Source organism: Solanum lycopersicum, chromosome 10, assembly GCF_036512215.1.
Source record: "Solanum lycopersicum chromosome 10, SLM_r2.1".
Classification (NCBI taxonomy): domain Eukaryota; kingdom Viridiplantae; phylum Streptophyta; class Magnoliopsida; order Solanales; family Solanaceae; genus Solanum; species Solanum lycopersicum.
The window spans coordinates 18,196,957-18,269,045 of NC_090809.1; the positions used below are offsets into that span (position 1 = coordinate 18,196,957).

The 72,089-nt window shown below is 33.9% G+C and overlaps 2 protein-coding genes across 10 annotated transcripts; both read right to left on the bottom strand.

Moving 5' to 3' along the window:
* Nucleotides 1-28,925: 28,925 nt before the first annotated feature.
* Nucleotides 28,926-37,775, bottom strand: LOC101258413 (uncharacterized). 9 transcript variants are annotated; one of them, XM_069290269.1, is made up of 7 exons: nucleotides 37,579-37,775; nucleotides 33,689-35,935; nucleotides 33,299-33,613; nucleotides 33,155-33,221; nucleotides 31,366-31,763; nucleotides 30,668-30,949; nucleotides 28,926-29,615 (listed from the first exon to the last, which is right to left on the bottom strand). In XM_069290269.1, the coding sequence occupies exons 5-7, from the start codon at nucleotides 31,549-31,551 to the stop codon at nucleotides 29,337-29,339; spliced, it is 747 nt and encodes a 248-aa protein (XP_069146370.1). In that variant the 5' UTR covers nucleotides 31,552-31,763; nucleotides 33,155-33,221; nucleotides 33,299-33,613; nucleotides 33,689-35,935; nucleotides 37,579-37,775; the 3' UTR covers nucleotides 28,926-29,336. The 9 variants fall into 9 exon arrangements, 8 of the variants coding, with proteins under 8 accessions (XP_069146370.1, XP_025883544.1, XP_069146372.1 ...); XM_026027759.2 differs by adding an exon at nucleotides 29,716-29,807 and having other exon boundaries at nucleotides 33,155-33,613; nucleotides 37,579-37,774; XM_069290271.1 differs by adding an exon at nucleotides 29,689-29,807 and having other exon boundaries at nucleotides 33,155-33,613; nucleotides 37,579-37,774.
* Nucleotides 37,776-47,847: 10,072 nt separating this feature from the next.
* On the bottom strand, nucleotides 47,848-57,252 carry LOC101258500 (bifunctional 3-dehydroquinate dehydratase/shikimate dehydrogenase, chloroplastic). The gene is made up of 9 exons (XM_010328978.4): nucleotides 56,697-57,252; nucleotides 54,266-54,371; nucleotides 53,654-53,869; nucleotides 53,201-53,541; nucleotides 53,012-53,075; nucleotides 48,769-48,877; nucleotides 48,402-48,688; nucleotides 48,162-48,324; nucleotides 47,848-48,050 (listed from the first exon to the last, which is right to left on the bottom strand). The coding sequence occupies exons 1-9, from the start codon at nucleotides 56,909-56,911 to the stop codon at nucleotides 48,007-48,009; spliced, it is 1,545 nt and encodes a 514-aa protein (XP_010327280.1). The 5' UTR covers nucleotides 56,912-57,252; the 3' UTR covers nucleotides 47,848-48,006.
* Nucleotides 57,253-72,089: the final 14,837 nt, after the last annotated feature.

Genomic DNA, 72,089 nt, shown 5'->3' on the forward strand with positions numbered 1-72,089 from the left:
TAGTCGAGGGTAAATAGGTAAATTCAAAAATGTTTAGTTAATTAATGGGGAATATGGGTTTTAATCGCCTATATAAAGTATTTTAAGTCATTAAACACCCCAACTAAGACATTTAGAATCAAAACCCCAAATCACTCCTCCATCAAAGAACTCCAATAAAGAACAAACTTTGTATTGAAGCTATGGTCAAGATCAAAGTTTATATTGTTGAAGGCTTGTCCAAGGGATTTTATTAGTATGTTTACATGGGTTCTTACACCCATATATTCCCCTATAATTCCCTAAGATTTGTGAAAAAGTACCCAATCTATGCTAGGGTTTCTACCAATGTGTGGGTATAGTTAGGTACGACTCCAAATGGTTGCATAATATATATTTATGATTATTTAGTGTTAATTCCATGGACGGTCGAATTGAAGGTTCATGAGTGACCTTTTACGACTAATGGTTTTATTAGTATTTATAAAAGGCTAGAAACATATATACATGAATTTACCTAAAAATGTGAATGTGATGGATATTGACTTTTTAGGATTGAGATTGATCTTTGATGCTCTCAAATTACACCTCCCTAAAGAAGCATAAGTGATCTTTATCAAATAAAAAGCCCAACTTGTAGGTTGGGGTCGATCCCACAAGGAATATGGTTTAGACTCAAACTTAATTGACAATTATATCCGTTTATTCAAGGTATTTTTTTTCAAACAAAAAAGTAATAAAATGGAGATATTTTTGAAACAAATTCAGAAAAATATGTATGTAACAAGTGATCAAGATTCAAACTTTAGTAATTGTCGAGATGAGAGAGTAACTAGGGTGTAAGTGATCCCCTCAAGCTCATAACAAGGTAATCTGAGTAATATCAACTATTTCCTAGTGTATTACAAGCAAAATTATAAGTTAGCTATCTCTACTACCCCTTACATTTACCTCATATTAGATGTCACAACGATGTATGACTTAGTTTAAATCCTAGCACCAGTCGGAAGTAATCCATTAGATAGTATCACACTAAATATATGTTGATAATTCTATTCTTATTAACTATCTCCTTGGTCTGACAAGTAGTAACAAGGTGCGTTCTAACGCGTGCACTCGTTAAAAAGACTATAAACGAAAAAGTTATCAATGCCTACAATAACACTATTCAAGAATTGCTTAATTAATATTCATACTATATTAATCGTTCATGGTTCCCACAACCCCAGTTATGGATTTAGCTACCCATATTAGTAACACCATAATTCATATATTTAGATGATAAAATCATGAACTTACATAATAAGAAGAATAAACCCATAATTTTACTTGAATTTCAAAGTCAAAATCTTCAAAACATGCTTTATAAATAAATAATCACAAGAGTTTTCTAATTAATCTCAAAAGTCAAGAACTAAAAAAGTAATAATAAAGTTTAACACCCAAAAACGAAGTTTACATGCCCTATATATAGAAAAATTAGTCCTAAATAAAAAGGAAGAAAAATAAGGAAATAGTATTTCATAACACGTCTTAAATCCATGACATTGACCTATGGTCCCTAGATCAATCTACGATCATTAGGTCCTTTCCTAACTGGGGAATTGGGCAAATCTTTAATCTTCCAAAAGTCAGCATTTCTATGCAAATAACGGATCAACTGTTCTAAGACCCCAAAGATGACCTAGGTTAACTAGAGACTAACGTACTGTTATTTATGTTATAAGATCCTAAATATTTCTAATATGTTTTATAGAGTCATTCGCTAAAGTATTTGGTGTGTTGGAAGTCAAACGTAAAGGGACGACTAAGACGTTCGACGACTAATACACCTAAATGTCTATTATGTGATTCTATGTATTTATGTGTGTTTCATGATGTTTTAATGATCTTACTTGATTTAATATAGCATGTATAGTTATTGTTTAGAGTTTCAAGAATTTTGGAGGTCAAACGACCAAGAACGTCCAAGGTGTTCGAAAAACATGTCTTAAGTTGACCTTGTACGTCTACAGCGAGTTTCATTGAGTTTTATGTGTTAGTATTGTATAAAATTCATGATATAGGTATTAAACTTATATACAATCGTATTTGTATTGGAAACGTCCGAGAAATTATCCCCAAGGACCACCAAAGGGTCCTTGAGGAAGGACCCAAAATTAGTGTGCAGGCTGTCCCATGCAGACCCAGGCGACGGAGCAGTCAACGGCGAGTCGTGGCTGTGAATCCCCGTCAAAGGTTCCCCTTGTGATGGACTTATACTTATGTAAAGAATGGAAGCTTGTCCAGATACTGTGGCCAATGACGTATGGTTGTGACGCCCCATCGGGCCTGTGAGGCCCCGTCAAGGGCAGGCATCACACGCACCTGTTCCTGCGCAGGTGTTGCTGCCAATTAAGGGGTGAGTTGGTAAATTCACACCACTTCTAAAATAAGTCATGGACGGTTATTTAAGGGTTATTTGGGTATTTTAATTTTGTATATAAAGGGTAATCACATGGAAGACTTCATTCTTCAAAATCATAAACCCAAAACACTTAGAAAATATCCCAAAACCCCATTGATGTCTAACTTGAAGAGGCAGCTTTGTTAGGGATTTTTGTGTCGAAATTCTTCATCAAAGTGAATAATTATCATCCCAGAGATATGGCTTTTTATCCTTGAAACTCGTTTTATTAAGGAGCCCAACTCTCAAGATGCTTTTTAAAGTTTTCTAAAGTGAAATGTCCAATTTCATGATTCTACTATGGGTTCTTGCATAAATGATTTCTAAACATTGAATTATGACCTAATTGATATTGTATTGATGGTTTCAATCTAAATTACCTATGAACCCATGAAAATTGATAAACACTAGTTTTTGACTATAATGTGTGTTACTTGATATTAAGCTAATATTGATGAATTGTAATGTAGTTTCGTATGGGCTTTCTAATGATATAAGAATCATATTAAATTGTTATATAATTGATCCTAGATTTCGAAACCTAGATTGAGAGATTTCATTGGATTTTATGATTATTGGTTCAATTTTTTGTTATGGCCATGGTAAGGGCCTTGTGATGATAAAATGGTCGGTTTTGCATTGAATTGAAGTGTGGATAAGGGAGTAAAGGTATGTTGCCTGGTTTTCCTTAATTTGATAATAATTATACTTCGATTCTATTGTGATTGATATGGTCCATTTATGGTGGAGGTGTTATACTTGCAATTGACGTGACCGTCCATTTATGGTGGAGGTGTTATACTTGGAATTGACGTGGCCTTGTCGGCATTACTTTATGCAATATGATGAGAATGGACTTATTATCAACTACTTGAAGTAATGTGGCTATTTGTGTATGTGATTATGTGACGCATGTGAAGTCATATGTGTGTTCTTCTACGTATGTTGCCTTAAGTTATCATGTTAGACTATGACTTTGACATTATGAGTATAGTGTTAGGGTTAAGTCTTGGTTATTCCTACAGGACTTTATGAGTCTATGTAAAGTATATTAATGATGTTATGATGGGATATAGGACGACTTGAAGATGTTAGGTTGTGTTAGAGGTGTTTCTAGAATGACTTGTATTATGTGTTAAAAGTGAAGTATGTGATGTCTTGTCTTGGTTGACTTGTATCTCTTTCTTGATGTATATATCATTATGAATATGTCATATGTTGATTTAGGGTTTTAGAAATTTTAGTCTTGAATGTATGAATGACATGTGACTTTAAATTATGATATGAGAGTCTATTACGTAAAAACCTTGACTTAAGGGTAAGATTAAGATTGTTGAAGCGTAAGTTGTAATGGTATCCTTCAAAGTAAAGGAATGAAGGAGTGAAGGTTAGTTATCTTGAACGGTATCATATTAATCCTTAGAAAATTCATCATGAGCTTCTTGTCTCCATTGTGAGGTAGCCCTAGTGGACCTTCTTTGGTAGGGTAAATGTGATAGGGTTATGAACTTGTTGTGGAATCCTTTTATGAACCTAATGTATGAATTACTCTATAAGAACGAAGGCTAGCACTGAGTAAGTATGGTAAGGTAAAGTAGTTCTAGTTATGTATGAGAATATATCACAAATCATGCCCTTCATATTCCTTAACCATGTGCCTACATGAGATGTGTCTAAGTTCTACCATTGGCAAGTTGAACAACCTCATCGGAGTAGAATAGAGCTCCGGATTCCATGTCTAGCTATCATGTTCTATATCGGTTATTGCCTATTCTCATCATATTGAATACCTATTAGCATTAGAGGAGTTTATGAAGTTTAGGTGGTGGGTATGGGACGCTATCTAGACATTGCACAATAGACTTGATGGTGTTATGTGGAATTCCTTGTTCTTGTCTAAGAACATTCTTTGAATGTCCTTTATGTGATATATGAGTCTTAATGAACTAATGACTTATGTTATCGAGTATGTAAAGGAATAGTACTTATCTAGAGTACTTAAGGGTTGTCTAGTTAAGGTGTGAAAGAGGCATAGGAATGGTCACTTTGTATCTTACCTAGAAGAGTCTTAAGAATGACTCTAATTTAGGGAAGGTGTTGCTTTTGTGGACATGATCCGAACTTAGGAAGTTGTAGGGATTATTTAGGTAGTCTTGAAAAGGTCAATCATGGACATTATCTTCTTGACCTACTTAAGTAAGTCTTTTGATAGCCTTTGATGAGGAAATGTCATAGTATCTATATGTTGATATGTTTGATGTCTTGAAGTGTGTATCTGACTCATTATAAGTAATGCTAAGGGTCGTTCAGGCACATCTAGAGAGAATCTACGGGCGGTCTCTCTTTGTGTGACTTAAGTGAATCTTCGGATGACTTTAAGTTAGGAAATTACATTATAGAAGTATCTTATGTGTTTCTAAATTAATTAATGATGTTATTATGATTAAAATATGTTTTGAAAAAATGAAAAGTTGCACATTTCCTATAAAGTCCGGTTTCATGATTTTTCTGCAAAAAAATTACTTAGTACATGTGGTTTTACTAATTCCATGTTTTTATTTATCTATATAGTCCTTGGTAGGTCAGGATCTTTGAGAAGTTAAGACTTGGACTTAGAAGATCGTTCAAAAGAGAAGTTGAAGTATGTCCTCACTTAACTCAAGGGCATATATGTCTTTTAGGTTTTCATTCAAAGTATTGTAATATACTAAGTATTTCTATATTCGTATTTTGAAGTATGGTCCGTTTCCAAAGTATTATTGTGTCTTAAAATGATGAGATCGAGACTTAGTATTTCCTATTTCATTTATATGACTTTTAACTATGTATATGCAATGAATGATATGAAAGATGCTTGTCTAAGAACTCCAAGAGTTCGACGACGCCGGTTACAATCCAAGATTGTACCCTAACTTCTAGGATATGGTTTCGGGCTGTGACAACGGTATAATCATATATTTATCTACCATCCTTGGATCCTCTCCGTAGCTCAATACATAGAATCTTCAAAATAAGGTACTGGAACAAAATCTCTGATGCAATTGACGGAGCAACAGTATAGTCTGTAGATCAGTCTACGGAATGTCGATTACCTTCGTGGTTCCACATTTGGTGAAGAATTGCCTGATCTCTTTTGATGCTTTCTTTCCTATCTACAGAGCTTGAATGGACCTACGGTCCGATGATTTCCTTTTCTGCACAATTCATTTGTGTCTCTAAGTTTCTACATCTGAACATATTCCTCCAAAAATATGATACAACTAGATTAAAAAGGAATAAAATGGCCCTAGACACACATAATATCGTAAACTTATAGTACATCAATACACTAAACTTATATTCATTATTTTTCCTCAAGCGATGCACTAAGACTCTAAACAACACTTGTATAGAAGCAACCAATTCAAGCTTAAGTAATCACATGGCTTTCATCCTGAATGCCTTCTTTGGTGCAAACCTTTCTATTGGACTAAATAAGCTAACTCATGTGGATAAAAATACGACAAATATCTACCAATCAACACACAACATTCACTATTATACTATCACCAGGGTACGAATTTTCCAATAATGTAACTAGTGCCCTTACTTCAAACGGAATCCCTTTTTTACACAATGTCGTATGATTTTGAGTATAAGGATTCCTTCAACGCTCATGCTCACAAGTAAAATTCAAGTACAGTTACTGTTCACTGCCATAAGCTTGACCTTATTTTCACTGCTTAGACTCTCCATATTAGATTCTAGGATCACTATACGACTTTCTTGGCTTGTACCATAGGCTCGGGGTCAGATGTTGTACATTTGGGTACTTCTAGTGACTTTCTGCCCTCTTTGACATTGCATTAGGATTTTCTACCTCTTTTTGCCATATTTTTGACATCCCGCCTTTTTATATTCTTTCCATTGAATCTTCTCAACCATGGATGTAACTTAAGACTTTGTATCTCTTTATTTATTTTTGTTGCATTTTATTCTGTTATATTTTAACAATTCTTTACAATTTCTTTCGCGCAAAGTCACATCCTATTCTAGCTTTTCTTTTTCAATACCAAACTCTTTTCATACCTATTTTCCTTTAAATTTCCTCATACATAGCCACCCTCAACTTATGGATTTTCCATTAGGTGGGGTGCACAATACCCGATATCGGATGTGGTCTAAGATTGAGGTCACTTTTGCATTAGCCACCCTCAACTTAGGCTTTTGGCCTAAGTCGAGGTGCACCTGTCCAAGGAGGGACCCAAGACAACACAATAGATTATGGGAAGGTGAGTTAGGGGTTTTGAAAGATATAGTCTAATTTAGGCTCAAATCATTTGTATCAAAGGGAACATTCATTTCATTTGGTGGGATTCTCTTAGGCCTTTGGTGGAATTTTCATAATAAGAGTCTATGATCACTTCCTAGCCTCTATAGTAAATTATCTTAGCAGGACTAACTGACAAAGTTCTAGATTAGCACAAAAACTATTTTAACAGTTAACTATTCTCGCACACTCTTGGCACATAGTCCCATTATCAGATTATCAGATCACCCAGTTCAAGATTTAGCTTAAGTCATGAAATCAAGTTAGTTCATTATCATTTCATACTCAAGCCAAAACATTCAACATTGTCTAGCCTACAGAGTTTTTAAAACTTTTCACAAAATTTTGATGGGTATCATTTTTTCACAAAGCTTTTGCCATAATGATTCGACACACCTAATACATGTCGGTTCATAAAAAATTAAGCAGTCTCTTGGAGAAAAAGAACACACGTAAGAATACCCCGAGAGAGTACTTTGAGTTGGGTTACTCAGAATTCACCCTATCACTCACAATCCATTTACCCCACCCCCAAAAAAAATAGGTGACATTGTCCCTAATAAACAAAAATGTAGTAAAATCTATTGGATTTGGGTGACGCAAACTTGTGGTGCAAAGCGTCGACAAACTATCAACAAGCGTGTGGGTCCGATTTCTTAGACTCCTGTACAACAACACTTGGGTCACCCTCAGTAGTTTCCACATCATCAAGTACAACACCTTCATTAGTGTTGTCAATCACTCTCACCGCACCATAACTTATTCTCACACCACCTCCCATAATAATTAGGATATCAGTCACGGGCCTAGAACTCGATGCCCAGTAATAGTCATATGCACACTCTTCAGGCGAAACTTCTCATCTACTATCAAATCCCTCATTCCAGAAGGTTCTTGGTACTCAGGTAAATCTCAGCACAACATTTCATCTATAGATGGATGGTCAGGCAACGCGTGCCATTTAGACCATAGGGGACATGTTGAGAGTATGTGTGATCCAATTCAAGGGTTGTTGGGAGGATCACCTTCATGTTATAGAGTTCACCTACATTAATGGTTATCATTCTAGTATTTAGATGGCCCCTTCTGAGGCATTGTATGGCGTAGATGTAGATCTCTTGTTGATTGGTTTGAAGTAAGTGAAGCAGTCTTGATAGGGCTAGATTTGGTTCATTATGCGACGGAATGTAATGACTGGGGAGCACCCCCTAGAAGTTCATGGCGGTGTCGACCTCTCAGGGGTCTGAGATAAGCCTCTTAACATTAATTCATTGCATAAACATAAAAATCGCGGAAAATTTAAAACTTTTGATATCACATTATAAGCTAGAACAACACTTCATATATATATATAGATAGATATATATATATATATATATATATATATATATATAGAGAGAGAGAGAGAGAGAGAGAGAGTAGAATGGGGACACGACCCTTATCAACATATAACATAATCTACAATATTACATAATTTTAGTAACACCTTTGACATAGGAAATCCTTGAATCTTAAGGATCCTCTTTTTAACTTGGGAAACATCTATCAAAGTTCATACCTCTTAGAAACATCCTCTATCCATCACCACCTACAATTTGTGTAAAAAGATGAAGAAGAATGGTACTTGTACCAGAATGCACTAAGTATGATAACCATGCAAAAACTTGAGTGAAATAGAACAAGTAGTTAAAAATCATGCATCATGTCTTTATAGTAAAACTTCATGAACATTGATAGAATAAGCACGATATAGTTCATATACTTCATATAGACATGGATATTACTCATAAGAATACTTAAGGACATTTCATCACATTTAAGGATCATTTCTTATGGAACAATCTACACATAAGAACCATAACCTAAGATAACCTACCAATATCACTAGTACAATGTACAAGTAGCATCCCATACTACAACTCAAACCAAGTGATTCTAAGAAGTTACCCTAGACCTAGGCACATCTCAATCAATAACATACCACAGATTAATTTAACCTTAAACATACGACCAACATACTTCGTCAGTGGTCACATAAGAACTCTATCATTTATTACATCTTACTCATAACTCATTTATTCATATCATAGGTAAACCACCCTCACAACCCCTTCACAAGATTACTTGTGCAATGTACACATGAAGTCCCATACCCCCACATATACCAAGCAAACCCATTTAAAAGCCATAAGTGCAATTCTTATACGTACTCATAATTATTGTCTTGTAATAAGTGATATCAAATATTTACATAAATTCATACTTACATACATGAACCATAATCCTTACTTCATAAAGGAATTCATCATAACTTCCCTTAGAGTCCACTTGTGCAATTTATAAGTAGGGTCCATAGTCCTACCTACACAAAGTATTCTTTCAAGGAATCATGACAAATATTCATAATCTTATCTTAGTTCATTTCTTAACTTTTCGGATGCTTAGCCATAACTTACATAGACCGTGTGTGCTACATAAAATGCGGTGTCATATGACCCCACACCGAAAAAGGGCACTCTACTTGCCAAGGTAGATAGTGCATAAGTGGATCTAATAGATTTATCTTACTGGGCCACATAGTTAAGGGATAGTGAGACTGCTTCTGAAACCCGGTCTATCGCATTAGCGGGAAGGCTTACATCTCATGAGTAATCACATGAATATTAGCGGGAGGGTCTTCTAGCATGTCCATTTTGTTCTATGCTTAAACTCTCTTTAATATCTTTAAGCCTTTATTAATCATTAGTTCATAAGATTAGGCTTACGGAATTTGTCTGTCATACATCATAGTTCAAAGGTTTCTAGGATGAGAATCTACATTAATCATAGAACCTATATTATGTGAGAATGTCCTTTCACATAATTATATCATTCATACATTCATGTGTGTGCGCATACATGTTAGAAATACTTTCACATAATACCTCTAGAAAACACATGTTCATAGTTCATTAATCATATAACTTACATGTATAGTGATAGGAAATGGCGCATATGAGAACTATACTGTCAATAGACACCATGAATCTACCCTACTCGTAATTATGCATGAGAGTGTGTGTATTCATATTGGTCATCATGATCACATAAGAGCCACAACCTAGATGTTGAGGAAACGATCCTTCACGGATCACAATACATACCTCAAGTCATGAACAACTCATATAAAGAGAATTTAGGGAGCATAGACCACACACTCATATTTCATCATAAAAGGGAAGAACATATTCAACGTTATAATATAAGACTTCTGATCATGCATAAGATCACATATTCACATAGGGTTACAGAGGTAGGGGTCATACTACAAGAGTATTCATCACAAATAGTCATATAGACCATACCTTATCCTAACGTGATCATCATATATACATAACATTATCAATACACCTAGGTCATGATACTAGAATAGAAGACTATAGAATAACTTCATACTTGTGATCATCATAACAACAATTCACATTACAACAATTGCCTTCAAGGCCATGATCATAACATATAAAGATGTACATGAAGGTAAACACCGACACCATACGTGGATCATACCAATTTATACAATTCAATGTCAATTCTATACTAAATAGAGGAATTTAGATTAACTTACCAGTTCTCTATACTATGATAACCATTGATCAATGCTCAAAAATTCATAATCAATTGACATAGATAATATTAGTATTAAGCAATACAATATAATTTAATTATGATTTCATCCTTAGCTAAACAAGATTCGAAGACACACATTATATCATAATTTTAGAAATTAGGAGGATCATGGGTTTTTCATGGAATTGAATTTATATAAACCATAAAATCAGTAGATAACCATAAATTCATCATTTGAATGTCTTTGGAAAATGTTTGACGATGAACTCATGGCTAGATTGAAAGATAGGATTTTTGACTCTTGAATCATGTTGAAAAACCATTGAAATAACTCCTTATATGAAAGGTTAATTAATGACCAAGGTTTACCATACATTAATACAAGATAATCCCACGAAGAAATGAATAAGAAACCATTAGAATCCATCCCCTAGCTTGTAATTAAGCTTGATCTTAAATGGAGTAACTAGAGTGAGTTTGTTTTAAGAGGGGAATGTTTGATTTGAAGAATGAGTTTTCATTGGGGTTTTCATGTTATTGACCAACTTAAAATACGTAAAAACTCCTAAACTTACAGCCCATACTTTAATTAGGACGTGGGGTCAATTTTCTAATTCACCCCTTCACTTGGCAGCGTGCAGGTAGTATTGCAGGCACCAAGCGATGGTGGCAAGAAACGGGCCGTTGTTTGACTAACGGCCCATCCTACTGCTCGATCATGGTGACTGAGTCTCCCATCTTGGGTTCTGATATCACACGCCTAAGTGTGGAGCAATAACCCTTGTTCACGGGAGTCAACCACATCGTGAGGCGCCGATGGCAGGCATGGTTTGACACTGCCTAGACAATGTTTTTCTAGCCTTTTGGATCCTCGTCAAGGACGCTTTGGGTGGTCCTTTGTAACAACCCTAAAATGACTAAGCTAAGTAATGCTTAATGTATCTAGGATGCCTAAGATTAGACCGGGTTCACACTGATTGATGTGCGTAGAACTAGACCTCTAAACCCTTGCAACATCCAAGCCAACTAACTTGGTGAGTTAGTTGAGCTAGGAAAGGTTGGGTCCAGCCATGTAGGGCAACCGAATATGAAGATATACCCGGATGAATCTTAATCGGACTTAAAAGGGGGGCAATCATAAGTTTGGAGGGTCAAGGAGTAAAATGGTCTTTTCCAGGATAAGGGTAGTATTTTAATTACCCTAAATATTTTATTAATTAATTAATTAATATGATGGAGGGGAAATTTGGGTAGGAAGGGCCAAAACTGACCCTTTGAGCGAAATCTTGCTCCACCCGTGTTCGAACCTTGGTGGAAGCATTGATTTAATTGATTTATTGTATTTATTGAATTAGTTAAATTGATTAATATTTAATTTGATGATTTAATTAAAGGAAAATCATATTTTTAATAAAATAATAATAATAATAATAATAATAATAATAATGAGGAGTCCTAGTTTGACTAAGTATCCACCTAACTCTCCTAATCCTAATCCTCTCATTCTCACATCTCTGACTCTCATTCTCACATTTTTTATCAGCAAAAGAATTGAAAATAATATTTCTTCACTCTTGAAGAACATACACACAAAAACTCAAAAGACTAAGCTAAAAACGAAAATGAACAACATTCTTCTCGGCGGATTGGGTTTTGGAATTTCGTGGTGAGGCAGTGGTGTCGTGGAATAGGCAGCATTGACGTAAGCGTTGAACAACATTAAGGTATGAGTTTTCTTCTCTCTTGGACCCTTTCCCAAGAGACCCTTATGGTTCAGTTTAATCGCAATTGAAAAACTAAGATTGTCCCCGTTGCATGCCCCTATCATTAGATCCTTTAAAAGATTCAAAGAATATGTTGGTATGTCTTCAGGTAGATAATTTTAGGTCTTTTTGTGATTGTATATTGAATGTGTATTTGAAAATTATGTAAGGAATGAAAGATGTATTTCGGAAAAGTGTTTTACGTTAATTGTTTGAGCATGGGTGTGTTGTAAATTAACTATGATGCTGCCTAAAATTTGTATGTTTAAAATGTTGTGTTTTCCTGTATGAAAATGTTAAAAGTGTTATATTCATGTAAGGGTGATGTTTCTGGAAAAATGTCACCCGAATGACTCCAAGGATCAACATAAAAACTAAGAGAGATAAATTGAAAGAGATCAAATATCCAGCTTGCTGGAAATGTTGGTCTCGGCCAAATTTGAAATTTAGCTATGTTTTAAAGAATTTTAAAATTTTTGAGGTCATTGGGGATTGAACCCAAGACTTCACCAAATGTAAACTACATAAAAATTTCATGAGAAAAACGAAAGGAAAAAATAAATGTGGAGAGTGGAAATTGAACCCACAACCTCTTGAATAGATGAGAAAATAAAGGAGAAAAATAAATGTGGAGAGTGGGGATTGAACCCATGACCTCCTGAATGGATGAAAGAGTTAGAAGAAAAATAAAGGAGAAAAATAAATGTGAAGAGTGGGGAATGAGCCCACAACCCCTTGAATAGATGAGAAAGTTAAGAGATAAATTAAGTGAAAAAGAATAAACTTGTGGGGGATTGATATCACAACCTCCTTGCTTTACACGAAAAGGAGAAGAGGAAAAGAAAGGAAATATTATGGGAGTGATGGGGATCGAACTAGGGTCCCCCAAATCTAAAAAATGCAATCATCAAGTTTAATATCAGATTATGTGTTGCTCAAGGGATTCAAAATCGAGTTCCCTTGCCCAATTCCGCATTGACACAAGGGTCATACGTAAACAAATATTTAATGAATGCTGCCTCTAAAGATCGAAATCAATATATTGGCATATCTACAAGATGCATAAGTCTTGTACCATATAATCTTGGGTAAATATGAATCACTTAGACAAACTATGAATGAAACCTCATGACCTATACGTATGGATCACTAAGTCTAGCATACATTTGAAAGTAAGCAAACCTAAGATGGATGTAATGAAATGATGTGAACCTAGGAGGTTTATGTAAGAGTGTAAAACATACTAAAAAGTCAAGTGCATTGGCATATGAAAAAATGAACATTCACGCAAGGGGAGTGTAGAATGATGTAAAGTCAAATCTCAATCATACTCCAAAAGAAAGCGTTAAGAATTAATTCATATTTAATATGTAAAGAAAAAAGCGACTACATGACTATATACTAGTGCAGGTGAGACAAGTTGCATCTACGCCTAAAATCAATGTCACTAAATGAAATGACTAAGAGATTATATTTATGCTAAATGATGAACAAGCAAAGAAAGAGTGGCTACATGAGGATAGGCTAGTACAAGTGAGACAAGTTGTATCTACGTTTATACAACTTGAACTCCAAGAGAGCATATGTATGTTATACGATGAACAAATAATGAAAGGTGAGTAAAGACGAAATGAAAAGACGTAAAAAAAAGAATAGGGTGGCATCACAATATGAGGCTAGTGCAAGTGAGACAAGATGTACCTACGCCAAATATAAGGTCGCCAAAAGTACACACCTTAGAGAGTCTTAAAAATTAAGGGGCAAGTATCAATCACACTCTATATGTAAGTGTAAGGACAATTCACACTTAATAAGTAATTATGAGATGAGAAATCATCTGATGAGATATGATGCCTCATGCTAGAAGCCAGCTTCTATGATGTAAGAGATGAATGTAACGAAACTTTATACTAAGCACTGATAGGCTACCTATGAGTCATGATTTCTTTTTTCGAGAAGGTAGAGGTTTGTGTAATTCTGATGAGATGAAACTGTTCATCAAGATGGGTATGGGTCTCCTTATATCTCCTAGTCTTTGAACCTATACTGCCAATATAGGGTTCTAGCATGGTTCGACTCCCTATATACGCTAGCATGTTCAGGTCCCATATGTTGAGCCCTCATTTTGGGAAGTCTTAATGTCAAGTCCATGATTCCAAGGTCTCATGGCATATGAAGGAATGATATGAACTATGTGATATGATATGTGCAATATGTTATGTGTTGTTTACAAAATGATATGTATGATGATGCATGTTACTGTAACGACCTGTTTAGTCATTTTGAGCAGTAGAGTTTATTTCTGGTAATAACTGTCTGGGTCGACGGATCCCACGACGGACCGTCATTGGCACGACAGACCGTCGAGGGGTTCTCATTCCAAAACACTTAGATTCTAAAAATTTGGGTACTGAGATCGACTCTCTGAATTTCACGACAGAATGGAAGGACGGACCGTCATTTGCACGACGGACCGTCATTTGCACGACGGACCGTTTCCACAGAATTGAGTCTCTGAACTCTGTGACGACTCTGCAGGATGGATCGTCGCAGGCATAACGGGCCGTCACGAGTGATGTAAGCCCACTCTGGTCGGAATTCTGATAAAGTTTTTAAAGTGGTGTTTTGGACTATTCCTGCTTATGATTATAAAGTTAGTGGTTTAATGTTAATAATTCAATTACTTGGGGGTTAAAGGAGATAACCTTGGAAGAAATAGTGGGTTACATTTACCATCTTTTATACTTAATTATGTGATAATTAGGGTAAAAGAAAAAGAGTTTGAATAAGGAAAAATATAAAGAACAAAAGAGAGGGACGAACGAGCGAGAGAAGAGAGAACGAAGAGGAAAGCAAAGACCTTGAGGAGTAGCTTGCGTGATCACGAATTCTTCGGTGGAGGTAGGTTATGGTTTATGCTATTCCATAGTAAACTCTAAATAGCGATTGATATGTATTGGGTAATTTTGTAAAATCTTCTATATGCTTGATTGTGTGTTTGCATGATGTGATTACGTAATTGTGATAAAATTAGCATGATGAGGCTGTTGAATCTTAAACCTTAAAAACCTCCTTGATCATGATGATGCCTTGGTATAAAAGAAGGCTTGATGAACTAAAAGAATGAGAATTAGAGGATCGGAGTGTCACGTTCCGACACCAGGATAGTAGAGGATCGGAGTGTCACGTTCTGACACCAGGATAGTAGAGGATCAGAGTGTCACGTTCTGATACCAAGATAGTAGAGGATCGAAGTGTCCCGTTTCGACACATGGATAGTAGAGGATCGGAGTGTCACATTCCAACACCAGGATAGTAGAGGATCGGAGTGTCACGTTCCGACACCAGGATAGTAGGGGATCGGAGTGTCACGTTCCGACACCAGGATAGTAAAGAGAATGAATCTTGAAGTATGCTAATATACTCCGATTTGAAGAACCTAATTCCTAAATGAGTATGGTGTGGAGGCTTGAGTCCTCATAGATGTGCTTGGGTTGTGGCAAATGGTTATGGTACTTGTTGTTGTCACCTGTTAAGTGTTATGGTTAATTTTATGTTGTTATCTGATATGTATTGTTTTCTATGTTGAGTTGGCCGATGATACCTACTCAGTACTTGTGCCTTGTACTGACCCCTACTTGTATGTTTTCTCTTTGTTAATTTGTGGAGTGCAGCAAACATACCGTTGTCTTCAACTCAACCGCAACTCTAGCCAGACCTCAGCATAATCAGATTTCAGGGTTAGCTATTGTTCCTAGCTAGGACTGGATTCTTCTTTCACGTCTTGATGTCTTGAAGTTCGGACATGGACCATCTGTTTACTTATTTTAGCTTCCTAGATACTCTTAGATTTACTAATTTGAGGATAGAATGTTCTTGTGGTGATGACTTCAAGATTTTGGGAATAATAAGTATTAAATTTTAGAAAATATTTATTGGTTATATTAATGAGTTTTAAGTCTTTCGCATTATATTCTGGTTATTATGGTTGAAATGTTGGGGTTTAGATTTGGTTGGTTCGCTCACAAAGTAGGATAAGTGTGGGTGCCACTCGCGGCTCGTTTTGGGTCGTGACAAACTTGGTATCAGAGCATTAGGTTCGTTGGTCTCATCACACAAGAACGAGTCTAGTAGAGTCTTGAGGAACGGTAAGGGGACGCCTTTACTTTTCTTTGAGAGGCTATAGGACATTAGGAAAATTCCATTCTTTCTTTCTTTCGTGCTATTACTTGGATCCAATTGGTATCTAGGTGATACAAATTGGTATCTGACCATCTTCACTCTATTTCGCAGATGGTAAGAACTAGAGCAACAACTGCGCCAACACCAACACCGGCAAGACAAGATGTGTCTGAGCCAGTCACAGGGGCTGTATCCCAAAGAGGAGCAGTGGCAAGAGGCCGTGGTAGAGGTCGCGGGAGGACGTCCTCTAGAGGAAGAGGACAAGCACCTGACCCATCTACTACTAGGGCGGTGACTCCTCCACCGACTGAGGAAGTATTAAGAGAGGGTGAGGAAGGGGAGAATGAACAAGTACAGAGTAAGGAATTACCACCCCAACCTACCCCAGAGATGATTAATCAGGTTCTTGCTTATCTTAGCGGGTTATCTGATCAGGGCCAGACACCTCCAGTGTTTTCTGCACCAGCACCTCAGGTTCCGGGAGTACAATATGCAGCTGCTGTGGCTCCTCACATGGATGCCTCATTGGAAATAGGCACGTTTCCTCGGTTGACTACAGGGCCTATAATGACAAGTGATCAGCACGAACTTTTCAGTAAGTTCTTGAAATTGAAACCTCCAGTCTTCAAGGGTGCTGAATCTGAGGATGCCTATGATTTTCTGGTTGATTGTCATGAGTTTCTACATAAGATGGGCATAGTGGAGCCATTCGGTGTTGAGTTTGTAACCTATCAGTTTCAGGGAAATGCCAAAATGTGGTGGCGATCGTATGGTGAGGGTCAACCAGCACAGGCACCACCTATGACTTGGGCATCATTCTCTAGCTTATTTATGGAGAAGTATATACCCCGAACTTTAAGGGATAGGAAGAGAGATGAGTTCTTGAGCCTAGAGCAGGGCAGGATGTCGGTTACTTCTTATGATGCTAAGTTTAGTGCATTATCTAGGTATGCCACCCAGCTTTGCTTCAGTCCACAAGAGCGGATTCGCCGTTTTGTGAAGGGATTAAGGTCAGATTTGCATATTTCAGCCTTACAGGTAGCTGGTGCAGCAAAATCCTTTCAGGAGGTGGTAGACTTTGTGATAGAGGTAGAGGGAGTGAAGCCAGATGACTTCACCCTGGCATCAACAACTAAGAAGTTTCGTAAGGGAGGTGAGTTTAGCGGTTCTTACTCCAGAGGGCAGAGTTCAGGAGGTTACCCAACCCGACCTATTCAGTCTTCACTGCAGGCTATAGCTGGGGGTCCACCGCAGACCGGTCAACACTTCCCTGAGTTTAGGGGTTATCCCCAGACTCCGTCGTTCTCACAAAGACCTATGCTTGAATCCATAGAGTGTTATGGATGTGGAGAGACTGGACATATTAGGAGGTTTTGTCCAAAACAGAGTTACAGACCCCCAATAGTCAGAGGTAGAGGTGGTCATGGAAGAGGCCGCTATTCTGGAGGATGGGGTGGCCAAGGTAATGGAGGCCACCAAATTAACCGGGGTGGCGGGCAAACTGGAACTTCTGCAGCGCAACATTGTAGGGGTTACGGGCAGACAGGTGATAGGGCCTATTGTTATGCTTTCCCTGGGAGATCTGTAGCGGAGACATCTGATGCTGTCATCACAGGTAATCTTTTGGTTTGTGATTGCATGGCTTCTGTATTATTTGATCCTAGATCCACATTTTCATATGTATCTTCCTCATTTGCTACTGGCTTTGATTTACATTGTGATTTGCTTGACATGCCTATTCGTGTTTCTACTCCGGTGGTGAGTCTGTGATAGTTGAAAAGGTGTATAGGTCTTGTCTTGTAACTTTTGTAGGGAGCAATACTCCTGTAGACTTGGTTATCTTAGAAATGGTTGACTTCGATGTAATTCTGGTATGACTTGGCTTTCTCCAAATTTTGCAATCTTAGATTGCAATGCTAAAACTGTAACGTTGGCCAAGCCTGGGACAGATCCATTAGTGTGGGAGGGTGACTACACTTCCACTCCAGTTCGTATCATCTCCTTTCTTCATTCCAAGAGAATGGTTAGTAAAGGGTGTTTAGCTTTCTTGGCACACCTCAGGGATGATACTCTCAAGTACCTTTAATTTAGTCGGTTTCGATAGTCCGTGAGTTTCTGGATGTGTTTCCTGCAGACCTTCCTGGTATGCCACTGGATAGGGATATTGACTTTTGCATTGATTTGGAGCCGGGTACTCGCCCCATTTCCATACCCCCTTATAGGATGGCTCCCGGTGAGTTAAGAGAGTTAAAGGCCCAACTTCAAGAGTTGTTAAGCAAAGGCTTTATTAGACCAAGTGCATCCCCTTGGGGTGCTCCTGTTTTGTTTGTGAAGAAGAAGGATGGAAGTTTTCGGATGTGCATAGACTACAGACAACTGAATAAAAACTATTAAGAACAGGTATCCTCTTCCTCGCATCGATGATTTGTTCGATTAGTTACAAGGTGCTTGTACCTTCTCAAAAATTGATTTGAGATATGGTTATCATCAATTGAAAATACGGGCAACGGATGTGCCCAAGACTGCCTTTCGGACCAGGTATGGGCATTATGAGTTCTTAGTAATGTCTTTTGGGCTTACGAATGCCCCTACTGCTTTCATGAGTTTGATGAACGGGATTTTTAAGCCATATCTGGGTTTTTTTTCATTGTATTCATCGATGATATACTGGTATACTCAAAGAGCAGGAAAGAACATGAGGAGCACTTGAGAATTGTATTGGAAATGTTGAGGGAGAAAAAGTTTTATGCCAAATTCTCCAAGTGTGAGTTTTGGATAGATTCAGTGTCCTTCTTGGGGCATGTGGTTTCTAAGGATGGAGTGATGGTGGATCCTTCTAAGATCAAAGCAGTGAAGAGTTGGGTGAGACCTACTAATGTTACAGAGGTAAGGAGCTTTGTTGGTTTAGCTAGCTACTACCGTCGATTTGTCAAAGGATTTTCTTCTGTTGCTTCCCAATTGACAAACTTGACTAAGCAGAGTGTTCCATTTGTATGGTCGGACGAGTGTGAAGAAAGCTTTCAGAAGCTCAAGACCTTGTTGACTACTGCACCAATTCTTACCCTGCCACTGGAAGGTAAGAATTTCATTGTTTATTGTGATGCATCCTATTCCGGTTTGGGTGCAGTGCTAATGCAAGAGAAGAATGTAATTGCTTATGCCTCGAGGCAATTAGAGGTGCATGAACGTAATTATCCAACCCATGATTTGGAGTTGGCTGCGGTAGTGTTTGCATTAAAGCAATGGAGGCATTATCTATATGGGGTTAAGTGTGAAGTCTATATGGATCAGCGTAGCCTACAGTATGTCTTTACTCAGAAAGATATGAATTTGAGGCAGAGGAGTTGGATGGAACTACTGAAGGACTACGATATCACTATTTTGTATCACCCAGGAAAATCTAACATTGTGGCAGATGCGTTAAGTAGAAAAGCAGGGAGCATGGGAAGTCTAGCTCACTTGCAGGTTTCTAGACGCCCATTGGCTAGAGAGGTTCAGACTCTGGCTAATGACCTATGAGTCTAGAAGTAAATGAGAAGGGAGGATTTTTGGCCTATGTGGAGGCAAGATCTTCCTTTCTTGACAAGATTAAGGGAAAGCAGTTTACTGATGAGAGACTGAACCGGATTCGAGATAAGGTATTGCGAGGAGAGGCTAAAGAAGCAAAAATTGATGAGGAAGGTGTTTTGAGAATTAAGGGAAGGGTATGTGTGTCAATGACTTAGTTCACACTATTCTTACAGAGTCTCATAGTTCAAGGTATTCTATACATCCTGGTGCAACCAAGATGTATCGTGACCTAAAGCAACATTTTTGGTGGAGTAGGATGAAGCGTGACATTGTTGATTTTGTTGCTCAATGCCCGAATTGTCAACAGGTAAAGTATGAACACCAGAGGCCTGGAGGGACACTTCAGAGAATGCCCATTCCTAAATGGAAGTGGGAGAGAATTGCGATGGACTTCGTGGTTGGTCTTCCAAAGACATTGGGTAAGTTTGATTCTATTTGGGTGATTGTTGACAGATTAACTAAGTCTGTTCACTTCATTCCGGTTAAGGTGACTTACAATGCAGAGAAGTTAGCCAGGCTCTATATCTCAGAAGTCGTTCGGTTTCCTGGAGTTCCACTTTCCATCATATCAGATAGAGGTACGCAGTTTACTTCTAAGTTTTGGAAAACATTGCATGCCGAATTAGGTACTATGTTGGATCTTAGTACTGCATTTCACCTTCAGACCGATGGTTAGTCTGAGTGAACGATTCAGGTTTTGGAGGATATGCTCCGTGCATGTGTGATAGAGTTTGGTGGTCATTGGGATAACTTCTTACCCTTAGAAGAGTTCTCATACAATGATAGCTAATAGCTATCACTCAAGTATTGATATGGCCCCATTTGAGGCACTGTATGGGAGAAGATGTAGGTCTCCCATTGGGTGATTTGATGCATTCGAGGTTAGACCTTGGGGTACTTACCTTCTGAGGGAATCGTTAGATAAAGTGAAATGCATTCAAGAAAAGCTTTTAGCAGCTCAAAATAGGCAGAAAGAATATGCAGATCAAAAGGTTAGAGACTTGGAGTTTATGGAGGGTGAGCAAGTTTTGCTGAAGGTTTCGGCCATGAAAGGGGTGATGCGGTTTGGTAAGCGAGGTAAGCTTAGTCCGAGGTATATTGGTCCATTTGAAGTTCTGAAGCGCGTGGGGGAGGTAGCTTATGAATTAGCCTTACCTCCAGGTCTGTCAGGAGTGCACCCGGTATTTCATGTGTCTATGTTGAAAAGGTACCATGGGTATGGAAACTACATCATTCGTTGGGATTCAGTTCTCCTTGATGAAAATTTGTCTTATAAGGAGGAGCCTGTTGCCATTTTAGATAGAGAAGTCCACAAGTTGAGATCAAGGGAGATTGCATCCATCAAGGTTCAATGGAAGAATCGGCCAGTTGAAGAGTCCACCTGGGAGAAGGAGGCTGATATGCAAGAAAAATATCCACATCTCTTTACGGACTCAAGTACTCTTTCTCGCCCTTGTTTTTCTTCCTGTGATCATTCGAGGACGAACGATGGGTAAATTGGTATCTCTTGTAACGACCTATTTAGTCGTTTTGAGCAGTAGAGTTTATTTATAGTAATAACTGTCTGGGTCGACGGATCCCACGACGGACCGTCATGGGCATGACGGACCGTCGAGGGGGTCTCATTCCAAAAAACTTAGATTCTGAAAATTTGGGTACTGAGATCGATTCTCTGAACTTCACGACGGAATGGCAGGACGGACCGTCGTTTGCACAACGGACCGTCACAAATCTTTCCACAGAATTGAGTCTCTGAACTCTGTGACGACTCTGCAGGATGGACCATCGCAGTCATGACGGACCGTCACGAGTGACGTAAGCCCACTCGGGTCGGAATTCTGCTAAAGTTTTTAAAGGGGTGTTTTGGACTATTCCTGCTTATGATTATAAAGTTAGTGGCTTAATGTTAATAACTCAATTACTTGGGGGTTAAAGGAGATAACCTTGGAAGAAATAGTGGGTTATTTTTACCATCTTTTATACTTAATTATATGATAATTAGGGTAAAAGAAAAAGAGTTTGAATAAGGAAAAATAGAAAGAACAGAAGAGAGGGACGAACGAGCGAGAGAAGAGAGAACGAAGAGGAAAGCAAAGACCTTGAGGAGTAGCTTGCGTGATCACGAATTCTTCGGTGGAGGTAGGTTATGGCTTATGCTATTCCGTAGTAAACTCTAGATAGCGATTGATATGTATTGGGTAATTTTGTAAAATCTTCTATATGCTTGATTGTGTGTTTTCATGATGTGATTACGTAATTGTGATGAAATTAGAATGATGAGGTTGTTGAATCTTAAACCTTAAAAACCTCCTTGATCATGATGATGCCTTGGTATAAAGAAGGCTTGATGAACTAAAAGAATGAGAATTAGAGGATCGGAGTGTCACGTTCCGACACCAGGATAGTAGAGGATCGGAGTGTCACGTTCTGACACCAGGATAGTAGAGGATCGAAGTGTCACGTTCCGACACCAGGATAGTAGAGGATCGGAGTGTCACGTTCTGACACATGGATAGTAGAGGATCGGAGTGTCACCTTCCAACACCAGGATAGTAGAGGATCGGAGTGTCACGTTCCGACACCAGGATAGTAGGGGATCGGAGTGTCACGTTCCGACACCAGGATAGTAAAGAGAATGAATCTTGAAGTATGCTAATATACTCCGGTTTGAAGAACCTAATTCCTAAATGAGTATGGTGTGGAGGCTTGAGTCCTCATAGATGTGCTTGGGTTGTGGCAAATGGTTATGGTACTTGTTGTTGTCACCTGTTAAGTGTTATGGTTGATTTTATGTTGTTATCTGATATGTATTGTTTTTTATTTTGAGTTGGCCGATGATACCTACTCAGTACTTGTGCCTTGTACTGACCCCTACTTGTATGTTTTCTCTTTGTTAATTTGTGGAGTGCAGCAAACATACCGTTGTCTTCAACTCAACCGCAACTCTAGCCAGACCTCAGCATAATCAGATTTCAGGGTGAGCTATTGTTCCTAGCTCGGACTGGATTCTTCTTTCACGTCTTGATGTCTTGAAGTTCGGACATGGACCATCTGTTTACTTATTTTAGCTTCCTAGATACTCTTAGATTTAGTAATTTGAGGATAGAATGTTCTTGTGGTGATGACTTCCAGATTTTGGGAGTAATAAGTATTAAATTTTAGAAGTTATTTATTGGTTATATTAATTAGTTTTAAGTCTTCCGCATTATATTCTGGTTATTATGGTTGAAATTTTGGGGTTTATATTTGGTTGGTTCGCTCACATAGTAGGATAAGTATGGGTTCCACTCGCGGCTCGTTTTGTGTCGTGACAGTTACTCTCATAGCATGACTTTCCTAATCCGATTTGGCAAGTACACTGACTTGACTTTCCATAACTCATATCATTAGGAGAGAGATCTTCTTAATCATGCATGTCCTTGGTGTGTTCTTGCATATACCTATACTTAGTACAAGCGTGTACTAATCCCATAAAACTCTTTACGTTTAGGTGCAGGCACAGGTGGACGCAAGAGTTTACAAGACGACGTTGAAGCTATCCGGACGTAAAGCATTCATCTGGACTTGGTAGGCCCTCATGCTTTCGAGGACTCTTTCCTATACATTCTAGCTTAGATGTAGGCTTGAGCTAGTGGAGTATGTTCCACTAGCATTTCTTTCTCAATTATTTTCATACATTGTATTGGTGCCATTCTGGCAACATTATATTTTAAGTAGATATGACTATTTCATTCAGTTGAGTATCATGGTATTAGATGGTTGTTGTGAACGATTATTAACTGATGTATCCTACTATGAAGTCTATGCATACTTCAAGTAACTAAAAGTTTCAAATTTTCCGCTAAAATTAACCTAGATGATGTAACGATGACGTATGTAGGCTTGTCTTCGACCTCTGAGAGGTCAAGGACGCAGGTTTCGGTTAGGGTCTAGACTCCGATCGTGACATCTTTGAGGAGTCGTACCTGGATGTTTTGACCTTAAATACGATTATATACAAGTTAGGGTCCTAACCTATCATTTTAGGCACCAAACCGTACATTAGCATACAAAGATACACTAGAACACATTAGCACATCTGAAGACTAACTTTTGAACTTATTGGACATTATTGGACGTTCTTGGACGCTTTAGGGCGTTTGATATACAAACTATTTCAAATCAACTATGCAAGTTTTAAATTACTTTATTAACATATTATTCATCTTTTTAGACACATGTGAGGCTCTAGTTACCTTAGTTCATTTTGAGGGTCTTGACATGGAAAAAGTTCATCTTATTAGAGATAGACTAAAGACATATTATAGTTATTAGAAGTCATAATAATATGTGAGGATGAGGGACATAGAGTTTGAGATTGATTATTGTGTTTTTATGAAAGTTTCACCTATGAAGGGTATGATAAGATTTGGCAAGAAAGGGAAGCTCAATCCCAAATATGCAGGTCCCTACAAGATCTTGAAAGATATTGTTAAAGTGGCTTATGATTTAGAGTTGCAAGGAGATATAGAAGCAGTCCATTCAGTCTTTCACATTACCTTGTTGAAGAAATGTGTGAGTGATCTAGCATCTATAGTGCCATTAGAAAGTGTGGCTGTGAAGGATAGTCTCACTTATGAATAGGTGTCCGTTGAAATTCTTGATCGTTGGGTTGAAAGGTTGAGAAACTAAGAGGTCTCTTCAGTTAAGTTTTTGGGGAGGAGTCAATACATAGAGGGAGATACTTGGGAAGCAGAAGTAGTTAGGCCAAGTATCCTCATCTATTTTCTTTTGATTGCATTCTAGTTTCAGGTAACAGTTCCTCTCTAGTCTCTCATTATAATGGCCCAAGGGTATACCCTAGAAGAAATGGTATCCTTAAGTCGATACACAGCGTACTCGACCTCTTGGTGGTCTTGTACAAGCCCTTAGACATCATTATTCGCATATAAACATGAAAACTAGTGCGGAATTAAAAAATTTCACAACAATCTCTCAATATCTATTTTATAGAAAACAATAGAAATTGCTAAGTTTCATAGTAGCCATCTTAGACTCATGAATATATCTTTGGGTCATATCCATACATATATTTACTATTTCGTAAGCTATTTTTGTATCATGTGGTGTTAATTGGCTTGAAGAACATTTCTTCCACATCTATTTCAATAACGGATGAAGATCTAGTCATAGAAGCCCATGTTAATCAACCTCAAACTACTCATAAATTTGTTGAACAACCAGTCTCTTATATTAATGTGGAGTTAGCCATGATAAGGTTGATGTAGAGGCTGAAGAAAAATACATACAGAAACAGAAGGACAAAGAAGTAAAAAAACCAGATACATTAATTTAAAGTATCAAATACTCATTAAGGTGTCTAAAAGTTTTTGATACATTATACCAATCATTCAAGTTCATCTTGGATCTCATGATACATTCATAAGTGTATTATTTACATTATGTTTAAATTTCAAATTTTTCTTATTCACATCTAACGTAGTATGAGTTCACAATGTTGATTCATTATTATTTGATTCATATACTAATTTACATAGGATACTAATACACTGAACAATCAAAGAGGCAGAGAAAGTGTATCAGAACCTCCATCCACATGAGATTTTCCTGTTAAAGGAAATCAATAGTATATGTTTATAAATACATATATATATATATATACATACATACATACATATATATATATATATATATATATATATATATATATATATATATATATATATATATATATATAGATATATATTCATTTAAAGTATCAATATTCTTAGAAGTCTATCTCACTTTCTTATAAATTAGTTCAATCATACACACTCAACTTGAATGTTATGATACATTCTTAAATTTGTTAGATAGATTATCTTCAAACATCAAAAGAATCATATTCACAACGGATGTAGCATAAGTTTCAAAAGTCGATAAATTATTATTTGACTGAAATCCTAATACACACAGGGTGTTGACTCAATAAAGGAACAAAGAGACATGAAGCTTGTATCCAAGGAAGTTATTGTAAATACAACTTTATATATATGAAATATTACTCATTGAATGGATCATTATAACAAAATAATTTTTATAACTAATTAGGACAATGAAGTAAAGTTCGCACCAAAACATCTAAACAATTAACTGATAAATTACAACATAATATCCAAATTCCAAATAAAGTATCAGTACAGATTGACATCGATAAATTTCAAATATATTCAAGGCGTGCTTATTGAGTATTGAATAATATAATTTTTTTATTTTTACTCAAAGAAATATAGGATTCGACCAATCGATATCCATTTCTTATGGAAACCAAGAAGCTATAGAAGCACTATTCTCTGGCCTTCAGACTATTTGATTGTTCAATGATTGAGTATTGTCAAGTATAATATATCAAATGAAACACACCAATTGTTGCCGGACAGTAACTTACCGATGGAAATATTAAGAAATGAAATTGTCTCGTATGAACAAACAGAGAGCCCTGTTCAGCGAAATATGATGTCATTACAGATTTTGAAATTACCCGATTTGACTGAATTTGGATCCTGTGACAAAGGGAAATAGAAGTTAATTTAGATGTTTGACCAACCGCACATTCAACAGATGTTGTATTTCTTACCAACCTTAGTTTCATTTATTGAAAGAATATTGTGGATTTCAAAAGGCCTCCTTAAAACTCATGATAAGTAACACTTTGATATTTTTATATGGCAATATATCATATTGTTTTAACTTGTATTGAATTGTTATATCCATACAGAAAATCAAAAGATGATAAATACATAGTCAAATCATCTTCATTGAGTTTTAATACATGGACTTTGTAGGTTCTTTTCCAACGGACAAAAAATAGTTTTAAGGCATATCTCGCTAAAAACGTTGAACATATGAGGTATGATGAAAAGATAAATTATGTACATTTATGATACATTTGATATGTTGTATCAATATAGTATTTATAATATAGAGAAAAGACATAAAATCATCACCGAAGTTGTCCCGAATTTTTAAAAAGAAACCTTAACTTTGTGGGTGTCCTATTACCCCATTGAAAAATTTCACAATAGTATATACACCCCATTTTTCAGCCAATACCACTTATACAAAAATATTTGTAAATCACGCACTAATAGTCACGTGACACGTGTTAAAAGTAATTTTTAATTATTTTTGTATAATTTCTTTGATTTTTCTTTTTCTTTTTCCTTTATTTTTCTTTTTTTTTCCTGGTTCTCTTTCTTCTTGGTCTCAATCCTATATCTTCTCTCATTTCTTCTTCTAAAAGAAAAGTCGCTAAACCCAGTGTTGTGGGAAGGAATTTTCCAGCAGCATTATTGATTTTTTGTTAAACTACCACCAATTAATTTATTTATGAAAATAAATATCATAAAATATTCAAAATATCACTAAGTCAAAATCTGACATTTAGATCACCTCCTTCTCCAACTTCTTACTCCCAAATCGAGTTTTCCATAGTTTCACTATTCCCAAATTTCAAACTTGATTTGTAGGAGGAATAAAATCACCAAACTAATTTGTTATTTAAAATAAAAAAAGAACAAGAATGAACACAATAACATTAGTTTAGAAAAAAAATGAAAGAAGACATAGATGCTCGAGAAACATGGGTAAGCTAATGATGGAAGGGAAGATGAGAAAGAAGATTTGAAAACTAAAAACTATTCCTAATAAAGCTTTAAAAAAAATTAATACATGGATTTTGTATTTTTTTCAAAATAAGTCAAATTGGGAGTGCCACATGGCAATTTTACGTTGGTCTGAAGTTGTATGAATAGTCCTTCACGTGCTCAAATTTCATGACAATACGACTGGTGTTAAAATTAATCAAAAATGTATATTTAACTTGGATTTAGATAGTTTCGTGCGGTAATAGTACACCCACAAAGTTAAGGTGTCTTTTTAAAAATTCGAAACAACTTCAGTGGTGACTTTATGTCTTTTCTCTATAATATATAAATATCAAATCATACAATATACATTATATTAATGAGTGATTTTTGTGCTTTATCATATTGACTAAAATTTTATTTTATTTTTCATTTACGGCAGTACATCAATGTAGTTTTTAACTACTTAACGAAGAAGCCAAAACTACGCAGCCCCAAATTTAGCACAGTCAATTGTTTATTCAGTACATATGTCAATGATGCAAACACAAGGTACCGCAACATCCCTCTTGATGATAATTTAATTACACATGAGAACATGGCGTGCGGGACAGTTGTATATGCAATCGAGAGGTCAATTAAAAATATAATCAAAGAATTTTTCATCCCGGCTAGATTACTGTGGCATCTAGCTGATGATATATGCATTTTGGTGAATCCGATAGCACGTTCCATTGGGTGTTAGTTGTTGTTTAAAGAGAGGTTCATACGCATGTAGTATTCTTCATTGAGTACAAGAATAACTAATAAAATATTGTTAAAAGAGACCTAAAAAAGAGACCTCATGAGAACTTTTTTCCAAAAAAAGAGACCTCAGCGATAGGTCACTATAATGTAGGTAGCTTTTTGTAGGGACCTCATGAAGTCGCAAAATAGAGACCTCCCGAAATCTCCAATTTTTTTCCAAATTTTCTAAAAAGGGACCACATGTGGTAGCTAATTTAATATTATTTATTTATTTATTTATCAATAAAAGAGGCCGCATGAGGTCACTATTTTATTATTTATTTTTATTTTATATTTATAGATAGAGACTTCATGAGGTCTATATACTTATTATTTTGAATAGAGACCTAATGAGGTCTTTTCTATCATAACACAAAAGATAAATAGCGACCTCCTTGTCACATTATTTTGATGAAACGAGACCTTGTGAGGTCACTTTAATGTATTTCTAAGAATCAAATTGCAGAAATGTGACCTCATGAGGTCTTCCCTTAGCAATTTCTTAAAAATAAAATGCAGTGACTTGACCTGAAAAGATCTCTTTTCTAGAAAAAAAATTGGCACCTTATTAATGCTTTTGCAGCTTTCCACCTGTCATTATAATTCAATATATATTCTAATCAGCAAAATCAATCTCAATGAGCTGCCAACGATCGATCAATAACACAAAATAGATTTACTAATATTATGCTTCAACTCAAAGTAATTCAAATTCCAAAGAACAAACATAAAAGTCAGTTATATAATAGGATTTCAAAGATATCTAACATTAAATAAACACATAATAAGTCTCATAAAATAACCTTAACATAAAAACTTTAGGCTATCTAATGCAACTCTAATCTTCAATAATGTGGCATTGAGTTTTCCACATCTTCCACGTCATCTTCCTCACTACTAGACTCCTCCATCAAATCTCTTTGCTTACCATATGTTGGAGGTTGAGATTGAGAGGGTCGAGGAGGGAAAGGGACATCACTGGGACAAGGGATAATCCCTCCTGAAGCAGGTAATGCATCAAATTAAACCTTAAGACCCGCAAATTCTATGTCCCTCCTCCTTTCCCTAACCTATGAGGATTCAACTTGACTAGATAGCTTAGATATCGTATGCTTCAAATCAAGATTAGTCTTCCTCAATTCATCATCATGGGAACTAGATAGGCCTTCTAGCTCAGAATGAAATTCACGAAAGGCCCTTTGCGGCATGCCATAAGCATATCCATATCTAGTTGGACCACCAACATAGTCCAGCCAAATTCTCTCGTCCTGCTCTTGGCTAATTGACATGCCTTGGTTGTCTTCTGGTAAAGTTTGGTGGAAATCCTCCAAGGTTTGAAGATTTTGATTCTAAATTGAACGATAAGAATGTTAGAAAATAAATTTGAAAATAAAGTTATTATTATTTCAAATTAAGGAATACATAGGTCAGTTGAGCTCGTGGATCAACCCAAAGTTTGGATCTCCAGGATTTTTCTTCTTCCTTGTGTGTGTAAACTTGAATGCTTCAGCCTGAGTTACAGACCTTCCTAGTTCCTTTTCCTACAAATGAATCTAACTAAGTTATAATCAATAGTAATTGAATATTAATGCCTACAATGTACTTCATTAAGAAAAATGACGAGATTTTGCCTAAAATCATCTTTGCACTATATTCTTAACTTTAAGTTCATCCTCTTAATGTCACGGTTAATAGAAAACATCTTTCAAATATATAAACATTAAAAAACTCTATCCAATAGTTAAGACCATTAAAAATCTTATGGAGCGAGTTAAATTCACTAAAAATATCTTTAGATTTGAACACATCATTGAAAGTATCCACATTCTCTCATTTCTCTGAAAAATGAATTTTAACTTTCATTAGTTAAAGTGTGCTTCATATTCCTACCTACCATCTTAGTAAAATATGTGGAGCATCACTCTATTGTTACGATAGTTAAAAAGAGGGTCCTTTAACTGAGCCTCCACCTGAACCAACAATTCTTCTTGAAGCTAAACATGTGTCTTACACTTTTTGATCAAGAAGCTACTAAAATTGATAAATTTAAACTCGTTGAAATTAATGAAAATGATCCCTCCATCTTTGATTTAATTTTAAGAATAAAGCAATGAAGTTCAGATCTATATGATTCTGAGGGAAAGACACTTGAAGAACTTAAATTTATTGTTCAAGAAGCTATTAAAAATCAGACTTTACTACTGGAACAATAAAAATAGATTCGCCTAAAAAAAAAACCTTTCTGGGAAGTGCTACTAATGAAAGATTTATATGAGCAATGTCATTTTGTTCAAGTTTATTAGAGTTAGAGATTTTAAGGTTGAGGAGTAAATTTTTATGTTAAATAAAGACGAAGTGCTAAGATTCATATAGAAGAAAGAAGATTGACGATGACACATACCAGTTTTCTCCTCACATTTCCTTGACTATGTGCCCCGCTTGTGTGTAGAGAACCACCCTTAGTAGATGATCTCGACATCTTACCGATCTCGCTCATCTGCTTGAACCTTGCATTTGTCTCCCAATGTTCAACTAACTTTTCCCAATCCTCATATAGAATCCATCGAGGCTTCTTATCTTTTTTACGAGCTTTCAGAAACAAACTAGAAAGTAGACACCCAGCTTTCTTGTGAAGGTTTGCGAAAATTTGAGTCTCGTGTTCCGGACACCAAGCACACTTTTTCTGCAATGACAAGATACATTTCTATAAACACACATTATTGAAGACAATTATTAAAATAGAGTTAAAGCAATAAATTTTAATATATTCAAAACTCCAAAAAAATTGTCTTCTAAGATTAGTTGGCATCTTTCCTTAACTCGAAAATGAACCTATATAAAGATCTTTGATAGTGCAAGAAATGATCCTTACAGCATCATCTGGATTAAAACTATAATAAAAGTTTAAACACTTAAAGGTTAAAACTAAGAAAATTAAGAGATAATCTTAAACTAAAACTATTTTATAAGAAAATATATCATATGTGTAGCCGTCAGGCTCGATGACCAGTCTTTTGTATATATCCCTCACACCAACTTGTGTATGAGCCTGATCATGTGTGGCTGATTGATTTGTGATAGGAGTGTCAGGGCTGCTACCTTGAATGTGAAGACTAGACATCCCAAGATTTGAAATAGATGTTTATGAAGGTTGTGAGTTTGTTGGATGTGATTAACTGTACAAGAGACATTGGATGTCGGTCGCTGAGACTCGGGAGGCAAATGAGTGTATCCATTTGGGGTAGCATATCCGGATGTGGGCATAATCATAGGCACCTGATGCATATAGGTCGATGGAGATGAATCTATGGAGTCAACTGCATATAAGACGCAGTCTGCCTAGAACTTCAATGTACCGGAGTGTCTCGTGTTGGGAGAGATGGTGTGGAGTCTGATCTGATGTGTATGGCAGTCGATCGCCTAGTAATCATGCTATCTTTTTTCTTCTTCTTTTGGGGGGCATTATCAATAGCTTTATTCTTCCAGCCACCTGCCATCTAAGTAACCAAAGCATTTCAAGTCAGTAAGCATGATATAGAGACAACTATACATCACATATTTTCTGGTTCATGTTTCTTCAGAAGAATGACATGACAGTCATTCTGCATTTAAATTTCACAAGATTAAACACTTAAAATTGGTGTGCTTTAGGGAATCCAGAAAAAAATCTTTACAACATAAATGTGCTCAAAAACACAACATCAGTAGTTTTATCAATATGATAGTATAATTAGACTTTCTATATATGGATAAATAAAGTGAATCTCTAGCCTGTTAAATCAGTAAGACAGATTGTATAATGCAAGAGATATTTATGATCATCTAGTTTGTAATATCATATTATGACAAATATGATATGTTTCAAGATTTATGCTACGGACTATAAAAAATCACAATATATATTGATTTTCCTCCTCTCCTAACGACATATCAACATGAACTTGTCAAATTGCAACTCAAAAGGAAAAAATACAATTGGTAAAGATAAACCACAAGTTATTGAATGTTATTAAAATTAAGTTCACGAAAATAAAGTTGTTTGAAAATCTAAATATAAAAAATTGAACATGCTAATTGCTATTCCTCCTCATCCTCATTCTCTTCTTCTGACCATTCTTCATCTTCTGTCCATTATAATTCATCTGGCCATTCTTCCTCATCAATTGATTCATTTACCCCTTCATCTTAGTTCTTCTAACTCAACCTCTTCTAATATGTGTTCAGGATGCTCTAAATCATATTCGAACTAAGCATCCACTGTATGGTGAACACTTGATATGTCGTCATCTTGGTATGCGACATCCAAAACGTTTTCAACTTCTACATGCCTCATGGGTTTGGTTTTAATTACCACCCACCAATTTGATTTATTTGGACGCAAGGGATAACGAGCATAGTACACTTGTTTTACATTTTTTGCAATGATGAAAGGATCATATGCCCTATACTCTCTTGTGTGTCTTACTTCGATGATATTATATTATTTGATTTCTCTTGCACCTCTTTTGGGGGTCGGATCAAACCACTTGCATCGAAACATTACAAAAAAAATTTCTGGCCAACCAGAGTACTCCATTTCTAAAATCTCCTTGAGTACTCCATAATAATCAACTCCATCCTTATTCTATCACCACCTTTCACCCAAACTCCATTATTGTTAGTTTTTTATGTTTGGAGAATTCTCCAATATTTAATTTAAAACCATTTACAACATATTTATCCATTGTATAAATCTTAATGGGTCCCCAAGATATATCCTTCAAAAATTGATTGAATTTACCATTTTTGTGTCATAAACCTATAAATATTTGAGAAGTAGGAAATTATCATCAATAAAATATAAATCTTTCAAATAATTATATCATTATTACAATATTATAAGACTTACATAATTTTCAAATCATGTTTAATAATACTCAAATACTTTATCATTGCCATATAAATGCAGGAAGTAGCTGTCAAAGAGGATGAATATTGAGTTAGTTCATTTACATGGTAATTACATATTAAGTGCAAACTAATATCAACTTACTAAAGAAATTGTTTAACTTGTGGACAATTCAACAAGATATGTATCGATGCAGGCTTAAACTCCATTGCCTTAAGATCCTTCCTTGTACGTTTTTTTGAAGCTTTGTCTGGTTGATTGAAGATTGATAGTGGCTTTGCAAGAGGATTAGACTCACCACTATCGTCATGACGATTGGGTCTATTTCGCAAGCATGGCACATTAATATCAAAGTAATAAGAACCAAAATTAGTTATTTACCTAGCAAGATAGGCTTCAACCATTGTTCCTTCAAGTCTATGTTTTTGCTTCATACCCCGTTTAGACTTGCCAATAGTTCTACATAATATTATATCATAATTAATTTTAACAAAATATTGTTATATAGAAAAATATTAAGAGTTAAACACTTACCTCTCATATTGATACATCCATCTATATTCAACCGGGCCTCCGAGACGGGTTTCATGCACTAGATGCACAGGAAGATGCTCCATAACATCTCAAAATCCAGGTGGAAGAATCTTTTAGACCTTATTTGTAATTATAGGAATTTTGTTCCATCTGGACTAGGTTGTCTTCTTTCATAGTATTAGAACACAAGTCTTTGAAGAACAAACTAATTTCAGTCATAGGTTTCCAAATTCTATCAGGAAATCCACTAAATGCGATGGGGAGTAATGTTTCCATGAAGATGTGACAACCATGACTTTTCAAACCATATAACTTTCCATGCTCCATATCAACACGCTTCCCAAATTTGAAGCATGTCCATCAGGCATCTTAAGTTGCTCGACCTATTCACATAGTTTATGCTTTTGATCCATTGTAAATGAATAATTAGTCTTAGGCTTGAAGAACAACTTGTTCTGTTACTCCTACAACCATAAGTCTCTTCGCCTACAGTATTCTGGTAAGTCCATTATAACTTTAACATTATTTTTTGTCTTGTCAATGATATCCATTACTGTGTTAAATAGATTATCAAAGTAATTTTTTTTCGATATGCATGAGATCAATATTATGTTGAAGAAAATTATCCTTGAAATATGATAACTGCCAAAATATACTCTGTTTTGTCCAATTATGAGTAACACCATATCTATCAAATTTGTAAGGTTGTTGTTCTGTAAACTTGGAAGGTGTTGAACCCTCTCCCAAACTTGTTCTCCAGTCAATATTGGAGGTGGACATCCTCATTCAACAGTTTTCTTTTTGAATGCATTTTTCATACTCTTAAACTCATGGTCCATTGGCAAGTATTAACGATGACAGTCAAACCAAGATTTTTTTTTACCATGTTTTAAAGTGAATGATTTAGTATTTTCCATACAGTAAGGACAAGCTAACTTTCCAGTTGTCATCCACCCTAACAACATACCATACGCAGGAAAATCATTAATCATCAACATTAACGCAGCCCGCAAATTAATGCTTAAGAGACACATCAAATATTTCAACCCCTTGTACCCACGGTTGTTTCAATTCATATATCAAAGGCTGCAAGTACACATCAACCAAGACCTTTGGATTGCAGGGGCCAGATATGACACAATTCATAAATATATATGAACTTGTATTACACATCCCAAGTGGAAGATTACATGGTGCTAAAATACAGGCCAACAAGAGTAAGGTGCAGCAGAAACAGAATGTCGAGTGAATCCATCTGAACATAAACCTAATCTAATGTTCCCTGGTTCTACTGCAAAATCGGGATAAGTTCTATCAAAATGCTTCCAAGCATCTCCATCAGATGATGACACATAACACCGGGTGGTCTTCTGTTTTCATGGTGCCATCTCATATGAGGGGCAGAGCTATTTGATGCATATAACCTTTTTAACCTTGGTATAAGAGGTAAGTAACACATCATCTTAACAGCAACTTTTTTTACACTAGGAGCAAGCTTATACCTAGATATACCACAAAACTTACAGGATTCAAAATCAATATCATCCTTATAGTATAACATGCAACCATTCTCACAACAATGGATTCTCATCGATGACAGTCCTAATTTTGACACCAACCTCTTTGCCTTATAGAAATTATCAGGTATCTCTGGTTTTGGATCAACTAAATCATGCATAAGGTCAATCACAGAATCCATTGCCCCTTGAGAAACATTCCAATCTGATTTGATATTTAATAACCTAAGATCAATAGACAACTGGGAGTAAGGACTCCCCTCACATAAAGGCCGGCTAGCAGCTTCCAATTGTTCAAAGAAAATTCTACTTTTATCGTTGGGAGTTTCTTCAACATTATTATTACCAAATTCAAAATTAGAATGCACCCCATACGCATCCTGAACCATTTCATTCATTCTATAATTTTGTGTATTAGATTTCAACTTAGTACTAGTTTCACCAACAACATAGTTTTGAAATACATCAAAACTATTATAAATTTCTCCATGACTAGTCCATACTGTATATTCTTTTTTAAATTCATTTCGATAAGATGAAGCTCAACAATATCTGGTTTTTCATAATTCATATATTGACATTTGTTACAAGGACACTTAACCAAGCCATTACGTTGAAAAGGTTCTAGTGTCTTTGCATACTCCACAAAACCAGCGACACCTTCCACAAATTCAGGCCTCAACCACATTCGATCAAAATTAGTCATATAATACATCCAACTACGATCCATCTACACAAAAATCACAAATTTGAATTTGTTAAACATTAAATTAAGTTACAATTACAATCCTAGAAAAAAATTTGTAACATTCTACTTAAGCATTTACAATCCTAAAGTCATCATACTCTGCATCACTAAATAGTCATAACCTCTATATTTTAGTTTTACAAAAATTAGTTGTTCACTTATTTCAAACCAAAAGGAAAAAAGTCACTTTTTGTTTCTATTCTTGAACTTATTTTGTTTATCTATGCAAATCTTTATCTTTAGGAACTTATTTAAAAAGAGACGACAAAAAGTTAAGTTGCAATTATACACAATATCCAACAGTCAATTAAAGCTCATCTGACTAATTTTATCTCTAGTAAAGTATGTCATCAAATACAAAAAATAAAATTAATGGGTGTCTAAGAAAATCATGTGCGGCCCTGAAGTTTTTAGTTGGATAATCACAACTAAACAGACAAGTCAAAATTTAGCAAATTTGATTTTTCTTAAAAAATAAGATAACAAGAAGCTCAACAAACAGTAGAATATATGTATAAGTCAAGGAAAATAAAATTGTTCTTTCCAGTTAAATCCTAAAAACAATAAACAAAAACATAAGCTACAGTCCCATATATAATATTCTCACTAATTAGTGATATTGTCACAGTACATAAGACTCATTTGATTTTACTTTTTATTTTAGTTCAAAATAACTTATAAAGAAAATATAAGAAGAGAACAAGAAAAAATGTAAAAATAATAATTATTTTTTCCTATAAGAAATTCTATAGAATCTCATTCGTGGTACAAAAGCAACACTAGTGAAAACTACTTCACTAATTACTTTGTTTTGAAATTTTCCTACTATTGATGGTGAACCTTGATTCTCTCATTAACCAAACATAATCATTCTTGTGTATTGCACTTGTTGGATTACCCTCAAACAATTCAAAAGATCACTTTCTTATACATTTATTAGTATTGATTGTGTACTATTGGAAAGTAATTTTAGACTAGTTAATATAATTTAGATCCTTGAGAGTCTACACGCATAATCATATTGTCCTTTTATAATATTCTAAAAGACTAAATTTTGGGACCCTTAAGATTCGGAAGTGCCCTTACCCATCCTTTAAACCATCTCGAAATCAGTTGAGTTGCACCTACTGCAGCTATAGTAGTAAATTATATAATGATTTAATAGGGGGGAAACAAAACAACATTTAATGACATGAAGCAAATATATACATCATCTATACTCAGAATTTATCAAATCTTTTTATATTTGAATCTGCAATCATTCTCTGAACTAAAATTATGCACATTGCTTCTATCCTACCACTCCTCTTCTTCCTTAAACTCGAGCTAAGAAGAGTATTTCACATGTGTTAATATTCACATTGTAAGTCTACACTTTTCTGTTTCTTGTATAACTCAAGGTGTAATATAATCAAAATCTTCATTAGAAGAACACATCGATCAACCACACTACATTCAAAATTAATTGTGATCTTTGAAGGTGTATCATAATTAGACTATACACCAGCAATGAAACCCCATTCCACATACAATGTTACGACCGGGAAATCATTATGCTAAAGTTTTGATTGATTATCATCAAGAATTACACCTTAAATTAAAAAAATTAAAAGCTTCAAAATTACCTGTTAGAGTCTCCTCAAATCGATCACGGCAGTAACTAGGGCTTCAAAGACTGAGTGATCAGTTGCTGGAGGCTCAATCGATATGTAATTATGCAGCTACACAATCGTTGTGAAGAAAAGGGAGAAAGAGATGTGTGCTAAGTTAGGGTTAAGTGAAAGCAAATGTGGGAAAGAGATGGCTATGTTAATTGAAAAATAAATGCCTCTTATTTTAAATTTTATTTCCCTTTTTTAGTCAAACTTGGTCACTAATATTTATATTTAATATTATATATTTAAAATAAGAGACATCAAATTTGGTCAAAAGTATTTAAAATAAGAGACCTCATAAAGTCTCTTATTTTAAAATATTATTAACCAAATTTGACAAGTAAAAGGAAACCTCAGAAAGTTTTTAAATTTTATTTATTTATTTTCATAGTTATAGTAGCAGCCAAAATGAATTTTAAAATGAACGACCTATACTAATTTTTTTAGATATATATATCATCGACCTCATAAGGTCTCTTATTTAAAAAATAAAATTAAAAAAATTACAGATGCAAATAGTGACCTAATGAGGTCTCTTCTTAGCGACCTATATTTGACGTCTCAATGTTTAGGTCTCTTTTGTTAGTTTTTTTTAGTAGTGAATGTAATTGTCTGGTGAGATAAAAAAAGGTTGCGACAAAGTTGTCCTTTTACCTTCGCGACAGTGGCTTTTTTATCATTTGTAGTGAATCGATCGGTCATCATTGAATGCTTACAAGGACAAGCAGACTGGCATGCTTTTGGGACCACAACACAATTTTGAAGTTAAATTCGTACAAGACATTATGCATCAAGAAAGTGGTAGCTTGTCAGTATTAAAATATTTTTTCTTTGAATTACAAATGTATCTTTTTTGTTATTATACTTATATCCTTCATTTTTAAGGGGTTGTGGAATGTTTGTAGTTGTATTTGTTGAGTTCCTTAGTGATGACATCCTTATTCCAAAAATTGGTTTCTATCCAGAATACCTCTGTACACGATATGCAGCCCTACTATATAAATATCGTACTGAAAAGGCTCACGTAGGTTACATTAGTGAAAATGATCATCCAACAAGGCCAAAAAGTCATTTCACAACACCAACTCAACAAAATTTTGTCGATGTTGAATAGAGTTTATTTATCAATTGTTAGAAACTTTTTATAGTTTTATTATTTTTGAGATACATTAACTATAGTTTTAGTGTTTTTTGTTTTTATTGTTTTAAGGTATGTCTACTCCAGTATTAGAATGTTTCTCTAAACAGTTGTTTAATTTGACTCCAACTTTTAATATAATCAGTTCTTATTTACAATATAGATTGTCGTACATATTTGTCGTTTATAATTTGATAAAAAAATTTGGATAACTTTTATGTATGAGATTCATTAATTCAGTAACATATTATTTATTCTAGTTAGTTCTGGTAGGAGCTGATAGCTTGACACATAACTAATTCAATGTACCTTATAACTTCATCCCTAATTCAATTTGGTATTTACTTGATAACTCAGTTTTAGTTAGTTGCCTATTCATTCATGCTGATACAATTGATAATTTCGTGAAGCTAGTAGTTCGTTAATTAATTTATCCAATCACATTGATAACTCAATGTTACTCATTGTGATACATTAATCGATACACTTTATTCCATTTTACATACAAACATTCTTGACAACCTTATTGTATCAGATATATCATTTATTAATTTAGCCAAGCATACATTGTATATATGATACATCATACATACAAATGGATTTGATCTATATTGACTGGTACCATCCACACAAACACAATCTCCAATAAATTATTAACAAATGGATAAATGGTACATTATTTTTAAAGATAGATGAAAAATCATGTATTACAAAAATAAACACAATGTTGAAAATTTAACATTTCAAATTGTTGTATTGAAACTTCATGTGCTTATAGTATATTGTAATGTTATACATAGGTAAATGAGGAGAAATCAAAAAACCTGACAATATGTTATCTCAAAATAATGTATTTAATACATAATAGTATCTCCAAGAAAAAGGTTGGTCATTTTTTTTTAGAAAGAAAGTACAAGTTCTTCGATTGTGACCTTCTTGTACACAACGTCCACAATGATTGTGTTTTGATTATATTCTTCTTTTCCTTTGTTTTCCAGCTAGCTTTCTGCACCTAGGTGGAATGATGATTTCTTCCAAAACAAACTCTGGCATTGTCCAATCCTCCCTATCAAGCATTGAAACTATGGAAATTTCATACATGTTTGTAAATACAGTTGGTTTATTGTAATATGAGCAGTAAGAATGTATATCTAAAATTATTTTCTTCTTCAATACAACAATTATGTGTGCATCGTTAAGTTGAAGTCTCCTACAGTAATAAATTATTCTCTCAAAGTCAAACAATGTATCTTCGCCCACCTTCTTAAACTAAATAAATAAATTCACCTGCTTAAGTTAGAAAGTAAGAAATATATAACCATATCAATTAACTCAATTTCATACTCACATCAGCCATACAACAACCTACTACATATACATGATACTCTATATATTGATACATACTTTCATTTTTAACATTTAGAAGTGTTTAGAATCAATAATTCTTCAAATCTCCTCCCTAACGTTTCCTTGTTATAGGATGATGCAACACCCCATATCCAAAAAAGAACAAAATGTAGATTTTCAAAAGTTGCAGGTGCCAGCGACAGAGCCAACTATGGACCGTCAATCGACTCCGTCGATGGGCCAGTCAACTTTCACTCCTAAGTAGTGAACGACAGTCGATCGGTACGAACCATCAGTCAACTTACAGTCCGTCAGTCAAGTTTGTCGATTTGTCTGCTAACTCCCACTTCTCAATCGCAAATGATAGTCGACCAATACAAACCTTTAGTTGAATCCATTGATTGACCAGCTAACTCCCACTTCTCGACTGCGAATGACGGTCGATCAGTACGGACCATCAGTTGACTTATGATCCATCAGTGGAATCCGTTGATTTGCCAGCTGACTTTCAGTTCTCAGTCCCAAACGATGGTCGACTAGTACAGACCGTCAGTCAACTTACGGTTCGTCAATCAACTTTTTATGTGATTCATATAGCTTTTAAGTTAGGGGTCGTTTAGTATTTTCCTTGTTTTTTTGGCCCCTATGCTACGTCTTTTATACCCTAAATCATGAGGTTTTAGTCATTTTAAGCTTAGAAACATAACTAGAATTTAGCTAAATCAAAATCATTAATCTAAACATAGAAAATTATAAGCAAGGGAGAAGAAAAATGTCAAGAACTCTAGCTCAAGACCAAGCTTCCATCATGTCCAACCACGAAATCGAAAGATTTCTCCATGGAATTCGTCACCGGGTATATGGGATTTCACTAGTGGGTTTCTTTCACCCATTAGGTCCCTAGAATTCAGTCAGTTTCTTGTTTCCCTTATAATAAATAGACCTAGGGTTTCTAGAACTTCAGCAGATTATCATGAATTAGTTTGTTGTATGTTTCAAATCAAATTACCATGTTATTACTTAGTTTATTACATGAATTTTAGAGTCTTAGCTATGTATTTCTTTAGTTCTTGAATTACACATTCTAGGTCAGACATATGAGTCATTCAGTTATACATGGCTCAGTTATTAATGCATCATTATCAAATTAATTATTACATTCTCAGTTTGCATGTTCAGTTTTGATCTATCCAATATTACAGATGCTCACTCATAATGTGTTAATCACTTAATTCATTGGTAGTAGCATAGTACCGAGTTGGACTAGGGTTCAGCGTACCCGAATAGTCGAAGAACTACTATTAAGTACGTTGTAAGTCACCTATGTGGCCATTAGTTTAGTGATCACGCCAGCATGCCTCGATACCTTTGGCAGGGTATATTGGTCCCTCTCTATGGGGTGTATACATCGTACTCCACATTTATCTCATGTGGTTATATTATCGGTTATTAGTACCTCTTACTGTTCAATCAGACTCTATTGTATTGACCATATTTACAGTTCAGCCAGTATTCAGTCTCAGTAGGTTATAAGATTGGTCATTGCATCCAAAGAGATCGGCATTTAGTATATCATGTTCAGAATATTATACTTATTTTGTGCTTGTTCAGTTATGTATTATTTCATTGTTACTCTATCCTACATACCTAGTATCTTTCAAGTACTGACGCATATGTGTGCTACATCTTCTCGTGATGTAGGTTCAATTTCTCAATATCCAAATCACACTTAGATGAATTCATGGTCTCCAGTTCACGAGAATCAATGGTCACTACTCATTCTCTGAGGACAATAGGTATAAGATCATTTTAGTATTGTTAGTCTTTTATTTTCAGTTTTGCTAGACTTAGCTGGGGCATGTACTAATATTTCTCAATTAGAGGTTATTTTCAGACATAGTTAGTTTAAGCTTAGTATTGACTTAATATCTTCTTTATATTAAACTCATCAGTTTTCATATATCTAAATCATAGTATATAGATATTTCCCATCTTTAATTTTGATTATTATTTAGCTTTCGTATCAGTTTATATTCTTTAGTATGTTCATGATCATGTCAACAGGGTTATATTGAGAACACTTGTGGTCCTAGCTCCCGTGTTCGTATCTCAAGGGTAGCTCGGGTCATGACAAAGTTGAAAAGAGAGCACTAGGTTGAAGTGTCCTAGGATGTCCGAAAAGCCTCACTAAGTAGACCCTTTCATGGGTGTGAAGTGCACCACATCTAATGAGAATTAGGATACAAAGTGATTTAGGAAAATCCTCATTTTCTTGTTACTCTTATCGTGCATAAGGTATGATATAATTCCATTCTAACTCGACGTCCTACATTTCAAATTATGTCTCCTGGTAGAGCTAATGCCAGGAAAGCAAATAGGGTGACATGACGGTCCAAGAATATGGGATCAAGTTTAACCAACTCCAGGTATGCTCCTCACATGGTTGTTGAGTCTAAGTCTCAAATGAATAATCATGTGAAGTGAAGTTTCTAGCATATAATGTGCTATGAAAAGTTGTAAGTTTTCTGCTAAATTTACTATGACAATGCGATGAATGATAACTATGGGCTTGTATAAGACCTCAGAGAGGTCAAGTACATCATATGACTTGTAGGAGGTGCTCCCGGATATGACAGTGTCACCTATGAAGGGGGTGATGAGGTTTGGCAGGAAAGGGAAGCGCAGTCCTAGATATGTAGGCCCTTACAAGATCTTGAAAAGGGTTGGTAAAGTGGCATATGATTTAGAGTTTCCCTCAAAACTAGCACTAGTGCATCTGGTCTTTCATATCTCACTTTTGAAAAAGTGTGTGGGTGAACCAGCTTCCGTAGTGCCATTAGAGAGTGTGGCTGTGAAATATAGTCTTTCTTATGAGGATGTACCAGTTGATATCCTTGACCGTTTCTTCAGTCAAAGTTTTATGGAGGAGTCAGTCTGTAGAGGGAGCTACTTGAGAAGCAGAAGCAACCATGAAAGGCAAGTATCCTCGCCTCTTTCTTTCTTATTCTACTCCAGCTTGAGGTAATAGTTTCTCTTCAGTTTTTCAGTTATTCATGCATAAATTCTATCTTAGTATCATGTTCCTTCAATTTGTACTTGCAATTCTAGTGTATTTGCATGTTCTTAGAACTCAGTTCAGTTAGAAATTCAGTTCTTGTGTTTAGTTGTAGGAATTGTAGCCCTCTCCCTCCATTTCAACTAGTTTTCTTTGTTTGAGGACGAATGATCCCAAGTGGGAGATAATGTAACACCCCATATCCAAAATAGACCAAAAGCAGATTTTCAAAAGTTGCAGGTTTCAACGACAAAGCAAACTACAGACCGTCAATCGACTTGCAGTCAGTCGACTTACCGTCAGTCGACTCGTCGATAGGCCAATCAACTTTCACTCCTCGGTAATGAACGATGGTCGACCAGTAGGGACCGTCAGTCAACTCTGTTGATTGTCCATGTAACTCCCATTTCTCAATCGGGAACGATGGTCGACTAGTAAGGACCATCACTCGACTTACGATTCATCAGTCGACTTCGTCGATTGGCCAGCTAACTCCCACTTCTCAGTTGCGAACGATGGTCGACCACTACAAACCGTCAGTCGACTTATGGTCCGTCGGTGAACTCTTTCGATTTTCCAACTGACTTTTAGTTCTCAATCTCAAATGATATTCGACTAGTATGGATCGTCAGTCGATTTATGGTCCGTCGGTCTACTCCGTCAGTGATTCCAACAGCTTTTAAGTTAAGGGGTCATTTGGTATTTTCCTTGTTCGTTTGGACCCTAAGCTATGACGTTTAGACCCTAAATTATGATGTTTTAGTCAGTTTAAGTCTAGAAACAAAATTAAAACTTACCTAAGTCCAAATCATTGATCAAAACAAAGAAAATTAAAAGCAAGAGAGGAGAAAATGATCAAGAACCCTAGTTCAAGAATGCAGCAAGTTTCCATCAATGTCAACCCCGAAATGAAAATATTTCTCCATGGAATTCATAACCAGATATGTGGATTTGACTAGTGGGTTCCTTTCACCCATTAGGTCCCTAAAATTTAGTGAGTTTCATGATTCCCGTTTATTTATAAACTCAGGGTTTCTACAACTTCAGCAGATTATCATGAATTAATTAGTTATATGTTCCAAATACGATTACTATATTATTACTTAGTTTATTGCATGAATTTTAGAACCCTAGCTACGTATTTCTTTAGTTCTTCAATTACACATGCTAGGTCAAATATATCAGTCATTCAGTTATACATTCATCAGTTGTTAATGCATCATTATCAAATTTATTGTTGCATCCTCAGTTTGCATGTGCAGTTTTGAGTTATCCAGTATTACAGAAACTTAGTCATAATGTGTTAATCACTTAATTTATTGGGAGTAGCAAAATATCGAGTTTGACTAGGGTTCAGCGTACCCAAATAGTCCCAAAACTATTATCCAAGTAGGTTGTAAGTCGCCTCTGTGGGCATCAGTTTAGTGATCACATCAGCATGCCTCTATACCTTTGGCAGGGTATATTGGGTTCTCTCGATTAAGTTTATACATCATACTCCACATTTAGCTCATGTGGTTTTATTGTCGGTTATTAGTAACTCCCACTGTTCATTCAGACTCTATTGCATTGACCATACCTACAGTTCAGTCAGTATTCAGTCTCAACATGTTAAAAAATTGATCATTGCATCCAGCTAGCTTAGCATTCAGTATATCATGTTCAGAATATTATACTTGTTTTTGTGCTTGTTTATTTCAGCTTTACTCTATCCTACAAACTTAGTACCTTTCAAGTACCGACGCATACGTGCGCTAAATTTTCTCGTGATGTAGGTTAAGGTTTTCAACATCCAGATCATGCTTAAATTGATTTCCGATGTACAATTCAGCAAAATTAGTGGTGAGTCCTCACTCGCTGAGGACAATAGTCATGAGTTTCTTTTTGGTATATTTGGTCCTTTAGTTTCAGTTTTGCTAGACTTAGTAGGGGCCTGTCCCAGCATTTCTAGTCAGGTACAGGCTATTTTCATGCATAGTTAGTTTCAGCTTAGTATTGAGTTAATATATTTTTGTATTAAACTAATCAGTTTTCATATATCTCAGTCATAGTATATGGGTATTCCCCATCTTTTCATTTTAATTATGATTTCGCTTCCGCATTAGTTTATTATCTTTAGTATGCTCATGATCATGCCAGCAGTGTTAGCTTTGGATCACGTGTGGTCCTAGGTCCCGTTTCCACGTCTCGGGGGTAACTCAGGGCGTGACAGATGCTACTTCTCTATTTTTACAGTTTCAAGAACGCAATAGAATTGTAACTTCTTTCAAAAAAAAATCTAATATACGCAGTTGTCGCGCCTCAACAAGGCAACCATTGATATATTCCACTATGTTAAAAGTCATCATTCTCCCCCATTTACTGTTGCATGAACTCCTGGCCACTTTTCTTAACCAGCATCCTCAAGATACATCTTAATTTGATTGTCAACTTTAACAACATTAGCCATCAGCTTATCAAAATCCTATTTTTGATAAGTCTTGGCCATAGAATAGAACGCATCATTTAGTGTGTTTTTGCTTTTCTTAAAGTTTGAATAAATTTTTTTCCGAAGGTGTCATATGCATGCAAAATGAGGAACATTTGGAAAAATAATATTTACACTCTTCCTATAATTTATTTTTTAGAAAAGGACCTAAAACACCCTCATAGTATTGAAAATGGTACAAAATTATCCTCCATCCACCTATTGGCTCCAAAATACCCTTCCCACCAACCTATTGGGTCCAAAATACTCCTGTCATCCACCTTTTGGTTCAAAATTGACCACTTATTCAACGGTTTTATATCTAAACTATTTAAATATTTTTTAAATACGTGGAGCTCAACTATTTGTTATAATTTAACTTTTAGTATAATTTATAAATCAATCCACTGCCCACCCATTACTAATTAAACTCCTCCAAATTAATAAACCCGTCACATTATTAATACAACAACAGAAAAGCTACTGCCAATTGAGCTTCTTTAAAAATTTGATGCGAAAATATCTATAGAAGTAAATTATCATACATTCAAGTGTCTAAATAAAAATTACCGATAAACTTAAAAGTCTGACTATGTTCATCTTAATTATTCGTACGTCTCAATTATGTGATGTTACTTCATATATAACTTTTTTTAAAAATAATATATTAAAGGTTTTAAAACAAATCATAAATATTTATAAAATTATATTTTAAAAAGTGCATGAATTAATTTGGGATGTATTACTTCTTTACCTTTAATCATAAATTTCTAATTCAATCTTCCAACAGAATCATATTGAAAGTCTCCTCCTAAATAAGTGGTTCAACCTAAATCTAATTGGGGTTTCGATTCGGACTTAAATAATTTTGGATGTCATTTTCAGGAATCTATAATTTCATCGTGTTTTAGTAGTGTTTATGCGATTTTGATATTATAATTGAATTGTTAATTGGATGGGTTTTAGTTAGTAATGAGTGAGTAGTGGGTTGGTTTATAAATTATATTAATAAATTAAATTATAATCAATAGTTGAACTCCAAGTATTTTAAAAATATTTAAGGAGTTTAATGTTAGAACAATTAAATAAGTCGTCAATTTTGAACCCAAAGGTGGATGACAATGGTATTTTGGAGCCAATAGGTGGATGAGAATTACATTTTTGAGCCACTAAGTGGATGAAAGGTAATTTTGTATCATTTTCAATACTTCGAGGATATTTTAAGCTTTTTTACGTTTATGTTCTTACTAGATAGTCCAAAGGTATAGTGCTCTAAATAGGATGTAATTTCATCTTTTAACACTATGGTTTTCCTATCATTTATTTTTTAACTAGATAGTCCAAAGGTATAGGGCTCTAATTTAACGCATGATTTATTTTTTTGGAATAATTTCAAAGACCTCCATCCAGGTTTCGTTCTAAACATTCACTTCCCCTGTGGTTTACGATATTATGTCTACGTCCCTTATTTTCATTGTCGTGTAACCATTTTTTAAACGTATTTAAAATAAATACACACACATATATATTTAGTATTAATGTATTTGTGATTTTTTATTTTTTTAAGCATTTGTTAAATGAGTTTTGTTTTATACAATATTTACTAGTATGAACAAATTAATACATATATAGAATGGTAAAATTGTCAAATCTAAATTAATATATATTTATTTTATATAAGTTTAAAGAATGATTACAAGAAAATGAAAATAAGGGAGATAGACGTAATATCGTAAATTACATGGGTGAGTGTTATAGAGAGAAACCTGAAGTGAGGTCTATGAAATATTGAAATTATCCCTTTATTTTATTAAATCAAAGTTATTAAATTTCTTTATAAAATCACGTGACTTACGTAATAACCATTGAATGATTTAACAATTCTTGTTATTGAAAAAAGTAAAATAATTTTTTTACATTTATTTTACAAGTTAAAAATGGAAGATGTGTAGATGGTTTATGTTGATTTTGGTAGTGGTTAAAGAAGAAGGGACAGTGTAATAAATTAAAATGTTGTTTTGACTGATATGGATGAGTTTAATGAAGATAAAACAAATTTGAGATATTTTTATGATATTAAGAACAAGGACATAATATAACAGAGATCAATTTTTGAACTTCTTTTCACTACATAGTAGATAGGTAAATAATGATCCTTTCCCTTTTATTCTATTTATTTGATATATATTCAGCGAACATAGCAATAACTTGCAGAAATAAAAATTAAGATGGTTTGTTTAAAATGAATCAAATTTGCACAAATTGTTGAATTACAACAATAGTTTTTGCTATCCAAGAAAATACTAACAAGATTTTGTGTCATGAATAAAAAATATGCAATTTTTGCCAGCCTTGTTGGCGTTTCACAAATTTAATTGAAATTGTTGATGATTAGAATTTTGACATAACGATGTCACGCATGAATTCTTCTGGTGCTGCAAACATAAAATATAAGTTAGTAGTTGTACATTTGATGGAAAGAAGCTCAATTCTCAATTCATTTGACAGCAAATGGCTGTGAATAATGCAATATGTAAAGGCATTACCTTTACTTCCTGTGAAAAGGTTGAACTGTCCTATAGCCTGTCTAAGAAACATTTCAACTCCACTTACAATGAGTGCTCCAGCAGCCTCCGCATCTTCCAGTAGAGTAGTCCTTCGTGGTGTATATACAGCATCAAACACCACTACATAATCCTTTAAGCTTCCCTACAAATAACCATCAACTTACTTATTTTTTTGTTTGTGAGTGATAGTATAAAGGGGAGTTGAAGTGTTTGAGATACCTCAGGCACAGGTATCCTATCTTTATTTGGATGCATTCCTATAGGTGTTGCATTCGCAAGGATTGCACCTTTCTCTGGCTGAAAAGAAGCTAATTTTTCAAATGGCAGAGCTTCACCACTAACTGCGGCAGCAAGAGCTTTTGCTCTATCAAAATCAATGTCAAAAATCACAATTCGAGCTCCCCTGCTCTTGGCTCCGAATGCAAGAGCTCTTCCTGCACCTCCAGCACCCACCAACACAAACATTTTCCTAGCGAGTGAACAAGGAACTAAAGCTTCTCCATTTGCTATGAAGATGCACCAGTTAACCTTTAATTAGATAAGTGACTAGCTAAAACACAACACACTGAACAAAATGGTGTTATACCTTTCAAAGCATCCTCGATGGCTGTTATAGAAGCCTCACAATCTGTGTTGTAACCAATTAACTTCCCATCGCAAGGCCTCCGTATGATGGTATTTACAGCCCCTATGGACTAATGGAACATCACAAAGGTAAATTATATTAGGTTGAGAAAGCAGAAACTTGATGTATCTCATTAATATAAAAAAGAAATTCTTGAGAGAGAGAAATCCTGGAAAAAGTGTCAAAAAGATCTCTCTAGCCGGTTCCTTCTAATGCAAACCCTAAGCTAGTCGAAACTGTAATAAACATATTTTTGAGGTGTCAGGAGTCTCCTCGATCTCTGAATTTACATTCAGGATCATATAGTGTTTTGATGATCGACAACTTATGTACAAGGAAGAATGAAGTACAAGAACCCAATTCTTAACATATAAGATAAATAAAGATATGGATACAAAAGAACAAAGACTCCGGACAGACAATCCGGCAAAAGCATGTATGTCTCTGTCCCACACAATCGTCTAGGCACTCATTGTGGAAAAAATGGACACTTGCAAGATAAGTGCACAGCCAGATTCAGGGCAATCGAAAGAAACATGCAATATCTTGAGCAAAGGAGTGATCCATAGATGAAGATAAGAGGACCATCAGATCCAAGTTAGGCTGAAGCAAGACCGTGTGTGGAGGTCTTAACACATGAAAAAGAAAAGAAAAATATATCCTCCTACTGAAATCCCATGAAGAGGGAGATTGGGGCAAATAAAAGGAAGTAACCACTCCCAGAAGATGAAGATAAGAAGACCATCAGATGAAGAAATGTCGCAGGTATATGATAGAAGAAACAAGTTCTGAGGTGCATCAGAACTAAAGAATCTGGTTCTCTGATGGTCTGGGCACAAATTAAGAAGAGTTAGCACCAATATGGTTCTACAGTTGTCAATGATTCAGACAAGATGAGAATGAAGAGAAGTTGCAGAAGATAAGGGCCAATATCCATTCAGATAGATGGCTATAGATTTATAGCACGAATTTCTTGAGAACAATGATGAAGGAACTGGTTCTCTATCAGGAACAAAGCTCCCTCCCAGCTTGCATTCAAGCACATGTAAATCAAACGTGCCTATGGAGATTTTTTGAATTCAAACTCCCTACAGATGATCAGTTGTGGAGAATGGGCATTGCAGTCGTATCTAGGTGTTGGTGTTGTAGACAGACACAATGGTGTTTCGGACAGGTACATTTGCTTAAGAAGTATGGAAGGTATTCACATCTGAAGCAGGTTTGCATTTGAACCTGGTTCAAATTCATAAGTAATTAAGGCATGGTGGAATGCGGACTTCTCCTTAAGCTTAAACCTCTCTTTAAAGCTGTACTAACATTGATAGCATGGGAACAATGGAATAGACGAAACAAAAGTATGGGGGAAGAGTAAGCTTCAACAGAGTGGTGCATCAGATCAATAACAATTTATTCTATCTAGCAAAGGTGAACTATCCATGGTTGCATAACATCCCATATCTATGGTCTGATATGATCAAATGTTTGGAAGAATATAAACCTATTTTAAATACAAAAACAGTAGCATGGAAGTCAGGCAGCATGCTCATGAAGGATGGTACAAATGCAACACTGAAGGAGTTTCAAGAGGTAACCCTGGGCCTAGTTCACTTGGCTTCTATTTGAGGGACAGTCAAGAAAATTTGATATATGCCAAGTCCAAGAAATTGAAAGATGCAACAAATGTGGTGGCTGAAGCTAGAGCTATACTGGAAGGCCTTACATATTGAGTATAACAGGAGTTGCACCCCTTGATATTGGAAACTGACTCGCTAATGATGAAGAAGATGGTGAATGGAAGCAGGGAACCACCCTGGTGTATAGTGGTAGAGGTAGATAAGATCAAGAAGATGGGAAGTTTCAATGTGATCATACAACATATCTTTTGATAAGGCAATACACTAGCAAGTCAGTTTTAATTCCTTCTCTGAATTGCCAAGTGTAGGAATGACCGAATGAGAATTTTAAACCTAGAGACAGCACATATTCTTAATCTTAGATACAAGAAAATACAAAGGAGAGAATCCGACGAATAACAGATTTACATATAAGCTGTTCATTACCTGTTATTGACAAATCTTCAATGTGTGGCATTAGCTTAGCGTAATCTATTGAAAGTCTATCAGTACATAGTAATGTTGAATCCAACCGATACCAAGAAACAAGAATCAAGAAGGAGCAGCATACACTAGAAGCAGAAGACAGAAGAACAATGTAGAGGGACTTATTAGAACTGATTTTGCAGTTGATTACCGAATTGTCAACATAATGGTTTGGCTGTGAGATTCTGGTTTCACTTTTTGCTTGAAAGATTCTAAGTACGGCTTAAGTTTCATAGGACCTGGTGAGAGGTTGGAGGTACTACTATATGATAATAGCCGAAGGAGAAAAGAACCACGCGACCTAGAAAAGGCATACGACAAAGTCCCGAGGAAGATTCTACGTTGATTCTTGGAGGCTAGAGGTGTACATGTGGCATACACTAGGACGATTAAGGGCATGTAATATGAAGCCAAGACGAGGGTACGGAGAGTGGGAGGAGACTAGGACCACTTCCTAGTGGTGATGGGTTTGCAACAAGGATCAGATCTTAGACCATTTTTGTTTGCCTTGGTGATGGATGAATTAACACGACATATCCAAGGGACCACACTAATGACGGAGTTAACACTAGACCAGAGGTTTGGAGACAAATTCTGGAGTTCAAAGGGTTCAGGATGAGCAGGACTAAGATTAAGTACTTATACCGTAAGTTTAGTAACATGACCAATGAGGCTGGTTTGGAAGTGAATCTCGATACCTAGGCCATTTACAAAAGAGGAAGTTTCAAATATCTTGCGTCTACAATCCAAGGTAATGGGAAAATTGATTAGGATGTAACACAGTGTACTGTTGCAGGGTAGATGAAATAGAGGGTTGCACCCGGAGTCTTGTATGATAAGAAGGTTCCACCAAGACTTAAAGGTAAGTTCTACTAAGTGGTGGTTAGATCAACTAAGTTATGTTCAGATGTTTAAAATGGCAAATATGAGAATGCTGAGATAGATGTGTAGACATACCAGGAGCAATGTTTTGGACGGCGAAAGGCGATAAAAGGCGACAAGGGTCTGCCTCGCCACAGGGCGAGGCGAACGCTTGAAGTGCGGCACCATTTAATGCCAAAAAATTAAAATATTTAATTGCATATCAAACAATAACATATTAGCAATTTTTTTCAATTTAAAAACTAAAAATAGATAGTACATACTAAAAAAAAAAGCCTAGAACTTGATAGAGAAAAATAGAACAAAAGTCAAAACAAAGGTAAAAGTGACCAAGTCAGAAGAAGAAATATGTATTGGTTAGGCTTTGGAGTCGCCGGAAAAGACACCGGAGGATTCTAGTCGAAAATCCTAAAATTACCTTTAATTTTGAAACCCTAAATTGGTCGTCTTTTTCTAAGAAAATAAAAAGGCGACACCTTTCTAGCCTTTCTCTCCTCTTGCCTCTAGCATTTTGTCATTATGGCATCGCCTTTTTAAGATTGTTTCACCACAAAGCTAAAAGGCGATGAAGGGTCGCCTTGCCTCGCCTCTTGCCATTGGTGACGAGGCGATCGCCTTTCACAACACTAACCAGGAGAGAGAGAATTAGAAACGAGGATATGTTAGACAAGGTGGGAGTGTCCCCGGTAGAGACAAGATGAGGAAGGCGAGGCTAAGGTGGGTCATACATGTGAAGAGAAGGCGCACAGATGCCCCAATGTGGATGTGTGAGAGGTTAACTTTGGTCGGTTTTAGGAGGAGGAGAGGTAGACCGAAGAAGTATTGAGGAGAGGTAATATGGTGCAGATTCAACTTACTGAAGGCATGACCTTAGATAGGAGGTTATCGAGGGCACACTACTGACAGCTCATATACAATGAACACACAAGGAAATTCATTTGTCCTTTTGTTTTCACATTACTTAAATTTCTGATAATTCCTCAAGAGACTTCTATGATTAAACTCAAACTAGAATATTTGTTCTTACCATGAGTCCATAATCAAGAAAATATGCAAGTCTTCGCTGCAGCTAAATTTTTTCATTACTGACATATAAGTTACACTATAGTGCTTCGCCCCAAAACATGTTTTTCAGGACATCAAAGTCTCGATACGTCAACCATTTTGTTCCATATTCCATAAATGAATTAATGATACAGTTGAAAGTAGGGTCGCATACAAACCTCAGCCAATGGATCGACTTCATCACAAAAGCTCACCACTGCTTCCTTGTATGGAATTCCAACACTACAATTCATAATAGTAGGAACACGTAAGGACTCTATATCCAAGATCTCTTAACTAAAATTCAACAATAAATGTGGTAATTTTCTTAGAAACTGATAGCTTAATGACCAGTGCAAATGACATACCTGAAACCAGCAAAGTCGGGACTTGAGTAGACCCTAAAGAACTCCTTAAGATCATCCACAAACATTGGAACATAAATTCCATTATAACCCACATGTCTAAACGTTGGATTATGCAAAATAGGTCCTTTACTATGACCCACTGGTTTAGAAATGAGCCCAAAAACTTTAGTATCATTATCCATCAAATCAACTCCGTAGGCTTGTCTAAGGCTGGCAAGAGAAGGAAGACCAGGCACTGCATTACCATCAAGAGATCCATATAATAGGACACTACCGAATTTTGGGCCCAACAGCTGACTTATGAGACCTCTTTCCCCAACAGAGTAGGCGATAAGCGGCACCTGCAGAGTAGGCAATAAGCAAACACTTTTTCTTTTATTCTGTGTGGATAAGCAGACAGTTTCTGTATCTTTTACGTTATGTTAGTATTACATAACGTGACAGTATTAGTACCTGGCAATGTGAAAGCAAGTGAAACGTTTTCTCTAGTTCTGTAATGTCATTTGCATTTATAACAATTTTGAGGATATCTGCCCCAGTAGATTGCATGGATGCAACAACTTGGCTGAGGTCTTCTTTTGAGGTCACATTGTCCACGAAGCATGATGTAATTAGTTTACAACCACTACTCCAACTCGACTTTTCATTTTTTGCAAACTCACTAGCTATCTGAACAACAATACAATGAGAATAAATTAGGAAAATGTGGCAGTTAAGATAGTTGCTACCACTATGAATCTAATCTGGAAAGACAAAACATACTACAAAACTACAAGTTGGCATAGTTACATACAAAATGACAGTTTCTTACTCATATTAATGCTCAACCACTGACATTAAAATAATATTTGACTTACTTTTTTTTTTTTCTTTTAGTCAGTTTAAAAAAAATGAGATATTTTTTATTAAGTAACAAGTAAACTAGAAAATGTCTATTTTACTTTATAGTCACACAAATTTCTATAATTTATTTTGAATCATAAATTTTTACACGTCTTCATTTTTTCTTTAACTTTATACTGAGTCAAACTACATAAATAAAATCAGACTGAGAGAGTAAAGTACCTTGAGGTCCAACTCAACATAATCAGCTCCCAATTCTTTAGCCAACCGAAGGGCTTCCAATTGTTTGTGGGCATCAGCTTCAAAGTCATTTCTTTCCCATATTGGCCTGAACATCAACATACATAATCACTTGTTGAAATGACTTGATCCTACGTGCTAAAAATATAATTATCTTTATTTTTACGTAATCAAGAGTATTACATCATTATTTTTTCTTTAGTTAAAATATAAATTAATAAAAATGTTTTTTTATCTATACAATAACTAATTTCTACAAGAATGTGCCAAAATTTTTTTTTTAAAAAAAAGCACTTATGTTTTTGGAATTGAGAGAGTATTTTTACATCAATAAATGGCTTTACGTCTTGTGCTCACAATTCACAAATTAATCCAAAAATTCATAGTGACTTTTAAATTTTTTGTTTTATATAAAAAGATTCATCTCAATAAATTTTATGGAAAAAATAAATTAAATAAGTTGAGTTATACAAAAAGAATTCATAATTGAGTATTGAAATATTATCTCCAATTTTGGTGCATTCTGGTTTTCGTTTTTATTGAATTATAGATGCATCCGTTTTTGCTTTTTCACTATTCTGACCTGAAAATGGGAATTATTATTTATTTATTTTTGAAAAAAAAATGAAAGTTGAACCTTGTTTAAGGTCCAAGTCATCCATTAGAATATAATCTTCTATCTAACAAAATAATTTTTTACTATTAATTTCACATACGCCTTAAGAATAAATAAATAAATAATAGCATAATATTACTATTTTATTATTTAACTTAATTAAATTTAATTTTCCTTTATTTGGTTTAAGAGGAAATGGATACGGAAACATAATCTCCACTTTGTTTTCATTCTCATTTAAGATGCCTCGACTCAACAAAATCTTTCCTTTGTTAAAATGATATTCCCACATAATCTCCCTAGTTTTGGTTCTCTCTAATTTTCTATTCTCAAAATTAATGCTCCCTAATTTTATTTTTTATAGCTTTAAATAATAATATAAAAAAATAGTATGAATAATTATTGTTGGATAGAAAAAAATATTTGACTTTATAATTTTAAATTTATAGGTCAGATGTTGAAATTTAAAAGTAATCAAAATCAAAAGTTGGTTCATTTATTTAGATATATTAAAATGAATAAAACAAATAAATTGCAATTGAGAGGATAATTACTGTTCAATGGAGAATATACTTATTCAACTATTCAGGAAATTTTAAATGAACATTATTAAAATTCTAATCATCGAATTTTTAACAAACTTGGTTCTATAAGTGCCAGGGGAGAAGTTATAAAGTAGAAAGTTTAACTTTCTCAATAAAGTAAAATAAAATTACAGACAACTAATTAACCAAACTATTAAAAATATTCCTCCACCTGTAGATGTGCTTTAAAAACAGTTCTATTTTTAATTTTTAATCATATACTGTCCAAATAATAAATAAATGAGGGCGGAAGTTTGGAACTTTCTCTGTGAAAATAACAAGTTTCAAATACTCTCTCCTGACCCTAAAGTATTTTTTTTATTAAAACTTAAAATTAAATTATATTATATTAATTTGACATTTTGTATTATAATTTTAAATATTCAAAATTAAATGAAAAATATTATGAATTATATTTTTTTTACAAATCAATACAATAATTAAATTTTAAATTGTTAATTTTTATCGTTCGATTCTGGAAATTTTTTATAACAACTAAAATGTTATATTTGAAAGTTGGGCGTGGACTTTTCTGATGGATTTTTCTGACAAGTGACATCAACAATTGGTATTTTATTTTTATTTTTTTCCAACATATTCTTAATTTGAACGGAAATTGTGGCCCCTCCCCAAAATAATAGAAAAGAATGTTACTTTGCTTATTTAAAAATAATTTTTTTATAAAGAATTTATTCTCAAAGGAAATACTATTATACCATGCAAATATTTATTTATTTACTTTTTAAATATCTAGTCATATTGAAAACAAGTCAAATAGTAATGTCAAAACATATCAACAAATTAATAAAAAGAATTTGTTCTTGGTGAGATATTAAAAAAAAGTTAAACCAAATTAAAATTAAATCGATATAATATATATAATCTTATTTATAAATAAATAAAACATTAATTATAATCTACTTTCTCAAATATTTTTAGTGAATTTATAAAGTTTTCAATGTTTAGATATATTATTTCAACTTTAGTTTTGGATTCAGATTAGAAGTTAATATCATATTTGTTATAGTTCTTCCTATACAAACTTAACATTCTACTTCGTAAATATTTTCCTTTTATATTTATTTTAATTATAGCCTTTAAATCTTATAAATTTAATGTAATATACTGAAATTAATAAATTCTATTGTCTTTTCAAAGAGTATGTTTTTTTAATGTTTTTAAACTTTAGAGATAGATTAAAAAAAAGAAATACCTGTAAAGAATGAGAATAGGGAGTGGCTTATTTTTGAAGAGAAGTTGAAGATGTTTGTGAGGTTGGAAATTGTGGATAGCATCAAGCCTAATCTCAACACAATCTGCACCTTGTGATTTAGCCTCAACCATTTCATCAATTAATTGATCCACTGATGTCGCCATTAATGGAGCACAAACCATGGCGGAATTCTTCAACAATCCAACACTACCCATTATTTCCCCTTTTAGGAATTAAAACATAATCCACTTTTAGGGATTTATAGTGAAAAAAAATGTTGAATTTGGGAAATTTATTTGTTGTTGAGTAGGTTAGTGAAAGATAGGTAATAGATTTAAGTAATGGAATGGGGGTTGGAGAATCTTGTTTGGAATGGAACCCAACAACTTTGAAAACTAATTAAGATAACAAAAATTGAATCATTTGATTTTTGCATACTGCGCCAATTCCGTAGAAATAGTAGGTGGCTTGCTGCCTCATCGCTGACTATACATTTATTTTTTTAACTACATTTGAATTCTCATAAAAATTATTTTTCCTTCCTTCAAATATTTTTGACGTGGTGGTCAATCTGTTCGCTTAAATATACAATTGATATTCACCACGTGGCTTATATTTGTTCTTATTTTTAACAGTTTTCGTAAATTAAGATTATTAAATATTTATTATATTGTCTAATTTGATTTCTACAAATTTAAATCATACTTAAATAAATTTAAAAAATCATACATTGACCTAAGCTTGAAAATAGTTTCAAGAAATTATTAATTTCTTAATAACTTTTTCATAATATATTTCAAATAAACCTCTAATTATTTATAACACAACTTATAATTAGGGATCCGAGTATCTAACTGAATTCATACTCATCCCCTGCTAGATTGTCTAAATAATAAAGGATTATTATTGGTCATTTAACATACATATTAATATAATTCATTATTATGAATTATGGTATAATATGTATTTCTTATTGAGAATAGTAGTATTAGTTTTGTTAATGGAAATACTAGCAAAACAAAATTTTATCTTTATATTCTCATAGGAAAAATAATAAATATATTCTTAAATTATTGTAATTTTCATATACTTTTAGAATATTAGTGATCATGTCTTTCAAAAATTAGTGTATGTATACCCTTTATATTAACGAGAACAAATATATAAGTATCATAATTTTATTCATCAATCTTATATTTGTTAATTATCAAATTAAACGGATAAGATTATGTCAAATGTCTCTATTTAATTTTCCGATAAAATAAAAGAAATTTATACTCTAATTTTTCGACGGCATAAACATTAATGACCTAAAAATATAACTAAAATATCTGCAAATAATCACAATAATTAAGAGGTATATTTATCATTTTTTCCTATTCTCTCTTCCGCTAATACATTTTCTTTCTCTTTTATTCCGTCATTTCCTATCGCTTTCATTTTTATCTTTTCTTTTGTCATTTTTTTCCCTCTCTTTCTTTCATAATTTTATGTCTCTTTCATTATTGTCTTTTCTTTAGTTATTACTTTCATCTCTTTTCTTTCATAATTTTATCTCTCTTTCATTTTTATTTTTGTTTTATGTTAGTTTTATTTCCTTTTTTTTCATTATTTTCTCTCTTTTTCATTTTTTTTCTTTTCTTCAATCATTTTTGTCCTCTCTTTTTTCTTCTTAAAGTTTCAATTGTTTCAATGATGTTTACATTAAAATAAATAAATAAATATAAATTATACTTATAACAGCGTTTGAATTCAATACATTATATATCTGATATGCATTTTTAAATGCCCATTGTGAATATATAACAAAAATATTTTTCATACAATAATATATTTTAACACGGTTAATAAGAGGGGAAAAATAACAATTGTAATAAAGTTGCACTCAATATATAATAAATATTATAGACATGTTTCATTGCACATGTTAAACGTATAACTAAAACATTTTTAATACAATAAGAGATTTTTGTACCATTGATAAGAGAAAAAATAAACAACAGTTATAATACATTTTGGATTCAATATGTTATACATTATAGATATATTTTTAATGCATGTGGTGAATATATAACTAAAATATTTTTAATATAAATATATTATAAGTATTATATATGAAATTCAAACATTCAGGTACTATATAAATTTGTATACGTTGTTAGAAATGTATTATTTTGTTCCGATATACTATCAACTTTATAGTAATGTATAATATCCAATTTAACTTATATTATAACTATGGTTTATATTCTATACAATTTTAATACAGATCTTTCAAAATTTCACTTCTTCTTTTTCGATAAATTACCCTCACGAGACTACCAATCTCCTTTTTAAAAGAGAGAAAGTATGACAACAATTTAATGAGGAAAATAGTTATTTCCCCATGAGTAAATATGATGCTCTTTGTTTAAAGTAGTAGGACCAATATAAAAATGCAGCAACTAGTCTAGTTTTAAAAAGTTAGGTTTGTGAAAAATGACAAAAAAAAAAAGAAAAGTAGGTGAGTTCTCTATTTCAAGTCAGGCGGCATTGGGGGGGGGGGGGGGGGGGGGAGACTTATTCCAAGAACTTACCTACACACAATCCTAGTCATATTTTGATGTTTTTTTTGGGGCAATAAATAAATAAATATAGGAAATATTAAGGTGAAAATCATTGTTCTCTTTAACTTTACTCAAATTAAATACTTTCTAGTTGTGAATAGATGCTTCCCACCCTCCTAATATATATATATATATATACTAGTATGAGTTTAATATATATTATTTTTGTTAATTTATATGATATAAATAAAATTTAGATTATCAATTAAGTTTTCAATATTTTTTGATATATTAAGTTACTAGTTTTTGAATACGTACAACATGTGTTGTTTAGTATCATTTTTGTAAATGATATGGATGATGCTAAAACGTGTAAGTAATAAGTGACTAAATTTAGGAAAGAATAATTGTTTGTATCTATAAGTAGTCAATTGAATTGGTATATCATTTTTCTTATGTAGTTCTCATATATCTTATACTCAGTGATGCACTTCCCTTATTTTCTTACAAAAAATTATGTTAAAATATTAATAACATATAGTTTATAGGTAAACTTAAGCAACGTTGATTATATTCGTAATTTTTTTTTTTAAAGTTTGTGCTTTATTATTTAGAAACTAGTATCTTTCTTTTTGTATCCATGTATATATCAAGATGGTGTTTTCGAACAAACATTGTATTTCATAATGTAAACATTGATCAACATATCTTCTTTAATATGGATAATGTACCGTTGTAATTTTGCGGGGTACACTTAGTTTAATATATATTATTTTGTTGTGTTAATTTATATGATACAAATAAAATTTGGATTGTCAATTAAGTTTTCAGTATTTTTTAGATATATTAAGTTACTAATTTTTGAATACGTGCAACATATGTTATTTAGTATCATTTTTGTAAATGATATAGATGATGCTAAAACGTCTAAGTAATAAGTGACTAAATTTAGGAAAGAATAATTGTTTGTATCTATAAATAGTCAATTGAATTGGTATATCATTTTTCTTATGTGGTTCTCATATATCTTATACTCAGTGATGCACTTTCCTTATTTTTTAAAAATATATTATGTTAAAATATTGATAACATATAGTTTATAGGTAAACTTAAGTAACATTGATTATGTTCGTAATTTTTTTTTTAAGTTTGTGTCTTATTATTTAGAAACTTGTATCTTTCTTTTTATATCCACGTATATATCAAGACGGTGTTTTCGAATAAACATTGTATTTTATAATATAAATATTGATCAACATATGTCTTCTTTAAAATGGATAATGTACTGTTGTAATTTTACGGGGTACACTTGAAAAAATCATATTTATTTTTAATAGATAATTGTATGTACAACTTTCTTTGTTTGATTCAAGATTATGAATCCTTCATGTTTTTTATATGAGAAAATTAACTAAATTGTTTAAATATAATAGTATTACAAAATATACCATAATCAATTTATATTCACAGACAAGCTTGAACTTATACAAATGGTTGAAAGAATCCAACTGACTTGGCAGCATTAGTGGTGCAGCTGACTAAAGTGGTGCAATTTTCTAAAGACAATGACACAATCCTTGTTTATGATTATGCATTTGATATGTATATATGTGATGAAATTCCAAAGCCCAATTTGAGATTAAGCTTTACTTTGTTTTCTAGTGAAAGTTTCTGTTATCATTTGGTCAAACCCTATAGCATGTAACAATATAGTATAGATGAAAAAACTCATAATGTTTGTATATCAATTTGTTAGCAATTACTTATTGGCTACAAGGATCCATCTACTTCTATTACTCTTTTTAATTCCACTATAACCATACCTCAATTACATTTTTCTTAGAGTCGACATGTGCATTCTCACTATTTGTTTCACTCTGTTTGGACCTATTTCATTCTAGTATTTACTACTAGTTTATGGATCTCTAACAATAAAAGTTCTCTATATTTCCTAATGAGACACATCTTCAAAAACTAAGATTCCTAGTCAATTGTCTAATGTATGTTTGCCCTCTTCATGACTAAGAATAACTTCAATGATATGACTATCATATTTATTACTGTAAAGATTGGATTCATTCGTTATAGAAAAGCCAACAGAAAAAAAATTGGGTCGCAAAACTTTTTGGCAATAACTTGAAATTTTTCAATCTAGTCTAAATTTAGACGAAATCGGAGTCATTAAGGTGTGTAGAAATATGATAGCAATAGGGTGAATAAATTATGATTTTGATTGTATAGGTAGTTAGTTAACTCATTAAGGAAACCCTACAACTTTACAAAATTAAATTCGGGCGAGTGAACTCCGGAAATTGGCCTTGGCGTGAAGGTATTTTCTGAGCATCGCGGGTTAGAGGTGAGTTGTGAAATCGGGATTTTGGAATTCTTGGAATGACTCACTGGTTTGAGAAAAAAACCTCCATGTTGGGAAATTTCGCCTCTTTGGCGAGGTCGTTGTATCGGGTAAGATGCGACTTTATGCATTAATATACCCCTAAATGACCTTATTTGATACTTTTCAATTTCTAGAGCTTAGAAACGAACTCCAGGCGACTCCTATTAGTTTTCACGATTATTAAGGCTAAAGGTAAGCTCCCCCAATCCATATTTTTGATCCGTAGAACGTAGTAGAATTGGTTAATAATGAATGGGAAGGGTTTTGGTATAGATTTGATGATGAAACAGCCTTAAATTGGATAATTGGGATGATGAGTTTGGTCTAGGGTTCATAGAATTGTTATAGTTTCGTATAATTAGTGATTGTTTGTTGATTCCTGTATTGTATTGATTGTTATAGATGAAGAACAAGCGGAACGAATCCAGAAAGGGAAATATCAAGATTCTTAGGGTTTCAAGTTTGTTTCGAGGTAGGTGATGGTTGTGATATTGTATGATGTATTCTTATTATTACTTCATTATGATGCAAGTATGTATGCGAATGTTGCATCGTTGAATTCACACTTGTTGAAAATGAGATATATGAATAATTATTTGTCATGAATCATTTCTTGATTGTTTGATTATTGAAAATATACTTTTGAATGTGATTGTGGTGTGTTGATGGATCGGATTGTCACGTTTCGACATAACTAACTTGGATCGGATTGCCACGTTTCAGCATAAAAAATGAGATCAGATTGTCACGTTTTGACATTTTATGGGATCGGATACATCGTTTCGGTGCACTAAAGCATGTGCCCAACATAATTTCTTACTCATTCTCATCAAAAGAATCATCACCCAAATCACTATCATTATCCCTAGTTGGATTAAAGTCTGATGCTAAGGCCTCCTGTTTCTTCTTTTTGCAATTATACTTTTAGGTACAAATTTCAAAGCTTGTCAATTTAATTTTCTGCTCAAAATCGGAGGTGAAACATGCTCTTCTTCATCAACCAAATCAGTCTATCTAGGAGTACTCATCTCCCTTTGCTTTTCTTTCGAGACTTCATGAGCTGAGATGTTCAATGTGGACCATGAGTAACTGGATCGCTGAATTGGGTTTGAGCAATAGGGCAACCTCACTTTCTTGAATAATTTAGTTACTTCAGGACTGGAGATATATGTAGAACTCATAACACTATCATTTTTTGGTTTGCGTGCTACATACTCCAATTGGCGTTCTAACTAGGGATAATGCCCAAGTACCCCCTCAACCTATGCCCGAAATCTCAGAGACACACTTATACTATACTAAGGTCCTATTACCCCCTGAACTTATTTTATTAATAATTTTTTACCCCTTTTTAGCTTACGTGACACTATCTTGTTGGCCCAACGATGGTTGACTTTTTTTTTTCGAACTAGTGCCACGTAGGCTAAAAAGGGGTACAAAATTACATATAAAATAAGTTCAGGGAGGTAATAGGACCTTAGTATAATATAAGTGTGTCTCTGGGATTTCGGGCATAGGTTGAGGGGATACTTGGTTATTTTTCCTTCTAACTAATTGTATATTATTATCAAAATCGACTCGAACCAAAGTTTGCTAATTCATGGGATTAGAATCAACTAACTCTAATTCTTTCTCCACCTCGAGTACTTCAAACGGATTTGTACGAACAATGCCCTTCAGTTCATTAGATTGCACCACTAAATTAAGTTAGTTGTTGCTTATTTTTAAGACATGGAAATTTACTTCGACTTGTCGAGGACCCAATACACATAGAAATTGATTTATTTTGTGCAATTGTGTTCCAATTCCCAGTTGCATTCTCATCACGGCCAGAAATTTCAACTTGCAAATCAACAGGTTTCAAAGGTTGTACATAACCACATTTTGATCGTTCAAATATATTCTGTCCATCAATTGCCAAATTCTCAAGTTGCATATAAGATTTTGACGTCTGTATAGCATTGTGAAGTTTCTCAGGAGTATTCTTATAACCTTGCCTCATACTTGAATTTTGAGCAGCAATTTCCTTCTCTTTTTTCGTTAATTTTTTGCGCAAATTGTGCATCATTGGATTGATTTGTATCCACAACGAGAGTTGCTCTTCAATTTCAACACAATCAGCTGAATTACAACTTTGTTGATTGGGAGAAGTATTTTTTTTTCGAGAAAACTCATCAGTTTGAGGAATTAAGGATAACATTCGATTCTCGAAAGAGTAGTCGTCCAACACTGCGTTGCCCAGACACTGGCCAGCACCAAAATTTGATCTTGAACAACACTGTTTTCAGCCCCTATCTGTAAATCTTTAATTGTTCCTTCATCATCCTTTTCACCAAGTTCCAACCTATTTGAATCATCTTTTTTAGCGTTGAGATGAACACGAAGATCGCCTCAAAGTTTTTCTCCTTCAGTATGATTTTCACTGACCGTGGCATCAACTTGACCATCAGTGAGAGTTTAACAATCAGCTTTTCTATGCCCCTGATGTTTACATCTGTTACAATAATATGGTAAATAATCATACCTGATTTTTTACCATATGTTTGTAATCTCGTCGATGACTAAAATTTTGAATTGAACTCTAATTCTTTTTTAAAGCGTCCATAACAGATCGACCTAGACTTTTACCCTTGTAGTACTAGGTCGTGTTTTATCAGTGGTCGCTTGATCCACAATAAGAGCCTATCAAACTGCTGAAACCATCAAAAACAGAACATTACGAGCAAAACATTGACATGGTAAACTTGGGAAAGAAATTCATGTTATTGCAATGGAGGTTTCTTCCCTAAGACTGAAAGAAGGAGTCCATTTTTGGATTCTAAACGGTATTTACAGTTCCTGCAAACTTAATTGACCTACTAGTTTTTGAAAAGAATGCAATATAATCTTCCTTCAAAGTGAACCGCAACAACACATGTCAACTTTCTAATAACCCAATGTTACATTCACCCTTAAATCCTAATTGTTGAGGCATTATTTTCCGTAGATCTGGAAGTTCGGGCCTTCCAAGTGAGAATTTGTCTATGAGAGCGAATTTAAATTTTCTTACGTGATAAATGTTTCAAGTTCTTTGGAGTCAAAAAACCACAGTGGGTTCTCCATGTAAAAGACTGATTCATTTTAGAGAATTCTCAGTAGATTGTTGATTTCTGTACGACCTGCATTAGTGTTGATGTTTTTCTCTCCCACAACCATAGGCTGGGGGAGGGCGAAACAGCCATGGACGCTATTCACGCCAAATTGAGACAAGAGAACTTTCGGGTTTAGGGTCCTCCTTAAGTGATCTAATCGGTTTAGTTCGAATTATGGTTCGTTTGATTTTTTAACCATAACCATGAGCAACTCTGCTTGTAATAGTAAGATTATATGTGTCATTTATAACAAAAAATATATCAACTTTAAATTACAAAGTTGCGAGATCAAGAACTTTTCCAAAAAAATAGAAGTAAATGTCAAGTGTAATTTGCATCACTTTTTGAAGTGCCGTTATTTCATAATTGTTTTTTCATTCCAGTTAAAAAATCAATTTGAAACCTAAAGCAACAATGAAATTAATTTTTCTTTATGAAAGTACAGAACAATTGTGGGCTTAGAAATAGTTCAATTTTACTGTTTTAATTAGAAGACATTGGTTTGATAAATCTTGTTAGAGTAAATTTCAAAAACAGGCAAGACTAGAAACATCATAGGCTCCTTACTATTACACTTTTAATAAGTGGAATTACAATCCCCAAAAATATAGCAAACAACAAATTAAAGTTTACAGATAATGTATGTTTTTTGACCCCAAAAATAAAAATAAAAAAAAAGTATGAACTCTTCAAATAATAATGTCATGGACTCAGTTGGACCAGAAATATAAACAAAGAAGAGCAAATATACAAAAGCTGATGAAAATTGTACCAGAAGGAGAATCTATGATTTCAATGAAGTAATGTTTGAATATATCTCCAAAAGAAACCTAAAGTACTGCCCATTATGTTCATAATGACCGCTGACATTGCTGGCAACCAACGGCGATGTGAAATGTGCGGTCGCTAAAACTACTCCCAAGGAGGAATTTTGCATGCCAACCTGCAAGACAATACAAAAATAAAATTCAATATCATTGCTCCCTCCATAGGGAGGTTTTATCCCATTAGGTAAATAATCAAGTAAGTACATACCTCGATGGATATGACACGTTTTTGAGGTTCAGCAAGACCGACTAAGGTGGCTGACATGTACTTGCCGAAGGTCCTTTATCACAATACAATTCCTATGGGATGAATGTAACAAAAAGGGGTATGTTCTTACCCTACAAAGAATCCAGCAAAATGCAACAAAAGCACAACAACCACTACAACCCCAAATTCACTTGTGAATATTACTTGAACACAATTAAATAGCGATGAATCAGAGGACACTGACATACCAACCATTGAAGATCTCAGACGAACAACATTTTCTGAAAATACACTGATATAAGAGAGGAAAAAATTAGGAAATAAAGAAACAAAGAAATGACAGTCGACAGCAACAAACATCAAGGTAATTATTTATTTTTTTTGAAATCGGTAACTGTACTCAAGCATAAAGGTGATAATGACAAAGTTTCAACATCTAAAACCTGCAAGCAAGAAGTGATTTTCACTGCTAAAAGGGGAGCGAACGCTGCAACAACTTTCACTGCTCAAATTTTCTCTGCAGATAAGAACCTAGGAGAATCGGAGCAACCACCACCTACAAGGAGTATCACGAAAAGGTTTTCCAAATAAATAACTGAAAAACAGATGCAACTTATTTAATGAATCAAAATGCATGAATTGTAGAAAACCAATACATTGAAAATGAACTAACTTGTAGTGTGCTGATGGAAAGCTTAACCGCATCCACTGGAACATATGTGCCTGCCAGAATCATTTTCAAAAGGGGAGTGAGAACAACTGCTCCGAGTGTGGTACACGGTGTCATCACTACTGATAATGGTACATCTCCTTGTGCAATTTAAGTTACCTACAATACTATCAGAAAGCAAATATGAACTTTGCAGTAAGTTAAATGCAGTAAGCCTATGGGTTTTCTGTTCCGTAGACTATGTTATTGAACATATAAATTAAAACATTAGATTTTTCCATTAATCTAACAATTCTTGGGCATGTTATAAAATACTCGCAATCAAATGACCAAAAATTCCAGACTAAACTTGATCTAACTAAAATTAAGCATTAGCAAGAAGAGAAGGAATGTGGTAACAGAAAACGGACAATGCTTCTAAGGGTCTGGCTATGTGATAAATGCTGTAGAAAAAGAACACCATATTTTCAATACATATTTCCCATTTGCCAGTCATGACACCATACCGTGTGAGAAATCACTCTTTTATTCTATGGGCTCAGTAATGCTGCTAAAATGATTTACTATTAACCGGGTCGTCAGAAGTCTTTTTTTTGTTTATTTTCTGGAAAAGCAAGGTTGAGAGATCTATACTTTAAGACTGCAGATTGGCAATGCTAATTCAAATGATTTCGTTCATTGCCCTATACTATCAAACCATATACCTCAATCATTTACTAGGTACCCATCTAGTGGTGCAACAACAACAACATGCCTAGTGAAATCCCCGAAGTGGACTCTGGGTAGGGTAGAGTATACACAGACCTCAGCCGCCAAGCGGTGCAACAAGTTTAAAAGCTAAACTAAGCACATGCACGTATATGATAAAGTTTGCAGTTGTCTGTGTCCTTTACCAGTTGTTTAGGACTGATTATGTTTAACGACAATAAATTTGACTATAAAGGTAAAGATCCAAAGGGGCACATGTGATGCAGCACAACAGAAAATCATCTTTAAGAAGTTAAACATAAAGTTATTGAAGGGAGAAAAATGAGAAACCAATCATAAAGAACATGCTTTTACCATGTTAAAATGGTGCCAAAACAAGGAAGCACTCTATATATCTATACAGATGTAGTTGTAGGTTCCGATCTAAATAGAAACGAACCTAAAAGTTATATAGCAAAAAACTAAAACTCCATCAAAGGATTATAGGTTAAGTTGGTTATTCATTGTTATTTGTCGAGGCCCAAGGGCGTAAACTAATGTAGATCTAGATCCCTGTCACTGTCTATTCATCAGAATCAGTTAGAGCAATGATGGCTCATGCAAGATTAACCAATATTCTCAATTCACATGAAAGAAGTAGAAGAAATCTATCTTAAGCACTCTGCTCAATGGAAATTCATGACAAATAGATTTAGATTTACACAATCGTGGATTCAAAGATCTGTAAGGATTGAAAAAATGTGTGCATTTCCTACTGAAATTCATGCCTCAATAATTTCCACATGTTTCTTTTAAAGAAATTAAGCCTAATGTACTAGCCTAATAAGAATAATAACACAAGAGAGAGTCACTCTTACCACATTGGATGCAGTACCCCCAGGGCAACAAACAAGCAATATTAAGCCAATGGAAACTGAAGGAGGAAGAGCCAAATATTTGCTAAGTATCACTCCAAAGGCTGCATAATTGTATATTGTGCAGCACAACCAAAAAGTATCTGAAAGATGGAAGAACAAAGATTTTCAGCCCACATAGTTATGCTTTATACCAATCTTTTGAAACTTAGCATAGATTAGTCTTTCAACGAGAAGTGGGAATCTTATTTCAGACATTATAATTGGAAGGGAGTGGGGATCACCCAAAGAATAGGAAAAAGACTGTAATATTTACAACTACAAGGAGCATAATAAAAGGCACAAGATTACATAATGGACATGTAGAGGCTTCTATTTTTCGTTTCTTTTGAATTTAGTGATTGGAGCATAGTCAATAAACAGTTCACTCTTCTGCTCATTGATATCCTTCTTATACGACTGGACCACTCTCTAGTAACATATGAAAAAAATTCAACCAAGTATAAGCAATAGGATTGTGTTTTAAAAATTATTGAAGTCACTCAGTGACATTAGTTGTGTAATAGCAATCTTAAGAACAAATTGGAATAACGGAGTTGCAAGTAAGAAGTATTACTTTTAAGTGCATTAAATTAAACACTTAGAGAAATTGCAGGAAAAATCTTAGTCGTCCTGGCCAACATTTACATGTTAAATTATTAAATCAAAATCAAAAACAATTCTAGCAACCAAGGATGTGACCTTTGAAGTGGGTGAAAATCATAAGAGACCAGCTCGGCAAAAGTTTACACTACCTACCAATGCAGGAGCAATAGGAAACTGACTTTCATCAAAACATAAGAGCCTATTTACAACATATAAGGCAAAACTAGGGACTTTTAACATTATCTTTTGTTATTTTTGGTTTAAAAAAGGTTATACATATATCTAGTAACTTCACTTCATATGATACCCTCCAACTTTGAGTATGCATAATTAGACACTTAGTTTGTATAATATAAACAAGTGTACACACATGTCCGACGTGACATAAATACATAGAATGCTACATAGGGTACAAAATTGACATATAGCCTATGTTGTTCATACTCTTCAAAAATACCAATGGGTGCGTGCTAGATTCGCCAAAAGCTGTGTATTTTTGGTGAATCCGACACGGGTGCGACATTGAAAGTGAAGAGTCCGCGTAACTAAGCATATAGGACAAATGTGTCAATTTGTTCAATTTTATACAAGTATATATATGCACACCCAAAATTGTGATTTTTACATACCCAAGCCAAGTTAAGGGTTTTGTATATCATTATTCAAATGCAACAAGAGTGGTTAAAAGTTAAAACACTTCAAATAAGCTGAAACAAAAAATAATGGAAAAATTAGCAAAGTAGTCAAAATCAGTAACTTAATTAGTAAAAAACTCACTACTTTAAAAATATTAGTTAAAATGTCAAAAATGTCATTATTTTGAAAAAGAATATGTATCCTAATTAAACCCCTATTTTATCTCCTAAAAGAATAATTTATTTACATTTCTATGTATATCCATAGTTCACTTTTTCTAAATTATTTTAATTTTAAAAAAGTCAAAATCTGTAAATTTTCTCCATATCTCTCTCTTCCATATTTATTCGATAAGTAAAAAAATAAAATTCTCTCCATATTTTCATGTTCATATTCTTATTCAACCTTCAAATCTTTCTTCTTTTCAACTCAATTTTTTTTATTATCTTCTACCGAAATGTCTTTTTTTATCTTCAAAATCTGGATTTACACAAATTCCTCGAATTAATGTATTTTCATTGTTATTTTCTTTCTTTTTAGATTTATTTTCTGATTTTATTGTTGTTTAAATCATTGGTTAAAGTAGGACTCTTCTCGCTTAGAACTATAAAACACTCTTCAAAGAATGATTCTAAGAGACACTATTCATCTTAGTAAAACGGTTTCTAGTGATTTTCCATCATTTGATCTATGTATTACTCAAAAAATAGTGGATATTGTAATATCTGTTTCTAAAATTAGGGAAGAGAGACGACAAGAATAAAGTCTTCATCAAATTCAAATTGAAAACTTAACTCGTAGGGTACAGGAAAATGACGGCGAATATCAAAATGTTGATGAAGAGTTATTTAAATATTTTTACATGTTTAATTTTTGTATGTTGAGTTGAAGTTAAATAACAATTTGTTCAACAATGTGTACTGGATATATTTGTAAATTTTTTGTTATGTACACCGTGCAATATTTATTAATTTGTATTTTGTTAATTTATTATTGTATTTTGGGGTCAGTTTTTGTTAATTTTGATAATGTTTTATTTTTTTCCATTCCTTTATATTTTTCACATTTGAATATATTCAATAATTTATGAATACATTTTACATGACTATGACATTTCATATTTTATTAAAGAACTTTTGTTGCATTTGTGTTGTATGCTATGAAATTTTTATGTATTTGTATTTGTAATTTTTTCTTAGAATTTTATATCCTTTGTCAATTAATATTCAAATTAATATGTATGCTATTAATATTTTTATTCATTCAAAATCTCGTGTTGTATAGTTATGAATCTTGTATTTGTTTCTAATTGAATCCATCTCAAATGTATACTAACTAGATATGTATATTATTTACATGAAGAACAAAATCTTATTAGTTTCTTTTTATATATATAAAAAAATTCAGAATTTTGTATCCGTTCTCAATTTTTGTATTTAAAATCGTGTGTATACAATTAATATTTGTATTCATTCAAAAATTATGTTGTATAGTTTGTGAATTTGACATTTTTTTTAATTTGTATTTATTCTAAAGGTATGTCACTTAGTTATACATTTTATTTAAGAATGATTACACCAAATATTCAATTATTTCTTTTCAATTTTATATTTCATTCATTTTTCATCATACTAATTTTTTATATTTTATATATTGTTATACAAAATTCTAAATAAAACTAGAATAAATAGAAATACAAATAAAATACATATTGAAATGAATACATACAAGATTTTTAAAGAAAACAATAACTACAGAGGAAAAAAAATATATGAATACAAATATATTTCTTAAATAACTATATAGATACATTTGACATACCTATTAAAATGAATACAAACTAATAAAAAACTATATTGAATATAAATAGAATATATTGTGGAATGAATATAATTTTAAAAAGGTAAAAATTCTAGAAAAAAAAAAGAATAAAGTTTAAATTTTATTTGAAATGTAACTGATGAGAAAATTAAGTGATCCTTACCTCTTTTTTGAAATATGCTCTCCCTTGATTTTCTCCCTTTTGTTATTAAATAATTACATTCTTTAAATACCAATAATAAAAATATAAATAAATACATAACAAACTAAAATTTGACATTTCTACCAAATATTAAAAGTGTTGCTAATGAGCCGCCTCTTAAATGTTAAAATATTTGACATTTTGAAAAATTTCTCAAAAATAATTGGACAACAATTAAATTGTCAATGGAAGGAGAGAAAGAGGCATAAACTCACAGAAAGAGGCCTTTGCAAGAACAAGTTAATCAAATCTTTGAGCTCCAAAGTGAGACCCATTACCAACATTATAAAGCCAAGAGCTAAACTATACGAAGTTGGACCTGCATTAACAAACCATGAAAAAGTGGATGGTCTCAAACAAGCAACAACTCCTCCGATTGTTACATAGACAGGGTAAAGACTAGCAGCAGTTGATATCCATTCTTCCCATCTAGATTGAAGACGAACATTATGAGAATTCTCTTCAACAGCACAATTCACACGCAACTTAGAAATTTTTGGCCTTAATGAAATCATGGGTTTATTATATGGGTATGAAGTGAGTGGAGAAAAGCAAATAGATAGCGCCATTCTTCTATTGAACCAAGTTTTTCTTAATAATTTTACAGATTCTTCTAATTTTAATAGTTGATGTATACATTATAGAGGGAAAAAAAAGAAATTCATGGGAATTGCTGTCAAGAATTTAGTGGGTCCAAACACCACTTTGACATAAGAAGTGTATAGTGGGCGTGGTGTTGACAGGAAGAAA

Coding starts and splice junctions, on each gene's coding strand:
- LOC101258500 (XM_010328978.4), bottom strand. CDS start 56,911: ATGGGTAGTGTTGGATTGTTGAAGAATTCCGCCATGGTTTGTGCTCCA. Junction 54,372..56,696: donor CCTATTCTCATTCTTTACAG/GTATTTCTTTTT, acceptor GTTGATGTTCAG/GCCAATATGGGAAAGAAATG. Junction 53,870..54,265: donor ATGTTGAGTTGGACCTCAAG/GTACTTTACTCT, acceptor ATTGTTGTTCAG/ATAGCTAGTGAGTTTGCAAA.
- LOC101258413 (XM_026027756.2), bottom strand. CDS start 31,551: ATGCATCAGGTGCCTATGATTATGCCCACATCCGGATATGCTACCCCA. Junction 30,950..31,365: donor GTCTAGTCTTCACATTCAAG/GTAGCAGCCCTG, acceptor TTGTCATTGCAG/AAAAAGTGTGCTTGGTGTCC. Junction 29,616..30,667: donor GAAATGTGAGGAGAAAACTG/GTATGTGTCATC, acceptor CGTTCAATTTAG/AATCAAAATCTTCAAACCTT.